This window comes from Lampetra planeri, unplaced genomic scaffold (genome assembly GCF_965212315.1).
Source record: "Lampetra planeri unplaced genomic scaffold, kcLamPlan1.2.h2 scaffold_103, whole genome shotgun sequence".
NCBI classification, from domain to species: Eukaryota; Metazoa; Chordata; class Hyperoartia; order Petromyzontiformes; family Petromyzontidae; genus Lampetra; species Lampetra planeri.
The window spans coordinates 150,023-222,111 of record NW_027613739.1 but is presented as its reverse complement, the minus strand read 5'-3'; the positions used below and the strand labels follow the sequence as shown (position 1 = coordinate 222,111).

General features: G+C 45.0%; 2 protein-coding genes, 1 long non-coding RNA gene and 1 pseudogene across 3 annotated transcripts; 3 read left to right on the top strand and 1 right to left on the bottom strand.

The window, feature by feature from the left end:
- The first annotated feature begins 31,414 nt into the window (after positions 1–31,414).
- LOC144738511 (uncharacterized) lies at positions 31,415–38,876 on the top strand. The gene is made up of 3 exons (XM_078621524.1): positions 31,415–31,791; positions 34,219–34,336; positions 37,797–38,876. The coding sequence occupies exons 2-3, from the start codon at positions 34,226–34,228 to the stop codon at positions 38,874–38,876; spliced, it is 1,191 nt and encodes a 396-aa protein (XP_078477650.1). The 5' UTR covers positions 31,415–31,791; positions 34,219–34,225.
- A 142-nt stretch (positions 38,877–39,018) lies between these two features.
- LOC144738506 (uncharacterized) lies at positions 39,019–44,760 on the top strand. Its single transcript, XR_013589276.1, has 3 exons — positions 39,019–39,177; positions 43,714–43,809; positions 43,942–44,760. It is a non-coding gene; the product is annotated as an uncharacterized LOC144738506 (long non-coding RNA).
- A 7,043-nt stretch (positions 44,761–51,803) lies between these two features.
- On the bottom strand, positions 51,804–55,680 carry LOC144738510 (sterile alpha motif domain-containing protein 9-like; annotated as a pseudogene).
- An 8,370-nt stretch (positions 55,681–64,050) lies between these two features.
- On the top strand, positions 64,051–67,154 carry LOC144738509 (sterile alpha motif domain-containing protein 9-like). The gene is made up of 4 exons (XM_078621522.1): positions 64,051–64,254; positions 64,911–65,324; positions 65,377–65,655; positions 66,662–67,154. The coding sequence occupies exons 1-4, from the start codon at positions 64,051–64,053 to the stop codon at positions 66,917–66,919; spliced, it is 1,155 nt and encodes a 384-aa protein (XP_078477648.1). The 3' UTR covers positions 66,920–67,154.
- Positions 67,155–72,089: the final 4,935 nt, after the last annotated feature.

Genomic DNA, 72,089 nt, shown 5'->3' with positions numbered 1-72,089 from the left:
ATGATGAGTGAGTGTATGATGAGTGAATTAGTGTATGAGTGAATGGGTCAGTGGTTGTGTGAATCAGCGTATGATGAGTGAGTCAGTGTATGATGAGTGAATTGGTGTATGATGAGTGAATGGGTCAGTGGTTGTGTTAGTGAGTGTATGTATGTGTGAGTAAGTCAGCTTATGATGAGTGAGTCAGCGTATGATGAGTGAGTGTATGATGAGTGAATTGGTCGGTGGTTGTGTGAGAGTATGATGTGTGAGTGACTCGGCATATTATGAGTGAGTGTATGATGAGTGAATGGGTGAGTGGTTGTGTGAGTGTATGATGTGTGCGTGAGTCAGCGTATGATGAGTCAGCGTATGATGAGTTAATGGGTCATTGGTTGTTGTGAGTCAGTGTATGATTAGTTAGTGTATGATGAGTGAATTAGTGTATGATGAGTGAATGGGTCAGTGGTTGTGTGAGTGAGTGTATGATGTGTGAGTGAGTCAGCGTATGATGAGTGAGTCAGTGTATGATGAGTGAGTGTATGATGAGTGAATTGGTGTATGATAAGTGAATGGGTCAGTGGTTGTGTGAGTGAGTGCATGATGTGTGAGTGAGTCAGCGTATGATGAGTGGGTTAGCGTATGATGAGTGGGTGTATGATGATTGAGTGTAAGTGAATGGGTCAGTGGTTGTGTGAGTGAGTGTATGTGTGACTGAGTCAGCGTATGATGAGTGAGTCAGCGTATGATGAGTGAGTGTATGATGAGTGAATTAGTCGGTGGTTGTGTGAATGAGTGTGTGTATGATGAGTGAATTAGTGTATGATGAGTGAATGGGTCAGTGGTTGTGTGAGTGAGTGTATGATGTGTGAGTGAGTCAGCGTATGATGAGTGAGTGAGTGAGAGCATGATGTGTGAGTGAGTCAGCGTATGATGAGTGAGTCACCGTATGATGAGTGAGTGTATGATTAGTGAATTAGTGTATGATGAGAGAATGGGTCGGTGGTTGTGTGAGTGAGTGAGTGTATGATGAGTGAATTAGTGTATGATGAGTGAATGGGTCAGTGGTTGTGTGAGTGAGTGTATGATGAGTTACTGTATGATGAGTTAGTGTATGATGAATGAATTCGTGTATGATGAGTGAATGGGTCAGTGGTTGTGTGAGTAATTGTATGTATGATGTGTGAGTGAGTTGGCGTATGATGAGTGAGTCAGTGTATGATGTGTGAGTGAGTCAGTGTACGATGAGTGAGTCACCGTATGATGAGTGGGTCAGCATATGATGAGTGGGTGTATGATGATTGAGTGTAAGTGAATGGGTCAGTGGTTGTGTGAGTGAGTGTATGTGTGAGTGAGTCAGCGTATGATGAGTGAGTCAGCGTATGATGAGTGAGTGTATGATGAGTGAATTAGTCGGTGGTTGTGTGAATGAGTGTATGATGTGTGAGTGAGTCAGCGTATGATGAGTGAGTGAGTGTATGATGTGTGAGTGAGCCACCGTATGATGAGTGAGTCACCGTATGATGAGTGAGTGTATAATTAGTGAATTAGTGTATGATGAGTGAATGGGTCGGTGGTTGTGTGAGTGAGTGAGTGTATGATGAGTGAATTAGTGTATGATGAGTGAATGGGTCATTGGTTGTGTGAGTGAGTGTATGATGTGTGAGTGAGTTGGCGTATGATGAGTGAGTCAGTGTATGATGTGTGTGTGAGTCAGCGTATTATGAGTGAGTCAGCGTATGATGAGTGAGTGTATGATTAGTGAAATAGTGTATGATGAGTGAATGGGTCGGTGGTTGTGTGAGTGTATGATGAGTTAGTGTATGATGAGTGAATGGGTCAGTGGTTGCGTGAGTGAGTGTATGATGTGTGAGTGAGTCAGTGTATGATGTGTGAGAGAGCGTATGATGAGTGAGTCAGCATATGATGAGTGAGTGTATGATTAGTAAATTAGTGTATGATGAGTGAATTGGTCAGTGGTTGTGTGAGTGAGTGTATGATGAGTTAGTGTATGATGAGTTAGTGTATGATGAATGAATTAGTGTATGATGAGTGAATGGGTCGGTGGTTGTGAGTGAGTGTATGATGAGTTAGTGTATGATGAGTGAATTAGTGTATGATGAGTGAATGGGTCAGTTGCGTGAGTCAGCGTATGATGAGTGAGTCAGTGTATGATGAGTGAGTGTATGATGAGTGAATTGGTGTATGATGAGTGAATGGGTCAGTGGTTGTGTGAGTGAGTGCATGATGTGTGAGTGAGTCAGCGTATGAGTGGGTCAGCGTATGATGAGTGGGTGTATGATGATTGAGTGTATAAGTGAATGGGTCAGTGGTTGTGTGAGTGAGTGTATGTGTGAGTGAGTCAGCGTATGATGAGTGAGTCAGCGTATGATGAGTGAGTGTATGATGAGTGAATTAGTCGGTGGTTGTGTGAATGAGTGTTTGATGAGTTAGTGTATGATGAGTGAATTAGTGTATGAGTGAATGGGTCGGTGGTTGTGTAAGTGTATGATGTGTGAGTGAGTCAGCCTATGATGGTTGAGTTAGCGTATGATGAGTGAGTCAGCATATGATGAGTGAAATAATGTATGATGAGTGAATGGTTCAGTGGGTGTGTGAGTGAGTGTATGATGTGTGAGTGAGTCAGCGTATGATGAGTGAGTGTATGATGTGTGAGTGAGTCCGCGTATGATGAGTGAGTCAGCGTATGATGAGTGAGTCAGCGTATGATGAGTGAGTGTATGATTAGTGAATTAGTGTATGATGAGTGAATGGGTCGGTGGTTGTGTGAGTGAGTGTATGATGAGTGAATGGGTCAGTGGTTGTGTGAGTGAGTGTATGATGTGTGAGTGAGTTGGCGTATGATGAGTGAGTCAGTGTATGATGTGTGAGTGAGTGAGTGAGTGTATGATGTGTGAGTGAGTCAGCCTATGATGAGTGAGTCAGCATATGATGAGTGAGTCAGCATATGATGAGTGAATTAGTGTATGATGATTGAATGGTTCAGTGGGTGTGTGAGTGAGTGTATGATGTGTGAGTGAGTTGGCGTATGATGAGTGAGTCAGTGTATGATGTGTGAGTGAGTGTATGATGTGTGTGTGAGTCAGCGTATGATGAGTGAGTCAGCGTATGATGAGTAAGTGTATTATTAGTGAAATAGTGTATGATGAGTGAATGGGTCGGTGGTTGTGTGAGTGTATGATGAGTTAGTGTATGATGAGTGAATGGGTCAGTGGTTGCGTGAGAGAGCGTATGATGAGTGAGTCAGCGTATGATGAGTGAGTGTATGATTAGAAAATTAGTGTATGATGAGTGAATGGGTCAGTGGTTGTGTGAGTGAGTGTATGATGTGTGAGTGAGTTGGCGTATGATGAGTGAGTCAGTGTATAATGTGTGAGTGAGTCAGTGTATGCTGTGTGAGTGAGTCAGCGTATGATGATTGAGTCAGCGTATGATGAGTGAGTGTATGATTAGTGAAATATTGTATGATGAGTGAATGGGTAGGTGGTTGTGTGAGTGTATGATGAGTTAGTGTATGATGAGTGAATGGGTCAGTGGTTGCGTGAGTGAGTGTATGATGTGTGAGTGAGTCAGTGTATGATGTGTGAGAGAGTGTATGATGAGTGAGTCAGCGTATGATGAGTGAGTGTATGATTAGTAAATTAGTGTATGATGAGTGAATGGGTCAGTGGTTGTGTGAGTGAGTGTATGATGAGTTAGTGTATGATGAGTTAGTGTATGATGAGTGAATTAGTGTATGATGAGTGAATGGGTCAGTGGTTGTGTGAGTAAGTGTATGATGTGTGAGTGAGTCAGTGTATGATGTGTGAGTGAGTCAGCGTATGATGAGTGAGTCACCGTATGATGAGTGAGTGTATGATGAGTGAATTAGTGTATGGATGAATGGGTCAGTGGTTGTGTGAATCAGCGTATGATGAGTGAGTCAGTGTATGATGAGTGAATTGGTGTATGATGAGTGAATGGGTCAGTGGTTGTGTGAGTGAGTGTATGTATGTGTGAGTGAGTCAGCTTATGATGAGTGAGTCAGCGTATGATGAGTGAGTGTATGATGAGTGAATTGGTCGGTGGTTGTGTGAGAGTATGATGTGTGAGTGACTCGGCATATTATGAGTGAGTGTATGATGAGTGAATGGGTGAGTGGTTGTGTGTGTGTATGATGTGTGCGTGAGTCAGCGTATGATGAGTCAGCGTATGATGAGTTAATGGGTCATTGGTTGTTGTGAGTCAGTGTATGATTAGTTAGTGTATGATGAGTGAATTAGTGTATGATGAGTGAATGGGTCAGTGGTTGTGTGAGTGAGTGAATGATGTGTGAGTGAGTCAGCGTATGATGAGTGAGTCGGCGTATGATTAGTGAATGTATGATGAGTGAATGATTCAGTGGTTGTGTGAGTGAGTGGATGATGTGTAAGTGAGTCTGCGTACGATGAGTGAGTCAGTGTATGATGTGTGAGTTAGTCAGTGTATGATGTGTGTGTGTATGATGAGTGAATTAGTGTATGATGAGTGAATGGCTTAGTGGTTGTGTGAATGCGTGTATGATGTGTGAGTGAGTCAGTGTATGATGTGTGAGAGAGCGAATGATGAGTGAGTCAGCGTATGATGAGTGAGTGTATGATTAGTAAATTAGTGTATGATGAGTGAATGGGTGAGTGGTTGTGTGAGTGAGTGTATGATGTGTGCGTGAGTCAGCGTATGATGAGTGAGTCAACGTATGATGAGTGAGTCAGCATATGATGAGTGAATTAGTGTATGATGAGTGAATGGTTCAGTGGGTGTGTGAGTGAGTGTATGATGTGTGAGTGAGTCAGCGTATGATGAGTGAGTCAGCGTATGACGATTGAGTGAGCGTATGATGATTGAGTCAGCGTATGATGATTGAGTCAGCATATGATGAGTGAGTGTATGATGAGTGAATTGGTGCATGATGAGTGAATGGGTCAGTGGTTGTGTGAGTGAGTGCATGATTTGTGAGTGAGTCAGCGTATGATGAGTGGGTCAGCGTATGATGAGTGGGTGTATGATGATTGAGTGTATAAGTGAATGGGTCAGTGGTTGTGTGAGTGAGTGTATGTGTGAGTGAGTCAGCGTATGATGAGTGAGTCAGCGTATGATGAGTGAGTGTATGATGAGTGAATTAGTCGGTGGTTGTGTGAATGAGTGTATGATGAGTTAGTGTATGATGAGTGAATTAGTGTATGATGAGTGAATGGGTCGTTGGTTGTGTAAGTGTATGATGTGTGAGTGTATGATGAGTGAATTGGTGCATGATGAGTGAATGGGTCAGTGGTTGTGTGAGTGAGTGCATGATTTGTGAGTGAGTCAGCGTATGATGAGTGGGTCAGCGTATGATGAGTGGGGGTATGATGATTGAGTGTATAAGTGAATGGGTCAGTGGTTGTGTGAGTGAGTGTATGTGTGAGTGAGTCAGCGTATGATGAGTGAGTCAGCGTATGATGAGTGAGTGTATGATGAGTGAATTAGTCGGTGGTTGTGTGAATGAGTGTATGATGAGTTAGTGTATGATGAGTGAATTAGTGTATGAGTGAATGGGTCAGTGGTTGTGTGAGTGAGTGATGTGTGAGTGAGTCAGCATATGATGAGTGAGTCAGTGTATGATGTGTGAGTGAGTAAGTGTATGATGTTTGAGTCAGCGTATGATGATTGAGTCAGCGTATGATGATTGAGTCAGCGTATGATGATTGAGTCAGCATATGATGAGTGAGTGTATGATGAGTGAATTAGTGTATGATGAGTGAATGGGTCGGTGGTTGTGTAAGTGTATGATGTGTGAGTGAGTCAGCCTATGATGAGTGAGTCAGCGTATGATGAGTGAATGGTTCAGTGGTGTGTGAGTGTATGATGTGTGAGTGAGTCAGCGTATGATGAGTGAGTGAGTGTATGATGTGTGAGTGAGTCAGCGTATGATGAGTGAGTCAGCGAATGATGAGTGAGTCAGCGTATGATGAGTGAGTGTATGATGAGTGAATTAGTGTATGATGAGTGAATGGGTCAGTGGTTGTGTGAGTGAGTGTATGATGTGTGAGTGAGTTGGCGTATGATGAGTGAGTCAGTGTATGATGTGTGAGTGAGTGAGTGTATGATGTGTGAGTGAGTCAGCCTGTGATGAGTGAGTCAGCATATGATGACTGAGTCAGCGTATGATGAGTGAGTCAGCATATGATGAGTGAATTCGTGTATGATGAGTGAATGGTTCAGTGGGTGTGTGAGTGAGTGTATGATGTGTGAGTGAGTCAGCGTATGATGAGTGAGTGAGTGTATGATGTGTGAGTGAGTCAGTGTATGATGAGTGAGTCAGCGTATGATGAGTGAGTGTATGATGAGTGAATTAGTGTATGATGAGTGAATGGGTCAGTGGTTGTGTGAGTGAGTGTATGATGTGTGAGTGAGTTGGCGTATGATGAGTGAGTCAGTGTATGATGTGTGAGTGAGTGAGTGTATGATGTGTGAGTGAGTCAGCCTATGATGAGTGAGTCAGCATATGATGAGTGAGTCAGCGTATGATGAGTGAGTCAGCATATGATGAGTGAATTAGTGTATGATGAGTGAATGGTTCAGTGGGTGTGTGAGTGAGTGTATGATGTGTGAGTGAGTCAGCGTATGATGAGTGAGTGAGTGTATGATGTGTGAGTGAGTCAGTGTATGATGAGTGAGTCAGCGTATGATGTGTGAGTGTATGATAAGTGAATTAGTGTATGATGAGTGAATGGGTCAGTGGTTGTGTGAGTGAGTGTATGATGTGTGAGTGAGTTGGCGTATGATGAGTGAGACAGCGTATGATGTGTGAGTGAGTGTATGATTTGTGTGTGAGTCAGCGTATGATGAGTGAGTCAGCGTATGATGAGTGAGTCAGCGTATGATGAGTTAGTGTATGATGAGTGAATTAGTGTATGATGAGTGAATGGGTCAGTGGTTGTGTGAGTAAGTGTATGATGTGTGAGTGATTTGACGTATGATGAGTGAGTCAGTGTATGATGTGTGAGTGAGTCAGTGTATGATGTGTGAGTGAGTCAGCGTATGATGAGTGAGTCAGCGTATGATGAGTGAGTCAGCGTATGATGAGTGAGTGTATGATGAGTGAATTAGTGTATGATGAGTGAATGGGTCAGTGGTTGTGTGAGTGAGTATATGATGTGTAAGTGAGTTGGCGTATGATGAGTGAGTCAGTGTATGATGTGTGAGTGAGTGAGTGAGTGTATGATGTGTGAGTGAGTCAGCCTATGATGAGTGAGTCAGCATATGATGAGTGAGTCAGCGTATGATGAGTGAGTCAGCGTATGATGAGTGAATTAGTGTATGATGAGTGAATGGTTCAGTGGGTGTGTGAGTGAGTGTATGATGTGTGAGTGAGTCAGCGTATGATGAGTGAGTGAGTGTATGATGTGTGAGTGAGTCAGCGTATGATGAGTGAGTCAGCGTATGATGAGTGAGTGTATGATTAGTGAATTAGTGTATGATGAGTGAATGGGTCAGTGGTTGTGTGAGTGAGTGTATGATGTGTGAGTGAGTTGGCGTATGATGAGTGAGTCAGCGTATGATGTGTGAGTGAGTGTATGATGTGTGTGTTAGTCAGCGTATGATGAGTGAGTCAGCGTATGATGAGTGAGTGTATGATCAGTAAATTAGTGTATGATGAGTGAATGGGTCAGTGGTCGTGTGAGTGAGTGTATGATGAGTTAGTGTATGATGAGTTAGTGTATGATGAGTGAATTAGTGTATGATGAGTGAATGGGTCAGTGGTTGTGTGAGTAAGTGTATGATGTGTGAGTGAGTCAGTGTATGATGTGTGAGTGAGTCAGCGTATGATGAGTGAGTCACCTTATGATGAGTGAGTGTATGATGAGTGAATTAGTGTATGAGTGAATGGGTCAGTGGTTGTGTGAATCAGCGTATGATGAGTGAGTCAGTGTATGATGAGTGAATTGGTGTATGATGAGTGAATGGGTCAGTGGTTGTGTGAGTGAGTGTATGTATGTGTGAGAAAGTCAGCTTAGGATGAGTGAGTCAGCGTATGATGAGTGAGTGTATGATGAGTGAATTGGTCGGTGGTTGTGTGAGAGTATGATGTGTGAGTGACTCGGCATATTATGAGTGAGTGTATGATGAGTGAATGGGTGAGTGGTTGTGTGAGTGTATGATGTGTGAGTGAGTCAGTGTATGATGTGTGAGAGAGCGTATGATGAGTGAGTCAGCGTATGATGAGTGAGTGAATGATTAGTAAATTAGTGTATGATGAGTGAATTGGTCAGTGGTTGTGTGAGTGAGTGTATGATGAGTTAGTGTATGATGAATGAATTAGTGTATGATGAGTGAATGGGTCGGTGGTTGTGAGTGAGTGTATGATGAGTGAATTAGTGTATGATGAGTGAATGGGTCAGTTGCGTGAGTCAGCGTATGATGAGTGAGTCAGTGTATGATGAGTGAGTGTATGATGAGTGAATTGGTGTATGATGAGTGAATGGGTCAGTGGTTGTGTGAGTGAGTGCATGATGTGTGAGTGAGTCAGCGTATGAGTGGGTCAGCGTATGATGAGTGGGTGTATGGTGATTGAGTGTATAAGTGAAAGGGTCAGTGGTTGTGTGAGTGAGTGTATGTGTGAGTGAGTCAGCGTATGATGAGTGAGTCAGCGTATGATGAGTGAGTGTATGATGAGTGAATTAGTCGGTGGTTGTGTGAATGAGTGTTTGATGAGTTAGTGTATGATGAGTGAATTAGTGTATGAGTGAATGGGTCGGTGGTTGTGTAAGTGTATGATGTGTGAGTGAGTCAGCCTATGATGGTTGAGTTAGCGTATGATGAGTGAGTCAGCATATGATGAGTGATATAGTGTATGATGAGTGAATGGTTCAGTGGGTGTGTGAGTGAGTGTATGATGTGTGAGTGAGTCAGCGTATGATGAGTGAGTGTATGATGTGTGAGTGAGTCCGCGTATGATGAGTGAGTCAGCGTATGATGAGTGAGTCAGCGTATGATGAGTGAGTGTATGATTAGTGAATTAGTGTATGATGAGTGAATGGGTCGGTGGTTGTGTGAGTGAGTGTATGATGAGTGAATGGGTCAGTGGTTGTGTGAGTGTATGATGTGTGAGTGAGTTGGCGTATGATGAGTGAGTCAGTGTATGATGTGTGAGTGAGTGAGTGTATGATGTGTGAGTGAGTCAGCCTATGATGAGTGAGTCAGCATATGATGAGTGAGTCAGCGTATGATGAGTGAGTCAGCATATGATGAGTGAATTAGTGTATGATGATTGAATGGTTCAGTGGGTGTGTGAGTGAGTGTATGATGTGTGAGTGAGTTGGCGTATGATGAGTGAGTCAGTGTATGATGTGTGAGTGAGTGTATGATGTGTGTGTGAGTCAGCGTATGATGAGTGAGTCAGCGTATGATGAGTAAGTGTATGATGAGTGAATTGGTCGGTGGTTGTGTGAGAGTATGATGTTTGAGTGACTCGGGATATTATGAGTGAGTGTATGATGAGTGAATGGGTGAGTGGTTGTGTGAGTGTATGATGTGTGCGTGAGTCAGCGTATGATGAGTCAGCGAATGATGAGTTAATGGGTCATTGGTTGTTGTGAGTCAGTGTATGATTAGTTAGTGTATGATGAGTGAATTAGTGTATGATGAGTGAATGGGTCAGTGGTTGTGTGAGTGAGTGTATGATGTGTGAGTGAGTCAGCGTATGATGAGTGAGTCGGCGTATGATTAGTGAATGTATGATGAGTGAATGATTCAGTGGTTGTGTGAGTGAGTGGATGATGTGTAAGTGAGTCTGCGTACGATGAGTGAGTCAGTGTATGATGTGTGAGTTAGTCAGTGTATGATGTGTGAGTGTATGATGAGTGAATTAGTGTATGATGAGTGAATGGCTTAGTGGTTGTGTGAATGCGTGTATGATGTGTGAGTGAGTCAGTGTATGATGTGTGAGAGAGCGAATGATAAGTGAGTCAGCGTATGATGAGTGAGTGTATGATTAGTAAATTAGTGTATGATGAGTGAATGGGCGAGTGGTTGTGTGAGTGAGTGTATGATGTGTGCGTGAGTCAGCGTATGATGAGTCAGCGTATGATGAGTTAATGGGTCAGTGGTTGTTGTGAGTCAGTGTATGATGAGTTAGTGTATGATGAGTGAATTAGTGTATGATGAGTGAATGGGTCGGTGGTTGTGTAAGTGTATGATGTGTGAGTGAGTCAGCCTATGATGAGTGAGTCAACGTATGATGAGTGAGTCAGCATATGATGAGTGAATTAGTGTATGATGAGTGAATGGTTCAGTGGGTGTGTGAGTAAGTGTATGATGTTTGAGTGAGTCAGCGTATGATGAGTGAGTCAGCGTATGACGATTGAGTGAGCGTATGATGATTGAGTCAGCGTATGATGATTGAGTCAGCATATGATGAGTGAGTGTATGATGAGTGAATTAGTGTATGATGAGTGAATGGGTCGTTGGTTGTGTAAGTGTATGATGTGTGAGTGAGTCAGCCTATGATGAGTGAGTCAGCATATGATGAGCGAATTAGTGTATGATGAGTGAATGGTTCAGTGGGTGTGTGAGTGAATGTATGATGTGTGAGTGAGTCAGCGTATGATGAGTGAGTGAGTGTATGATGTGTGAGTGAGTCAGCGTATGATGAGTGAGTCAGCGTATGATGAGTGAGTCAGCGTATGATGAGTGAGTGTATGATTAGTGAATTAGTGTATGATGAGTGAATGGGTCAGTGGTTGTGTGAGTGAGTGTATGATGTGTGAGTGAGTTGGCGTATGATGAGTGAGTCAGTGTATGATGTGTGAGTGAGTGAGTGAGTGTATGATGTGTGAGTGAGTCAGCCTATGATGAGTGAGTCACCATATGATGAGTGAATTAGTGTCTGATGAGTGAATGGTTCAGTGGGTTTGTGAGTGAGTGTATGATGTGTGAGTGAGTCAGTGTATGATGTGTGAGTGAGTGTATGATGTGTGTGTGAGTCAGCGTATGATGATTGAGTCAGCGTATGATGAGTGAGTGTATGATTAGTGAAATATTGTATGATGAGTGAATGGGTAGGTGGTTGTGTGAGTGTATGATGAGTTAGTGTATGATGAGTGAATGGGTCAGTGGTTGCGTGAGTGAGTGTATGATGTGTGAGTGAGTCAGTGTATGATGTGTGAGAGAGCGTATGATGAGTGAGTCAGCGTATGATGAGTGAGTGTATGATTAGTAAATTAGTGTATGATGAGTGAATGGGTCAGTGGTTGTGTGAGTGAGTGTATGATGAGTTAGTGTATGATGAGTTAGTGTATGATGAGTGAATTAGTGTATGATGAGTGAATGGGTCAGTGGTTGTGTGAGTAAGTGTATGATGTTCGAGTGAGTTGGCGTATGATGAGTGAGTCAGTGTATGATGTGTGAGTGAGTCAGTGTATGATGTGTGAGTGAGTCAGCGTATGATGAGTGAGTCACCGTATGATGAGTGAGTGTATGATGAGTGAATTAGTGTACGAGTGAATGGGTCAGTGGTTGTGTGAATCAGCGTATGATGAGTGAGTCAGTGTATGATGAGTGAGTGTATGATGAGTGAATTGGTGTATGATGAGTGAATGGGTCAGTGGTTGTGTGAGTGAGTGGATGTATGTGTGAGTGAGTCAGCGTATGATGAGTGAGTCAGCGTATGATGAGTGAGTGTATGATGAGTGAATTGGTCGGTGGTTGTGTGAGTGTATGATGTGTGAGTGACTCGGCATATTATGAGTGAGTGTATGATGAGTGAATGGGTGAGTGGTTGTGTGAGTGAGTGAATGATGTGTGCTTGAGTCAGCGTATGATTAGTCAGCATATGATGAGTTAATGGGTCAGTGGTTGTTGTGAGTCAGTGTATGATTAGTTAGTGTATGATGAGTGAATGAGTGTATGATGAGTGAATGGGTCAGTGGTTGTGTGAGTGTAAGATGTGTGAGTGAGTCAGCGTATGATGAGTGAGTCGGCGTATGATTAGTGAATGTATGATGAGTGAATGATTCAGTGGTTGTGTGAGTGAGTGGATGATGTGTAAGTGAGTCTGCGTACGATGAGTGATTCAGTATATGATGTGTGAGTGAGTCAGTGTATGATGTGTGAGTGTATGATGAGTGAATTAGTGTATGATGAGTGAATGGCTTAGTGGTTGTGTGAGTGCGTGTATGATGTGTGAGTGAGTCAGTGTATGATGTGTGAGAGAGCGAATGATGAGTGAGTCAGCGTATGATGAGTGAGTGTATGATTAGTAAATTAGTGTATGATGAGTGAATGGGTGAGTGGTTGTGTGAGTGAGTGTATGATGTGTGCGTGAGTCAGCGTATGATGAGTCAGCGTATGATGAGTTAATGGGTCAGTGGTTGTTGTGAGTCAGTGTATGATGAGTTAGTGTATGATGAGTGAATTAGTGTATGATGAGTGAATGGGTCGGTGGTTGTGTAAGTGTATGATGTGTGAGTCAGTCAGCCTATGATGAGTGAGTCAGCGTATGATGAGTGAGTCAGCATATGATGAGTGAATTAGTGTATGATGAGTGAATGGTTCAGTGGGTGTGAGTGAGTGTATGATGTATGAGTGAGTCAGCGTATGATGAGTGAGTGAGTGTATGATGTGTGAGTGAGTCAGCGTATGGTGAGTGAGTCAGCGTATGATGAGTGAGTCAGCGTATGATGAGTGAGTCAGCGTATGATGAGTGAGTGTATAATTAGTGAATTAGTGTATGATGAGTGAATGGGTCGGTGGTTGTGTGAGTGAGTGAGTGTATGATGAGTGAATTAGTGTATGATGAGTGAATGTGTCAGTGGTTGTGTGAGTGAGTGTATGATGTGTGAGTGAGTTGGCGTATGATGAGTGAGTCAGTGTATGATGAGTGAGTCAGCGTATGATGAGTGAGTCAGCATATGATGAGTGAATTAGTGTATGATGAGTGAATGGTCCAGTGGGTGTGTGAGTGAGTGTATGATGTGTGAGTGAGTCAGCGTATGATGAGTGAGTGTATGATGTGTGAGTGAGTCAGCGTATGATGAGTGAGTCAGCGTATAATGAGTGAGTGTATGATTAGTGAATTAGTGTATGATGAGTGAATGGGTCGGTGGTTGTGTGAGTGAGTGAGTGTATGATGAGTGAATTAGTGTATGATGAGTGAATGGGTCAGTGGTTGTGTGAGTGAGTGTATGATGTGTGAGTGAGTTGGCGTATGATGAGTGAGTCAGTGTATGATGTGTGAGTGAGTGTATTATGTGTGTGTGAGTCAGCGTATGATGAGTGAGTCAGCGTATGATGAGTGAGTGTATGATTAGTGAAATAGTGTATGATGAGTGAATGGGTCGGTGGTTGTGTGAGTGTATGATGAGTTAGTGTATGATGAGGGAATGGGTCAGTGGTTGCGTGAGTGAGTGTATGATGAGTTAGTGTATGATGAGTTAGTGTATCATGAATGAATTAGTGTATGATGAGTGAATGGGTCAGTGGTTGTGTGAGTAAGTGTATGATGTGTGAGTGAGTTGGCGTATGATGAGTGAGTCAGTGTATGATGTGTGAGTGAGTCAGTGTATGATGTGTGAGTGAGTCAGCGTATGATGCGTGAGTCACCGTATGATGAGTGAGTGTATGATTAGTGAATAAGTGTATGATGAGTGAATGGGTCGGTGGTTGTGAGTGAGTGTATGATGAGTTAGTGTATGATGAGTGAATTAGTGTATGATGAATGAATGGGTCAGTAGTTGTGTGAGTGAGTGATGTGTGAATGAGTCAGCGTATGATGAGCGAGTCCTCGTATGATGAGTGAGTGTATGATGAGTGAGTGTATGATGAGTGAATTGGTGTATGATGAGTGAATGGGTCAGTGGTTGTGTGAGTGAGTGTATGTATGTGTGAGTGAGTCAGCGTATGATGAGTGAGTGTATGATGAGTGAATTGGTCGGTGGTTGTGTGAGTGTATGATGTGTGAGTGACTCGGCATATTATGAGTGAGTGTATGATGAGTGAATGGGTGAGTGGTTGTGTGAGTGAGTGTATGATGTGTGCTTGAGTCAGCGTATGATGAGTCAGCATATGATGAGTTAATGGGTCAGTGGTTGTTGTGAGTCAGTGTATGATGAGTTAGTGTATGATGAGTGAATTAGTGTATGATGAGTGAATGGGTCAGTGGTTGTGTGAGTGTAAGATGTGTGAGTGAGTCAGCGTATGATGAGTGAGTCGGCGTATGATTAGTGAATGTATGATGAGTGAATGATTCAGTGGTTGTGTGAGTGAGTGTATGATGTGTAAGTGAGTCTGCGTACGATGAGTGATTCAGTATATGATGTGTGAGTGAGTCAGTGTATGATGTGTGAGTGTATGATGAGTGAATTGTTGTATGATGAGTGAATGGCTTAGTGGTTGTGTGAGTGAGTGTATGATGTGTGAGTGAGTCAGTGTATGATGTGTGAGAGAGCGAATGATGAGTGAGTCAGCGTATGATGAGTGAGTATATGATTAGTAAATTAGTGTATGATGAGTGAATGGGTCAGTGGTCGTGTGAGTGAGTGTATGATGAGTTAGTGTATGATGAGTGAATTAGTTTATGATGAGTGAATTAGTTTATGATGAGTGAATGGGTCAGTAGTTGTGTGAGTGAGTGATGTGTGAATGAGTCAGCGTATGATGAGCGAGTCATCGCATGATGAGTGAGTGTATGATGAGTGAGTGTATGATGAGTGAATTGGTGTATGATGATTGAATGGGTCAGTGGTTGTGTGAGTGAGTGTATGTATGTGTGAGTGAGTCAGCGTATGATGAGTGAGTGTATGATGAGTGAATTGGTCGGTGGTTGTGTGAGTGTATGATGTGTGAGTGACTCGGCATATTATGAGTGAGTGTATGATGAGTGAATGGGTGAGTGGTTGTGTGAGTGAGCGTATGATGTGTGCGTGAGTCAGCGTATGATGAGTCAGCGTATGATGAGTTAATGGGTCAGTGGTTGTTGTGAGTCAGTGTATGATGAGTTAGTGTATGATGAGTGAATTAGTGTATGATGAGTGAATGGGTCAGTGGTTGTGTGAGTGTAAGATGTGTGAGTGAGTCAGCGTATGATGAGTGAGTCGGCGTATGATTAGTGAATGTATGATGAGTGAATGATTCAGTGGTTGTGTGAGTGAGTGTATGATGTGTAAGTGAGTCTGCGTACGATGAGTGATTCAGTGTATGATGTGTGAGTACGTCAGTGTATGATGTGTGAGAGAGCGAATGATGAGTGAGTCAGCGTATGATGAGTGAGTAAATAAATTAGTGTATGATGAGTGAATGGGTCAGTGGTCGTGTGAGTGAGTGTATGATGAGTTAGTGTATGATGAGTGAATTAGTTTATGATGAGTGAATGGGTCAGTGGTTGTGTGAGTAAGTGTATGATGTGTGAGTGAGTTGGCGTATGATGAGTGAGTCAGTGTGTGATGTGTGAGTGAGTCAGTGTATGATGTGTGAGTGAGTCAGCGTATGATGAGTGAGTCACCGTATGATGAGTGAGTGTATGATTAGTGAATTAGTGTATGATGAGTGAATGGGTCGGTGGTTGTGAGTGAGTGTTTGATGAGTTAGTGTATGATGAGTGAATTAGTGTATGATGAGTGAATGGGTCAGTAGTTGTGTGAGTGAGTGATGTGTGAGTGAGTCAGCGTATGATGAGTGAGTCAGCGTATGATGAGCGAGTCATCGTATGATGAGTGAGTGTATGATGAGTGAGTGTATGATGAATGAATTAGTGTATGAGTGAATGGGTGAGTGGTTGTGTGAATAGGCGTATGATGAGTGAGTCAGTGTATGATGGGTGAGTGTATGATGAGTGAATTGGTGTATGATGAGTGAATGGGTCAGTGGTTGTGTGAGTGATTGTATATATGTGTGAGTGAGTCAGCGTATGATGAGTGAGTCAGCGTATGATGAGTGAGTGTATGATGAGTGAATTGGTCGGTGGTTGTGTGAGTGTATGATGTGTAAGTGACTCGGCATATGATGAGTGAGTCAGCGTATGATGAGTGAGTGTATGATGAGTGAATGGGTGAGTGGTTGTGTGAGTGAGTGTATGATGTGTGCGTGAGTCAGCGTATGATGAGTGAATGGGTCAGTGGCTGTTGTGAGTCAGTGTATGATGAGTTAGTGTATGATGCGTGAATTAGTGTATGATGAGTGAATGTGTCAGTGGTTGTGTGAGTGAGTGTATGATGTGTGAGTGAGTCAGCGTATGATGAGCGAGTCAGTGTATGATGTGTGAATGAGTCAGTGTATGATGTGTGAGTGAGTCAGTGTATAATGTGTGAGTGAGTGTAAGATGAGTGAGTGTATCACGGCATCCTCCACGCCATCACGGTATGCTAAACATTTCGAACAGACACACATATTCACAAATTTGCATTTTATATATAAGATAGATAGAGTCAGCATGTACTACTGTAGTGTAAGCAGGTACCACCACAGTCGGTATCCACTGCTGTAATCATAGCAGGTACCACCACAATATGCACTGCTGTAATCGTAGCAGATACCACAACAGCAGTATGCACTGCTGTAATCATAGCAGGTACCACTACAATATGCACTGCTGTAATCATAGCAGGTGCCACCACAGTCAATATGCACTCCTGTAATCATAGCAGGTACGACCACAATATGCACTGCTGTAATCATAGCAGGTACCACCACAGTCAGTATGCACTGCTGTAATCATAGGTACCACCACAGTCAGTATGCACTGCTGTAATCAGCAAGTACCACCACAGTCACTATACACTGCTGTTATCATGGCAGGTACCACCATAGTCAGTATCCACTGCTGTAATCATAGCAGGTACCATCACAATATGCACTGCTGTAATCATAGCAGGTACCACCACGGTATGCACTGCTGTAGTCATAGCAGCTACCACCACAGTCAGTATGCACTGCTGTAATCATAGCAGCTACCACCACAATATGCACTGCTGTAATCATAGGTGCCACCACAGTCAGTATGCACTGCTGTAATCAGCAGGTACCACCACAGTCACTATGCACTGCTGTTATCATAGCAGGTACGACCACAGTCGGTATCCACTGCTGTAATCATAGGTACCACCACAATATGCACTGCTGTAATCATAGCAGGTACCACCACAGTCAGTATGCACTGCTGTAATCATAGCAGCTACCACCACAGTCAGTATGCACTGCTGTAATCATAGCAGCTACCACCACAATATGCACTGCTGTAATCATAGGTGCCACCACTGTCAGTATGCACTGCTGTAATCATAGCAGGTGCCACCACAGTCCGTATGCACAGCTGTAATCAGCAGGTATCCCTACAGTCACTATGCACTGCTGTTATCATTGCAGGTACCACCACAGTCGGTATCCACTGTTGTAATCATAGCAGGTACCACCACAATATGCACTGCTGTAATCATAGCAGGTACCACCACAGTCAGTATGCACTGCTGTAATCATAGCAGGTTCCACAACAGCAGTATGCACTGCTGTAATCATAGCAGGTACCACCAAAGCAGTATGCACTGCTGTAATCATAGCAGGTACCACCACAATATGCACTGATGTAATCATAGCAGGTACCACCACAGTCAGTATGCACTGCTGTTATCATAGCAGGTACCACCACAGTCAGTATGCACTGCCGTAATCATAGCAGCTACCACCACAGTCAGTATGAACTGCTGTGATCATAGCAGGTACCACCACAATATGCACTGCTGTAATCATAGCAGGTATGACCACCATATGCACTGCTGTAATCATAGCAGCTACCACCACAGTCAGTATGAACTGCTGTAATCAATGCAGGTACCACCACAGTCAGTATGCACTGCTGTGATCATAGCAAGTACCACCACAATATGCACTGCTGCAATCATAGCAGGTACGACCACAATATGCACTGCTGCAATCATAGCAGGTACGACCACAATATGCACTGCTGTAATCATAGCAGGTACCACCAGTCAGTATGCACTACTGTAGTGAAAGCAGGTACCACCAAAGTCAGTATGCACTGCTGTAGTCAAAGCAAGTGCCACCACTGTCAGTATGCACTGCTGCAGTGATAGCAGGTACCACCTCAGTCGGTATGCACTGCTGTAGTGGTAGTAGATACTGCTATCGAGTTGGTAGATACTGCTATATAGAGTTAGTAGATACTAAAAAAGTCAGTATATACCACTACAGTCAGTCAATACTACTATAGTCAGAATATACTACTATACAGTCAGTACATACTAATACGGTGAGTAGCTACTAGAGTCAGTAGATACTACTATTGAGTAGATACTGCTATAGAGTTACGAGTTACTATAGTCAGTGGATACTACTATAGAGTCAGCAGATACTACTATACAGTTAGTCGTTGCTACTATAGAGTCGGTAGATACTACTGTAGGCCCAGTAAATACTACTACGGTCAGTAGTTACTATTACAGTCAGTAGATACTACTATAGAGTTAGTAGTTACTACTATAGAGTCGGTAGATACTATTATAGGCCCAGTAAATACTACCTCGGTCAGTAGTTACTACTACAGTTAGTAGATACAACTACAGAGTCAATAGATACTACTTCCTCTGTTGCATGTAGGGTGTGTAGATATATATTCCTACGTGGGGGTAAAGATATTTTTGGAGAGGGGAGGGGTCCACAATTTTCGGAAACCTTTTACATCAACTATTTACCCTACACTTTCTATAATTTCTTGGACTTTTGCAAGCTTCTTATACGTTTGTTGGTGGAGAAATTGACAAACGGCCCACCGGGCTCTCACAATACCTTAGTATCTGTGTCTGTATATGTAAGGTTTTTAAGAGAAGTTTTGAAATATATTTTTCGCCCGGGCAATGCCGGGTGCTTCCCGCTAGTATGTTATAAATACATTGGAGTGAATTTAATGCATTGCATGTTACAAACATTTTCCATGTCACAACACTGTCATCAGTAGTTTTTTTGTTCTTTAGAGTTTTAAGAATCACGTTTGAAGTTGTGTCAATGTAAACAAAAACACAGCAAACGTGTGGTGTAATATTGACGTATGTGCTATGAAGAAGGGCCATTGCCCAACATTTTGCTATTGATATGTTTTCCTTGAAAGGGACGAATGTGTATGTTTTGTCACTAGTGCTTGTGCATCGCTGCTAACACAGCGTCACCAACTGATCTGTTTAACATAGTAATTAATGGTGGGTCTCTTTCTTCCAGTGATCTTGATGCGGTGACCAACGTGAGCAGTGAACCCATCCCAAGAGCAGATGGGAGTCATGGTCTCTTGGTGCATCCACTGCCCCAGCCCTCTCCATCAGCAGACACTGATCTACAGGCACAGCCCTCTCCATCAGCAGACACTGACCTACAGGCACAGCCCTCTCCATCAGCAGACACTGACCTACAGGCACAGCCCTCTCCATCAGCAGACACTGACCTAGACGCACAGCCCTCTCCATCAGCAGACACTGACCTAGACGCACAGCCCTCTCCATCAGCAGACACTGACCTAGGCACACAGCTCTCCCCATCAGCAGACACTGATCTACAGGCACAGCCCTCTCCATCAGCAGACACTGACCTATAGGCACAGCCCTCTCCATCAGCAGACACTGACCTAGACGCACAGCCATCTCCATCAGCAGACACTGACCTAGACGCACAGCCCTCTCCACCAGCAGACACTGACCTAGGCACACAGCTCTCCCCATCAGCAGACACTGATCTACAGGCACAGCCCTCTCCATCAGCAGACACTGATCTACAGGCACAGCCCTCTCCATCAGCAGACACTGACCTACAGGCACAGCCCTCTCCATCAGCAGACACTGACCTAGACGCACAGCCCTCTCCATCAGCAGACACTGACCTAGACGCACAGCCCTCTCCATCAGCAGACACTGATCTACAGGCACAGCCCTCTCCATCAGCAGACACTGATCTACAGGCACAGCCCTCTCCATCAGCAGACACTGACCTACAGGCACAGCCCTCTCCATCAGCAGACACTGACCTACAGGCACAGCCCTCTCCATCAGCAGACACTGACCTACAGGCACAGCCCTCTCCATCAGCAGACACTGACCTATAGGCACAGCCCTCTCCATCAGCACACTGACCTAGACGCACAGCCATCTCCATCAGCAGACACTGACCTAGACGCACAGCCCTCTCCACCAGCAGACACTGACCTAGGCACACAGCTCTCCCCATCAGCAGACACTGATCTACAGGCACAGCCATCTCCATCAGCAGACACTGACCTAGACGCACAGCCCTCTCCACCAGCAGACACTGACCTAGGCACACAGCTCTCCCCATCAGCAGACACTGATCTACAGGCACAGCCCTCTCCATCAGCAGACACTGACCTACAGGCACAGCCCTCTCCATCAGCAGACACTGACCTAGACGCACAGCCCTCTCCATCAGCAGACACTGACCTAGACGCACAGCCCTCTCCATCAGCAGACACTGACCTAGGCACACAGCTCTCCCCATCAGCATACCCTTAGCTACAGGCACAGCCCACCCCATTACCAGACTTGTTTTGGAGATTGTGCCTTTTCTAGAAACATACCTGGACCTTGATGAACAGCTTACTCCATCAGTACACTTGGAGATGCAGTCTTCCTAGACGCATTCCCACATTTATAGTGACAGCCCTCTCCAGCAGCATTTCCATACCTACAGGCGCAGCCTTCTCCCAGAGCACACTCTGACCTGGAGATGTAATATTTTCTAGAAAACGTTTGGGGACCTCAAGGAACAATATAAACCAGGAGCTCACCTTAGTTTATAGATATCGCCTACTTTAACAACATCTTCATAGTTCATGGGACGTTTTAAGATCATTAACATTGCACTAGTGTCAGCTAATTGTCAGTACAGTGTTGTATATGTCGGATTATGAAATTTTGAGAAAAATAATACAAATTAATAAAATTTGGAGAAATGCGTAATTCGCGGAAATTATGCTAATGTATGTAATTATATGCATAAATTATTATAATCACGGAGATAATCGTATTAATTTATGCGAATGCTTGCAATTATGTTAATGTGTGCAGTTATGATAATTAGGCTTAGCTTCGTTATCCAGAGTTGTATCAATCAGGATAAAACGATTATCTTTGATTAAACATTTATTGATTATCTTAGTGTGTTTTATGTTATGTTAGGTCTCCAAAATCATATCTCAACGCAGGATACTGTTTTTATAAATAAGACAGTTTTGCATGGACTTGGAAAGAAACATTAGAAATACTTCTGTGTTAAACAATTTTAATTCTAAACAAAATATGACACGCTAAAATGCGACTCTCATGTTCGGAATTATCCACGGTACCATCAGGAAGATTTCTCTCAGTGAGCAACACTCTTAACCATCAAGGCTTGCGTTGTTTCTCTTTGGCAACCGCACATCTCATTAATTCCACCGCGTACCAAGCACATCCGGCGATAGGCAGAGTTTTAAAACAGGCATGTAACGATATTCATATGAAGGGCAATAAAATCACTTATTATACCCCAAAGGCGAAGCATTCGTCAATAGATTCGTCGGCAATATTAAATTCGTTAATGAACTGTTTGAGACAATGGTGGGTGAGTGCTTGTGTTTGTGGGAGAGCGTATTCTGGCTCTGCTTTAATTAATTCTTAAGCGAGACTCTATGACAAAGGAACAGGTTTGACACGATATTCTCTCTCTGTAAACGTGTAGATTCATAATGAGGATTTCAAGAGTTTTAGTTTGCATCGACGAATCTATTGGTCGTTTATGCAATAAGAGAAAACGAAAAGAAAACTAAACAAAAACGCCTAATACTCCTATAACTGACGGATTCTTAATCACTGGATGGCCATGATTCCTCATGGCCAGCTAGTGTTCAAACTTTATAATTAGTCTTCTGATGATTGTCTAGGGTCGGTCCCATTGTGTGGTAGAGGTGGATTGTCTAGATTTGAAGCTTTCGTGACTGCAAGGATTCATATTCTTAGGTTTTGTCGGTAAAGTCACGTAGGTAAAGGTTTGTACACGAAGCCATACAAATATACAAACACAGACATAATTTCAACCGTGATGATGGTTACAAACTGAGTAATCATTGGAAAGATGTGAGTAACCATGCAAAAAAGATTTAACTACACTTATTTGGACCATCTTATTTGACAGACAACTATTACAGGTTACTGATAGACAGCCAGTTTTGTTTTACCAGGTTTAGCTTCTTTTTTCACACTTTTGTTATGTAGGCTAGGCGTAGTCACAAACCGCACCTTTCCATAATAAAGGCTCAGTTATTTTCTTGGTTCTTTCGGTAAAGTCACGTAGAAGGGAAGTAATAAAATAATAAAAATAAAACATAATACAATAATTCTCACGACGTTTCGGCCACAACGCAAGCAGCCGTCCTCAGGTGAAAACCAGGTCTGTCGAGGCGACAGCGTCTGAATGAAACAGCACACGAGCTTGGAGCATATATATAAGCTGGGCTGGAAGGGGGGAGAAGGGGCGCCTTGACAAAAGAATTTGCATATCAAGAGGAATTTAGCATATTTATGGGAAATGCAGGAATGTGATTAGTACTACATATGCCCGTGCATTATGCAGGACTAGCAGCATCAAAGGGAGGGGATATGGGAAATGCAGGAATGTGAATAGTACTAATTATGCCCGTGCATTATGCAGGATTAGCAGCATCAAAGGGAGGGATAGCATTAATAAAGGGAAGGAGTGTTAATAGTATGTAGCTGCAGTAACTAAAACCAACACGTAAACAACTAAAGTATAAACTACATAGTATCATCAGTATACTAACTATACTCTACAATAAGCTGAGTTACAACAGTAAGTCATACATTACAATTCTACGTCGTAAAAATTATATAATATGCTTCCATCTAAACTTTATTCTCTTACATCACACGAGTCTACACCGTACTATATACTGACATAGACAAACCCAACATTAAATTATATACTGTATTGCTATAAACCTTATACATTGTAATATAACACGTATTGTTCTACCCACCCTAATGTATATCACACTGCTATATATTCACTATACATTTACGATACTATATATTACTTTGTACATTGTATTAAGTATATAAATGTTATACTATTTGTTATTATACACTGTACCATTGACCGTCGTGTGAAAGATACTAAGAGGAAGCAACGAAATATGTCAATGGGAGAGTATCTATACAAAGAATACAAAGAATCCATTCCCTGCGGAGAATACAATGCCAGTGAGTGGAACGCGGTCTGAAAGTCACCGTTAACGTGAACACAATCAGTTAACATCCGAAATGGTTTATTACGTCCTTCCAATGATTGCTAAGCCAGAATCCATCTTCTCGGTTGAAATTGTCTCTGTGTTTGTATATGTGGATCGCCTCATGAACGAATCTCTCATGGTAGCCAGATGGCTTGCAGAGAACCTCTGTCTTGGAGAAGTCAATATCATGTGAGCCCACTGAATTGTAACAGTGATCTGCCACGGCTGAGGTGTTTGTCCTACCGTGTTTCAAGTCTGCTTTATGTTCACGGATGCGGTCCGAGAAATGTCGTTTGGTTTCTCCAATGTAACTGCTACCACAGAGGCAACTTAGTTTGTAGACGCCAGGGTACTGTATGTCTGGAACCACATCTTTTACAGACGGGACCAGATCATATTGATATTGACTTCTCCAAGACAGAGGTTCTCTGCAAGCCATCTGGCTACCATGAGAGATTCGTTCATGAGGCAATCCACATATACAAACACAGAGACAATTTCAACCGAGAAGATGGATTCTGGCTTAGCAATCATTGGAAGGACATAATAAACCATTTCGGATCTTAACTGATTGTGTTCACGTTTACGGTGACTTTCAGACTGCGTTCCACTCACTGGCATTGTATTCTCCGCAGGGAATGAATTCTTTGTTTCACTACTCTCCCATTGACATATTTCGTTGCTTCATCTTAGTATCTTTCACACGACGGTCAATGGTACAGTGTATAATAACAAATAGTATAACATTTATATACTTAATACAATGTACAAAGTAATATATAGTATCGTAATTGTATAGTGAATATATAGCAGTGTGATATACATTAGGGTGGGTAGAACAATACGTGTTATATTACAATGTATAAGGTATAGGGTGGTTTATAGCAATACAGTATATAATTTAATGTTGGGTTTGTCTATGTCAGTATATAGTACGGTGTAGACTCGTGTGATGTAAGAGAATAAAGTTTAGATGGAAGCATATTATATAATTTTTACGACGTAGAATTGTAATGTATGACTTACTGTTAGTAACTCAGCTTATTGTAGAGTATAGTTAGTATACTGATGATACTATGTAGTTTATACTTTAGTTGTTTACGTGTTGGTTTTAGTTACTGCAGCTACATGCTATTAACACTCCTTCCCTTTATTAATGCTACCCCTCCCTTTGATGCTGCTAATCCTGCATAATGGACGGGCATAATTAGTACTATTCACATTCCTGCATTTCCCATATCCCCTCCCTTTGATGCTGCTAGTCCTGCATAATGCACGGGCATATGTAGTACTAATCACATTCCTGCATTTCCCATAAAAATGCTAAATTCCTCTTGATATGTAAATTATTTTGTCAAGGCACCCCTTCCCCCCCCCCTTCCAGCCCAGCTTATATATATGCTCCAAGCTCGTGTGCTGTTTCATTCAGACGCTGTCGCCTCGACAGACCTGGTTTTCACCTGAGGACGGCTGCTTGTGTTGTGGCCGAAACGTCGTGAGAATTATTGTATTATGTTTTATTTTTATTATTTTATTACTTCCCTTCTACGTGACTTTACCGAAAGAACCAAGAAAATGAATCCTTGCAGTCACAAAAGCTTTAAATCGAAATTTAGCTCAGTCATTTGTTATGTAGTCTATTCGTAGTCTCAAGCCGCACCTTACCATAATAATAAAAAGTGGGCCGTTCCTGGCCCTTCCCCCCCTCAACCATTATATATACGGAGTGGTATCTCTTGTAATCTCTCATTTACTTGATAAAGCTGTCGTGGCTGTGACGGTTCCACCTGAAGACGGAAGCTTGTGTTGCCTCCGAAACGTCGTGATTTTTTATTTTGATTTTACTTTTATTAATTTTATTTTTTTACCTACGTGAGAATGTGGATTCTCTCTTAGATAAATTCTTGCATGCCCTGGGAATGTTGATGTGTGCGTGGGTATGCTTCCTTGGGTTTGTGAGTAGGAGAGGTGATACGAACGGCTCGGAGTTTTCCTCTCGCCCGCGTGGGGTTGCAGCCGCGACTTTCTCGGCTGGGAGATGAGCGGCATCGGCACGACGCTCGCCGTCGTGGTGCGCGATGATTCCGTTGTTGGATAGCGCGCAGCTCCTCCACTGCGATTTCCGCCCTTTTCTCCAAGTTGATTGCTTGTTGTCGCTCTGACGATAAACGACGCTCTCGTTCGTTGCTGGGTTGTCGTTGGGTGTCTTCGTTGGCTCGAGAATGATAACTGGAAGCTCCGTCAGTTTCACTCGCATCTCGGCAGCTCGGTGTAGCGATTCTTCTTAGGTGGTGCAGACCTCGGCTTGTCAATGCACGTCGCTACTCAGCGAGCATCGACATTCTGGGTGATGAGAGAGCTCCTCCGTTGGAGGTGATGAGCTGAGCTCCGATGAGCTGACGATCTTCGATGATCTTCGATGGTCTTCGATGGTGTCCGATGATGTGATGAGCTGAGATGATCGTGTCTGATATATATCTGGAAAAACCACTCAGCTTCTGCGATGTCTTCAAAAAACCGGACATCCTTTGTGGACACAGCTGCGTCCATGTGTGTCCGTGTGTGTGCGATTTATTTGAGGAATAAAGTTATTCAAGCGATGCAGCTGTCCGTAATAATTAACCTGGAAAGAGGGGGGGGGGTTTCCTCGCGAAACGGCGTCACAGATGAGTCATCAGACTAAAACCAGACTGACGATTCGCGTTCGCACCGAGAATTACATAATCATAATCAACGTTTTTGGGTTTAGATTATGAATAATATTGGTCGCGAAAGCCTACGCGTTAAACAAATTATATAATCCCTTCCCTCCCTCTGGGCGTTATCCTTTGTCTCACACAGCTTTAAGTTGTTCGTTTTCGGTTTGGAAGTTAAAATGAGACTCACTTTTACTGCTTATAGTATTATTGTGATTTGATTGTGATTCAAGGTATGTTGTAGCCGTGTTCACGGTATTTCCATCGTGGTTTGATTTGTTTATGGGGAGATGTTATTTGCTCGTGTGTGCAAATCTTGCTATCCGTGCTGCGGGAAGACAAAGGCGGTCGGGCTCCCTCTCTACAGAGCACACTGTAGTCCTGCACCCCGGCTTGTGCGTGTGTCTTTAATCAGAGTGAGGATCAATAATGTTCCCCCATTTTGTCGCTAAGTTTCGGATTTTCGTTATTAGGGGGAACATGAAAGGTTCATCAAAGCGAGGCCTTTGTCCTCTTTTATCGGGGGGGGGGGGGGTATACGTGTGTGTTCTTTATTCTTATTGAGACATCTGTTCAATTTCCTTTCTCAAGCCGTTCCTTGTCCGTGGACACCGATTCCCAACTTGCAATAAAACCTTTTATGAGGGCCATTTCCCTGCTTTGGTGTGCTCGCTGCACCGTCCCTCTCGGGAAGACAAAGACGGCTGTGAGGCCACCTTCCTATGGAGTATGTTACATATTGGTTAGGTATGACAGACTCATTTCGCCCTTAACTCTTCTAGGAGATCCTTGGTCTAATTTCATACTTATTATTTGGTTTGTGTTTATTCAAGGTTTGTGACTTAGCCTGTTATTACCACGTATTTCATTGGGTTTCACTAATCTTCGTTCCACTGCATGTATTGTGGGTTCTCTGGCTATTTGTTCTTGAGTTATTATTGTTATCTGATATCCCGGGCTAGGGAATTTGTTTTGGCTTAGGAGCGACCCTGACTGCCATAATTATTCTTTGATGCTTCGGTCAGGTCGCGTAGAAGATTATTAAAGGTAAATAATATCAGTATTGAATTAACAAATGAGGACTCACGACCCCCTGGTGCAGACTGTAGTCTGGTTTTCAATTGGAGTGAGGATGAGGATAGATAATGTTTGCTTAATCTTTATGGCTAAGTTGGTAACTTTGTTGAACTAATATGGCTCAAAACCTGTCTGTTTCCTTTCCCTGTTGCCAATTTTTGAACTTTTAACCGTTACAAAAAATATAATTATATATGTCTCGTGGCGCTTACTGCTTGTATTGTGAGGGGGCCTTTTGAAGTGTGGGTATTGTTTTAACACCATTTGCGATTTCCCCCCCCCCCCTCTTGCTCTGTGTGTATAGGGTAGGGGTTTATGACCATTTATGGTTCATCTCCTACTCTCTGGCCTTTTGAGGCGAGGCGTGTGACCAGATGCTCGTGGAAGTGGGGAAATTGGTGTTTTGCACTTCCTTTGTTTGCTACCAAGTTTCCCCCGGTATCTAAAAATATATATATATTATTGGCAGAATTATTCTTAATATACATTTTTCGAAAAAGGGGCATATGCACAGCAGTCCGCCCTTTTAAAAATGGTCAGTGATCAATTGTCCACTTGCTATTTTTAAACAAAATAAATGCCCCTTTTTTTTGTTATGAACCCATCAGCCGCCCTCGTGTTTCGGCTGTTATTCTTTACAACGCGTGCGTCGTATCACAAACTTAGCATGGTTACATTTGAAATGAGCAAAGAAAAGAAAGACAAAATGTTAAACATCGAGGCAACAAGTTACCTCGGTTCCTATCCATCATAACTACTGTGATTTTTTTCCTGGGAAATGCTAGGTAGCGGTTTCGAACGCATTTATGCGTTATTTTCCTCATGTTACCTCCTTGCCATATTTTTACCAAGTTATTACCGTCTAGTTTTCCACTTTTGGTTTTATTTTGACATGCTGCTTTCCACGCAAAGTCCTTCAGACTTGGTTCGTCTATGGCCTTTTCATGACCATTAACAATATTCTCAGGGCCGGATATTTTAGAGTAACCCTTTACTCTTTCATGCAACCTCTCAACATCATTAACCTGGTTCGTAGTGCTTATCGCTTTGATTATTCGTTCACGGTTTGCTGGTTCGTTTTTGTAATTTCTCATGTCACTCTCTCGCGTCGTGGGAGTGTGTGGTGTAAAATTGTGCTGCACATAACCAGAATTCGTGCACACAACCAACGTTTGCACTCCGTTGTCAGTTGCAATTGCACTCTCTATGATTATAGGCACGTTCGCAGAGCCAGTGTGTCGATTAAATTCCGTGCCTCGTGGTGTTGCCCTTTTTGTGTTTACGAGTGTGTTGGATTTCAACACAATTCCCGATACGTCATGGACATTCGTATATCTTTCATTCAAAGGCTCACGCCTGCATTCCTCAGGGCGTGTCTCTGTGTTCCATTCTCCTGCATCCTTATCGCGCGATCTTGCGACATGCTGGGCAGCTTTTCCTTTTACCGGGCGATCCGGTTTTTCTCTTTGTCTGTTATCTACTGGTCGATCACACTTCAATGCAGTCCTGTTTTTGCGTTCGATCAGCGCGTCATTTACGGGAGCAATGCTTGCGTTTTCTACCGCATCGTCCGCATTTAATGTTTCTGATCGTGGCGGTATTTGCTCGCCCTGTCACTCGCAGCCTGCTTGCTTTCTCCAATGGGGCCGTGATTTGGCTTCAACTCAGCTGGTGGGGCGCTCATGGGCAGCTCGTTCTCAATTAATGTGGGTGGTTCATCACGTGTTTGTGCCGCATTTTGTGTCTCATTTAAGCCAATTTGTTTTTCTTTATTATCTGTTTCTTTATTCCCTCCTGGTATAGCCAGTGGGGGAATCGGTCGGAAGGGGACCGTTTGTGTTTGATCTCCCATCCTGCGATTCTCATGAATGGTTGGCTTTGTGCCTCTACAATATGTGTGCCACCCTCCCGCTAGATGGTTATCTCGCCATCTGTGTGTGTACTTTTGACCTTGCGTGTGTCGTGGCATGGGGTGCTGATATGGTTCTGCTCTTGACCTCCACATCCTGCGATTCTCGTATATATTAATATTGAGTGAATATAAAATGTACATAAAAAATAAGAAAACGCTGACCGAGTACGTGGATGACCAAGGCAACGGGTTCACTACTTGCATCAGTCTGCCAAATTATTTGAGAAATCAAATGTGTTATGTAAACAAATGTGTGTTCCAATAGGAGGTTGTAATCCACAGACACGGTCGTGTGCGTAAAGACTGCCAGTAAACTAAAATTAGCGGGTTAAATGTAACCCTTGAACTAATTTGTGTTGTGTTTGGTTTGAAAAGAAGTGGTGGTTGTGTAATAATCATTGTGATTGATGTGGTACGCTAAATCTCATGGTGAAACGCGTTCATGTCCTTTTGAAAGTTTCTTCACAGCAATAAGATGAACAAATTGACCCATTTATGGATCGTTATTTGCAGTTATTGCTTCAATAATGGATGTCTACAATGAGCAGCTTGTAATGAGCGTCGGGAAAAAACGGATGACTTCTGGACACACATGGAATGGGATTTTTTTAACACTTTAGCAGATGGGACATTCCTCTGATGATACTGTCCCAAACTGGCAGGGTGACTGGGCCGTCTAGACACAAGACGGCCCAGTCACCCCCCATAATGGTGTGCGATGTAAATGTACGTGAGTTTTTAAAACCATAATTACAGAAGGTATTGTACAACAGCACTTGCCATAAACCATTTTATCTCATTGCAGTCTATTGGTCGAATGGAAATGTAAGCTGCGTGGGTGAATTACGTCGCAAGCACTAAGTCTTGGGTTGTTTGGGCTCTGTTCCAGCAGAAGGCGCTCGACCATTCACACGCGGCTGGATTTGCTATGATAATAGATGTCGGAGTTTACAGGATTATTATGATTAGAGGGAAACCTGGCCAACATTGTATTCTACTGGGAAGTTCTCGTGACCAGCGACTGTAGACCAGACAAGGTGCTCGGCCAACATGCCACAATAACCCAGCAGCCAGTCAACCAAAACTAAATTTGTGCAAAGCTCACCTCTCAAAACAAGTACATTATTGGTACCAGCGTTACCCTCTACACTGCAGAGCACACTCGTGAGACTTTACCTCACTGCGCCAAGCCAGTGCCAGCGGATGTACGAGTGGTGCAGAACAGGAGCTCATGGCTCTGGCCATGGTTGTAGCAGCACCACCAATCGTCACCTCGGACCGCAGGCGCCCTCTGAGGGCTCGTCCCTCATGCCACAGCTGCAGCACCGTGCGGGCCACGTCTGTCTGTGTGCATGGGGCCGTCGGGGCGATGCGGAATCGTGCTGAGTGTAAGAGCGTGCCTGCTGCCCGTGTCATTGGCCGTCATTGTCAGCCGACATGACGAGTGGCCCATGATGGGTTTTGTATTTTTTTTATTTTACTGCTAATTTAGGGATATACACGGATACGTTTAACATATGTACGGGAATATGAATATATTAGTGCTTACCTCCAATGGGCGTGTGACAATTGCAGAGGTCCCAGTAAACCTTACAGTAAACCTTACTGGGACCTCTGCAAGCCGTCCGATTAAGCTGCGCCCTTGTATAGGTGTGTGCCTTGCTCTTTATCACTCTGTGCTTGGTGCCCTTGAACTGATCGGAGCCGTATGAGTGAGGGACTCACCTGCAGGTGGTGTACTCGCTTGTGGCGCAATCTGGGTAAAGGAGGAACTTGCCTACAGGTGGTGTACTCAGGGCGCTCACCTGCAGGTGTACTCGGGGCTCTGGGTAAAGGAGGGACTCACCTGCAGGTGTAGTCAAAACTCTGGGTAAAGTACTCACCTGGCATGTGTTGTGATTTAAGGATTTTAACATATTGCATGTTTTATAATTTGTGCACAGGCAACTTTAGCTAATTATGTTTATTTTCTGGATTGTAATTCTTCACGTGAATTTCAAGTGTGTGTTTTGGCCGAATCACTTCTAGAGGTTATGCAGGTTAACATAGTTATGGTAGATCAAGTTAACATCGCTGGAATGTCTCTTTTCTAACTCGCTACGAATTACTTTGCAGCGACAACTTTTGCAGTGGGTTAGATTCCTTACAACCAAAATAAACAACTACATTTGAAATATATTTATAACGGCTACACGTAAGAATGTAGAGTAACACAAGATAATATCAATGCTTCATTGATCAGATGTGAGCTCATTGAGATAACGAATGTCTCGTGAGCCTGGAAGAAAGTCGCTCCATCACAAGGAGTAGGACAAAGGGACAAACACGCGAGACAAAGGAGGTCAATGTCTGCAGATCCTCTACGATGTATAACTCGCACCACCACCACCACTGTGTTACTACTCAGGGATTGTAATGGGGGATATCTGCACTGTAAAAATGACAACTCAAAATTGTTCACCTTACTAAGATTTTTGCATTCACTGACAATAAAATTGCTAGTTGGAACTTGAACTATCTGTTGTAAGCCACTTGAACTCACTTTCAGACGTTTCTGAGTAAAAGTTCATCTTACTTTATAAATTGAGTTGATTTTATTTTTAAGTTGTAGTTGACACCCAGTTAAAGTGAGGTCAACTTATCTGCGCATGCTCATTTGAAATTTGTCATGGCAACCGGCTGCCACGGGGTTTCCAAGGATTTTGCCAGGAGCTCTCTTCGACAGTTTGAAAGTTTGCGTCCGCCATTTTGTCACGATGCCAGCGGTAAATTTCTCTGACTTCTTGGCCGAAGATAAACAACATTCATTCTAACAGGTAAGCTAATCATATGAATATGTATATGCATTTGGTATTTGTATTACATTTCATTGCGCGAAACAAAATCGATAAATCATAACCAGGCGAGGCGTTAATGGCAATACAAAATCCCACACTTGCTAACGTTAATTGGTTAGAAGCTAACGTAGCTTATTTTGAACAGCTAAGCTCAATATAATTCTTGTCCACATATTAATTGAAAGATTTGTGTTGCCGTTATGTTTGTTATTCTCGATGAATGATATGGCATTGTTTTATGCACGTCTGCTTTGCTCATTGACCTGAAACCGAAGCACCGGCGGTAACAGTTCACATTGCTGCTCGTGATCAAGGTAGAACTAACGTGCTAAAACTTTGATACAAAACTTCGGTTTGATACGGTTAACTAGATTTATATAGCTTCTAGCATGCGACCTTTGTGTAGGGCTGGGTAAGTTGCCGAGTTCGATACTTTTTAGGTAACGTTACCGACCGAATTGCCTCGATACTATCGAGTAACTTTATCTAAAAATGACATGTGGTTCGGTTCCAGTTCCAGAATTCGATAACGTTACCTAAGGAGTTAACTCGTCAACGTCAGTGCTCAAACAAATACATATGAAATGCACAACGACACACATAAAGTCGCTCACGCACACTCATATTATGAGACGCGCGCGCGCACCCACAACTTTTCACACGCATACTTATATGAGACGACGCAAGCACACACACACAAACTCTCCGCGCACATATTCATATGAGACGCGAGCACACACACATAATACCTTAAAGATGTGGAAAAGTCGATCAAAAGTGTGGGTACATTTCTCCAGGCTCGATGCCAACAGCGCGCGATTCAGTATTCGCATTAAAATAATTGCTGCAAAGACCGGTACCACGACAAATATGATGAAGACCTTGACAGTGCACGGAGTAAACATAAGAGCAGAAAGTTGCTCCGTCTTCGACTGGTAAATGAAGAGATACCTTGTTGATCACTCCAGTGTTTATATTTCAATAAATAACCTACTGAATGTAACGTTACACACTGTCGTTCAAAAATGTGTTGGTTTGTCAGAATTTGTTTTCTGTAAGGATGCATTAAAGTTATCAAAGGGTGACATTACAACGTGTAATGTTACAAAATATTTCGTTTTTAAATAAATCTTTTTTGAATTTTTTATTCATCAAATAATCATGAAAAAAATTATCATAGTTTCCAAAATATTAAGCAGCAAACTGTTGTCATATTTCTGAAGGGTCATTTGACACTGAAGTAATGATTTTGAAAATTCAGCTTTGATATCACAGGAGTAAATTACATTTTGAAATATATTAAAATAATATTTTAAATTGTAATACTATTTCACAATATTAAGTTTTACTGTATTTTTTTATTTTTTAAAAATCAGTTTTGGTGAGCATGAGCTCTTTATAAAAAAAATGTGTTCCTTTGTGCACTGGCTAAGGAGCATGAGTCAAACTAAAAAAATAAAACCAAAGTTTTTCTGAGGTAATGTGTTATGTATAGGGATGGGAATTGATAAGGATTTAACGATTGCTTATCGATCCGATTCCTTATCGATTCTCATTGGGTGAGGGAATAAGTACAAATGTGTTTGTTTGTATTAACTCGCTTTAATATCTGATCAGAAGACAGAGCACATACTGTATACACAAATTATGTGTAGCAACCTCAGAACAAATCTAAAAGTATAGGTGAGCTACTTCTCAAAGTGAGTGTGTGTGTGAGTGAGCATGTGTGCGTTTGTGTGTGAGTGAGTGAGCGCGAGAGAGTGTGTGTGCGCTAGTGAGTGAGCGAGAGTGTGTGCGTGAGCACTAGTGAGTGAGTGTGTATGTGTGCGCGTGTGTGAGTGAGTGAGCGCGAGAGAGTGTGTGTGCGCGCGCAAGTGTGTGTGTGTGCGCATGAGAGTGAGTGAGTGTATGAATGTGTGTGAGATAGCACGCGATGGCTTGTCGGAAAGCAACATGGCGTCCCGTTAAAGGCCTCATTATACTTCTGCGTCGAACTTCTGCCTCTGCCATGTTTGCCACGTTCTTAATCAAAACAATGCAGCGCGTGTGTGACATCATGACACATTTGCAACGAGCGGAACCGATACGCGGAATTGTTAAGCAGGCATGCTAACGGTTCCAAGGAATTGATTCACTGGGCACCGGTTCTGAAGAAGAATTGGTTCTCGGTTCCCATCCCTAGTTATGTAATCTTTTTAAAATGGATTTCATAAAATTGGTATCGAAAAAAGTATCGCTAGGAACCGGTATCGAAACTGAGGTATCGAAATTGGCACCGGATCGAATAATTTTGAACAATACCCAGCCCTACCTTTGTGTGTTTTAGCCCTGAAGCTCAACAGCATTAATGTGAACGGTTGCGAAGTATGTCACTGTGTTAATTTTCTCCTCTTATTTTTGTGCTAGGTTTTCTATGAAGTGTCGCTTCTGCAGCTTTGCCAGTGCCAGTCAAGAACGTCTGCTTAGGCACCATCGGCTCAGGCACGGTAGAGGAGCTTACTGGCCGTGTGTTTACGGTGACTGTGTATGTACTTTTAAAACACCTGGCGCCTTAAAGTCACATTTGACCAGATCACATTTTAGGACAGCCAAAATACATGATAAATTCACCTTTTTTTGTAATCTATGTGAATTCCGGGAAATCTGCACGCAACAGTCTTTCTTCAAACACCTTGGACGCCATTTAAAAAAACATGAGACTGTGTGTTGCCCCTTCTTGAGATGTAGTTTTAAAACAAACAATCTAAAGACTTTTAGTTCACACAAAAGTAGGAAACACAAGCATGGTGATATCAGAACCTGTTTAAGAGCAGACTTAGAAAATGAACCTGTGTCCATTGAGACAGATTCCTCTGACCAACCATTAGGTATCTGTAGTGAGGAAGATACACTTCCAGGTAGTTCTGGAAATTCAGATGTCCAAGAAAAGGAGGAGTATGTAGATGCTGAGACTCTTGAACACAGGGCTGCTGGATTTTTTCTACGTATGCAAACTGAATTACATGTTAGTAGACACGCTGTACAGAAAATAGTTGAGGGGTTTAATGATATTTTACATCTTTCAAAATCCCACTCGCAACCAGGTATCAAAGCAGTGCTTGCAGAACACGGCATTGAATTAGATGATAGCGTTCTCCATAAGATTAATGATGCTGTCTTGGAAACAAATCCATTAATTGTAAGCACTCAAGGAAAGGGTGCATTGGCCACTGATCACAGGAGAAATCTTTTTTTTAAAGATAAGTTCCCTGTAATTCAGCCTACTGAGTATACATATAAAATAACCCATAAACAAACATTTGTTTATGTTTCAATCCTCCAGGTTCTTGGGACTTTGTTGAGACAGCCAGATTTTGTGGAGAAGTTGGTGTTTAGTCAAGGGGACAACCCAGGTAAATTTTGCTCTTTTCGAGACGGACAGTACTACAAAGACAATGGTCTTCTGGGTGTGCAAGATGCAAGTATCTCTATAGGACTTTACATAGATGACCTGGAACTATGTAATCCTTTGGGGTCCTCAAAAAAAATCCATAAAATTACTGCTGTCTATTGGATTTTGTTGAATTTACCAAGCAAGTTTCGCTCTACTCTCCCCCTAATTCAACTGGCTTGTCTTGGAAAAACTGTCGATGTCAGACAATTTGGGTATGATGCCTTTCTTTATCCTTTGATTAAGGATCTTGGATATCTTGAAAAGATAGGAGTGTATATTGAGACTCTAGATACATTTGTAAAGGGAACAGTGTTCTGTGTCTGTGCTGATAACCTTGGTGCACATAGCTTAGCAGGTTTTCAGGAAGCTTTAAATGTCGAAAAATTCTGCAGATTTTGTTGCATCAGTCGAGACCAAATTGGAAATTGTGAGCCAAGGAACTTTCCACTGAGAACTGCTACGCAACACGATTCTTTTGTGGAACAACTCAAGTTGAGTGATAAGCCTAAGCCATGTGTGAATGGTGTTAAATCATCCTGTGCTTTAAGTAAGTTGTCTTTCTTCCACCCAGTTACTGGATTTCCCCCTGATCTTTTGCATGATCTATTTGAAGGTGTTGTCGCAGCGGAATTAAGTTTGTGTTTAAAAGAATTGATTAGAAAAGGTTTCATTACATTCGATGGACTGAATAACCGCATAAAACAGTTTCCATACAAATTCTCTGATTTGGTCAACAAGCCACATGCAATTACAAAGACAAGCCTTGTATCTGGAAAGGTAAACGGTAACGGACATGAAAACTGGGCACTTTTACGTTTGCTACCTCTCTTGATCGGGAACTATATACCTGAACAAGAGCAGTCATGGGAAATTTTAATGGACCTTAAAGAGATTGTGGAGATTACGGTGTCTACTACGTTATCAGAGGGAACATTATGTTACTTGGGGAATAAATTGTCTGACCATCGCCAGTTACTCACTGACACCTTTCCTGAATTTAAGTTGAAACCAAAGCATCACTTCATTGATCACTATGTGCATCTCACACGGTGCTTTGGGCCATTAGTGGATCTGTGGACGTTTAGATTTGAGTCTAAGCATAGTTTTTTCAAACAGGCAATCAATGATGCTCACTGTTTTAAGAATGTACTACTCACCCTTTCCACTAAGCATCAACACCTCATGGCATATCTTCTTTACACACAGCAATTGTTCAAGCCAAAATTGCATGTTGGTAGTGTAGATAGAGTGAAAATATTATCTTTAGATGAAAAGCTCAGGACAGGACTAGAAAAGAAGTACCCAAATGAAGATGATGTGTCTCTTGCTAAAGAAGTACATTTGTATGGGACCCAGTATGTGAGGGACATGATAGTGTCTGCGGGTGAATGCAGTGGACTGCCAGAATTCTTTAGAATACTACACATATTGGTGGACAAGTGGTGTAAAGTGTATTTTGTCACCGCAAGATTATCATCTTGGTACATGGAACATTATCGGTCTTACCAACTTATTGATAACTGTCACTCAGATGTAGAGATCCTGGATCCAGAGACTTTGAACGATTACCACCCATTGGCTGCATACCAAGTTGGTAGAACTTTGATGGTGACCCCAAGGGCTTGGCTACTGCAGTAAATTGAAATGGTAAGCACCTTTCTGTTTGTATGTTTTCATAATTTTGTCATGTGTTAATGACTTGATTTTAAGTCTTCAAGGTACAGTCATGGCCAAAAGTATTGGTACCCCTCCGGATGTGTTGGTTTTCGAGCAAAACTCACAAACTTTTGAAGGTGTTTTTAATGTAATAACCAAACCAGGATATTTTCAATAGCTCAACAGAACTGAAACAACAAAAATTGGTTTCCTCAAATTCAACACAAAATATCACCAAAATACTGCGGGAAGTGAATACTGCATGGTCAAAAGTATTGGCACTCAAAATAACCGTCTTTTGCTGTGATACAAGCACACTTTTCATTGTTAAAATCCACAGCTAAGGTTATGGATAGTCAGACATCAGCTGTGGTAGCATTCCTGAGAAGTATAAGCCCATTTCTAAAGGATAATAAAGTCGATTCTACTTGAAGAAAACCTTATACTGTCCATATAAACCAACAGATGTATAGTAAGTAAACTGGAGATTTTTGTCCGTTAGAAATGGGCTGATATTTCTCAGGAGTGCTACCACAGCTGACGTCTGACTACCCATAACCTTAGCACTGGATTTTAACACTGAAAAGTGTGCTTTTATCACGGCAAAAGACACTTGTTGTGAAGGGTGCCAATACTTTCGACCATGCAGTATTCACTTTCCACAGTATTTTGGTGATATATTCTGTTACATTTGGGGAAACCAATTGTTGTTTCAGTTGTGTTGAGCTATTGAAAATATCCTGGTTTGGTTATTTTATCAAAAAACCTTCAAAAGTTTGCGAATTTTGCTTAAAAACCAACAATTCTTGAGGTGTGCCAATACTTTTGGCCATGACTGTATATGGCTTCAGTTTAAAGTGTCATGCAAATATCTGTTCTTCTTTTGTCCTCACAGGCTTTGTTGCTTCTGGTCCACATAAATCCCAAACTCGTCCGTAAGATTCGGCTGACCAAAGCTCCTGAAACTTTAGAGGAACTGTACAATGAACTGCGTCAAAAACTTGAACTTGTGGGTGAATTCTGTATACAGTATGAAGACTCAGACTTTGGCCAGGCAGTTTGCAACCTGATTGACATAGCAGAGTTACCTTCAGAAAAGGCTGTCTTGCATATTCTGTGGAGCAATGAGGACATGCCATCACCACCACCTCCAACACCAACTCGGTCATCCTCCATCTCTTCCCTTGACACAGCCATCATTGGATCTCCAGGCTCAATCCACAGCTTATCTTCAGTTGTGCGGACATATAGGAGGAATGTTTCACAGTGGCCCACTCCGTTCCCAGTACCAGAATTCTCATATGATGTGGAACTGATACTCCGCAAGGGGAATGACACGTTTGAATTATTAGGGAAGGGTTTACATGTAACCAGAGATGTGAAAAAAGAGATTCTGGACAAGTTGGCACAAGAAATATTTTCTGTGAAAGCCTACCCTGAAAAACATGAGTTTGATTCTGTTGCTGCTGAACTTGTCAACAAACATCCCTGCCTCAAAGAGCCTGGTGGTGGTACTGGATATGCGGGATGGACAACCAGCATAAAGTACAAGATGGGGAACTACAGATCAAAACTACGTCAAGCTGGATGTAATGAGGTTGGTGTCAACAGGAGATCAAGAAGGGAGGAGGCGGATGATCATGGTGTCAACAGGCAAAGAAGAGATGATGATGATGGGGATGGTGGTCCGGAGGGAAGGTTTTCCTTGAAAAAACCAAAACGAGGTGAGGTCAACCATGTACCAGATCATCCTGAAAGCTACACCCAGGATGACTTGGAAGACCTGAGGTCTTCCCTGGTTGAAGCCATGAAGAAGAAAAACAAGGACATGGAGTTCATCAAACAGAAGATGGACATCACATTCTCCCTTAGGAGAATGGAGATTGTAGAGATGGAGCCCATGGTCTCAGAGGTTCTGGAGAGGTGGCCCGGTCTATTTCTAGAAGAACTGGTAAGGAATCTTTTTTTTTCTTGAACTTGGTGCATTTGTGTTATGTTTTTTCCATGATAGTGTATGTAGGTTAATTTGTATTATGGCTTTGAGTTTGCAGTCTTAATTATAACAATGAAATCACACTATCAGCTTGTTGTATTTGTATTGCATTTGTTTAATTCAGATTTGTCAAGAGTTCACTCGTGTGACCACCAAGGACCTGATGGGAACATTTAAAGCTGCCCTTGAGATGTTGACCCCTCGTCTGCTGAAATTGTATCGTGCCAGGAAGTGCGCCTTTAGTCGAGAGATGGAAACCCTTTTGGAAATGCTTGACAAACAGGTTGTTATATTTACTACAAGGCCCTTTCTTGGTAACACTTTACAATTTGGTTCGTTAGTTAACATTAGTTAACTACATTAGTTAACATTAACTAATAATGAACTGCACTTATACAGCATTTATTCATCTTTGTTAATGTTAATTTCGACATTTACTAATACTTTATTAAAATCTTATTAACATGAGTTAATGCACTGTGAACTAACATGAACAAACAATGAACAGCTTTATTCATTCTAGATTTGAAGCTTTCGTGACTGCAATGATTCATATTCTCAGGTTTTTTCGGTAAAGTCACGTAGGTAAAAACATTAAAATTAATGAAAGTAAAATAAAACAAAACAAAATAAAATTCACGACGTTTCGGAGGCAACACAAGTCTCCGTCATCAGGTGGGACCGTCACAGCCGAATTAGCTGCATCAAGTGAAGCAATGATTCAAGATGTAATCCCTTATAAGCAAGTTGAAGGGAGGTGGAGAGGGGGGGGGAGAGCTTATCAGGCTGTGGTAGCCAATGAATGGAAACGTATCGGGAGGGAGGAGGAGCGGTGATCAAAGACTGCACGCAGTGCTCAACACAATGAATGGAGACGTGTCGGGACGGAGGGCGAGCGGCGATCAAAGACTGCACGCAGTGCTCAACACAATAAATGGAGACGCGCCGGGACGGAGGGCGAGCGGTGATCAAAGACATCACGTAGTGCTCAACACAATGAATGGAAACGTGGCGAGCGGTGATCAAAGAACAATGAAGAGATTACTGTTAAACACTGTGGATGTTAACACTCGGTGAAGTAAATTAAAATAGTGCCTGTCAGATAAGATGGTCCAAAAAGTGTAATTAAGTCTTTTTTGCGTGGTTAATAACATCTTTCCAGTGATTACTGAGTTTGTACCCATCATCACGGTTGAAATTATGTCTGTGTTTGTATATTTGTATGGCTTCGTGTACAAACCTTTGATGGTAGCCCGGAGGTTTGCAGAGAACCTTGGTCTCGGAAAAGACAATTTCATGAGAGCCCGCCGAGTTGTAGCAATGATCGGCAACGGCCGAAGAATCAGTTCTGCCGTGTTTCAGATCTGACTTGTGCTCGCGGACACGATCAGCAACATGACGTTTTGTTTCTCCAATGTAGCAATCACCACAAATGCAACTCAATTTGTAGACTCCAGGATACTGTAAGTCAGGAACGACATCCTTCACAGATGGAATCAGATCACGGATTTTATGCACTGTACTGAATCGGACTTGGATCTTATGTTTGTTTAGAATTTTGGAGATCTTTTTGGTCACGCCTGCTATGTATGGTAACGTGATAGTTTTGGTCAGAGTTTCATGTGGTTGTTTCTGTGTGGTGGGAGAGACAGCTTGGCGGATAGTGCGGTCAGAGTATCCGTTCATCCTGAGGGCCCGATGTACATGTCTTAATTCATCAGTCAGGTGGTGTTGGTCAGAAATGCCATGGGCTCTGTGGTATAGCGTTTTGATGAGAGAATTCTTTTGAGATGGGTGGTGGTGGGAATCCGGTTTCAAGTAGGAATTTGTGTGGGTGGCTTTCCTGTAGACAGAATGTCCCAAGGATCCGTCAAGCCTCCTCTTAAACAGAATATCCAAGAATGGTAGTTTACCGTCTTTCTCCACTTCCATGGTGAATCTGATAGATGGGTGTCTAGAATTGATGTGGTCCAAGAAGTGGTTCAATGCTGGGAGGCCATGTGGCCAGATGACAAAAGTGTCATCCACATATCTCTTCCACAGGGAAGGACGCAGGGTGGATGTCTGGATGGCGTCTGATTCAAACTTTTCCATGAACATGTTGGCTATAACTGGTGACAAGGGGGAGCCCATAGGGGTACCCTCATTCTGTTTGTAGAAGGTGCCATTCCAGGTAAAATAGGTGTTGGTGAGGCAATGCCTAACCAGCGCAGGTACATCAGAATTCAATCCATGTTGGACTAAGTCCTCAATTATTGTTAGGGTGTCCGGTACTGGGACTTTGGTAAACAAAGATACTACATCAAAGCTGACGAGGATGTCATCAGGAGATAGTACCATGTCCTTAACCATAGAGACTAATTGGGTTGAGTTGAGTACTGCCGAAGAGGTCTTGCCTGTGAAGGGGAGCAGAGTATCTGATAGAAAACGGGCTAGTTTGTACGTCGGAGAGTTTATCGTCGACACGATGGGTCGTAGCGGGGTGCCTTCTTTATGGATTTTGGGAAGACCATAGAGTCTGGGAGGTCTTGCCGCCGATGGTTTTAGAGAGGGACGTTTGCTTGGTTCGATTAGGGAAGTCGAACTCGTGATGATACTGTTGGTTTTTGTCGTTAGGCTTTTAGTGGGATCGTTTTTAATTTTGGAGTAACTCCCATCATTAAGCAGGTCCAGGATTTGTTGTTGTATGAATCTTTATCCATGATGACCGTGGCATTGCCCTTGTCTGCCGAGAGGATGACTATATCATCTCTCTTTTTTAAATTCGCGAGTTCAGAGCGTTCGTTTTTGCTGATGTTACTAGTGGGTTTCTTAGCATTCTTAAGAATAGTAGCTATTTCAGCTCTTGCTACATCCGCATGGATGTGTCCTATGCCTCTGAGGGCTACATCAATCTGAGAAATCATATCCTCTACTGGTATATATTTAGGGGTGACGGCGAAATTTAGTCCTTTGGCCAGTACCGTTTTTAGATTGTCAGAAATTGGAATGTTACTCTGATTAATCACGGTCTTGTTAACATCCAGCTTTGCGATGTGTGGCTCTGGTTTCTTTTTAGATAGGAGGTTGAATTTAGAAATCAGGTTAGCTTTGCATTTGGCTGACATTGAGTCAGCAGAAGCAGAAGTCATGTTATCAACGTGGTTCCAATCAGAAGGTGACATTTTTTGTGTTAACATTAGATGTGTTTGTAAGAGAGTCTTGTCTAAATTATCGAGTTCAGATCGGAGTAACCTTATTCTCTCCGAGATTAGTGATAGGCTAGCTTTAAATAAGATCTGTTTGGAGTTCGGTGAGGACACAGCAGCGGATGTGAGTGTGAAAGCGATGGGTATTACCTTGTTATCGCGGCATCTCTTGAGGAAGGCCAGCGTCTCGAGAAGCTGTGACTTCTTGTCTCGTTGTCTGTTAAAAACTCTAACAGATAGGTGGAATTCCTCCCCGTAGAGGGCATTAATTCTAGATTTGAAGCTTTCGTGACTGCAATGATTCATATTCTCAGGTTTTTTCGGTAAAGTCACGTAGGTAAAAACATTAAAATTAATGAAAGTAAAATAAAACAAAACAAAATAAAATTCACGACGTTTCGGAGGCAACACAAGTCTCCGTCATCAGGTGGGACCGTCACAGCCGAATTAGCTGCATCAAGTGAAGCAATGATTCAAGATGTAATCCCTTATAAGCAAGTTGAAGGGAGGTGGAGAGGGGGGGGAGAGCTTATCAGGCTGTGGTAGCCAATGAATGGAAACGTATCGGGAGGGAGGAGGAGCGGTGATCAAAGACTGCACGCAGTGCTCAACACAATGAATGGAGACGTGTCGGGACGGAGGGCGAGCGGCGATCAAAGACTGCACGCAGTGCTCAACACAATAAATGGAGACGCGCCGGGACGGAGGGCGAGCGGTGATCAAAGACATCACGTAGTGCTCAACACAATGAATGGAAACGTGGCGAGCGGTGATCAAAGAACAATGAAGAGATTACTGTTAAACACTGTGGATGTTAACACTCGGTGAAGTAAATTAAAATAGTGCCTGTCAGATAACTAACATTAACAAAGATTATTCATATTAACTAACATTAACAAAGATTATTAAATACTATAACAAATGTATAGTTCATGTTAGTTAATACATTAAATAATGTTTAATAAATGAACCTTATTGTAAAGTGTTACCCTTTTCTTCAGTTTGTCCACTAATATTTAAACCATTAATCAAGAAGGAACTACCAAGCTAGCACTCTGCACTTTTGATGGAATATAACTTAATAATTTTTTTGCATCAGCTACATTGGTGAGCGAGTTCCATCTTGATTGTCTATTTAATACAGTAATATTTAAAGGATACGTTCACGGTTTTGCACTTTGAGCCTCCTCTGTGGGTTGATGAAATAGTGTTTGACACCCGAATTTTGACTATTGGTCCAGTCTTGAGCTTTTGGCTGATTTAGAATCGGCCCTGCCATGCTTCAGAATGGCTAGCTACATGCATTCACAAACCTGTCTTTAAATCAACCCTAAACGTTCGTTTTCAAAGATGTGCAACTCACCGATTGGTTAGTGGTGTTCGTTGAGTGTTCGTCAAACACTCTATTTCAGCCAAGATAAAAGTGCAAGGGCTCAAAGTGCAAAATAGTGAACTTATCCTTAAAAGACAAAAATAAACACTAACAAACTAACAGAGCCTGCAATTATTTTATCTGCCTACATGCACAATTGTAGAGATGGGAATACAAATGGAACCAAGTGCACATACAGGAGTACATTTCACAGAGCTAAACAAAAGTATTTGTTTGTTTTTATATTCTTCCAAAACAGACATCTGACATCACAAGTCATCGCAGACAGGCAGCTGTGGAAGGTCTTCCCATATTTCTGCGGGAGAATACTGAGAAGCTTTTCTCTAGATGCCTGGTGAGTGCAGCTTGGAAGACCTTCAGCTTTTAGTAGTGTTGTATAGCAAAGAGGCCATACACAAATAGACATCACTCTTTATTGACTAGTTTTCTACAGGACATTATTTCAGTGGTGTTTTTGTTTTGTCAGGCAACTGATGCAGATGACAAACAGGTGAAAGGCATCAAGATGGGGGTCCTCACAGTGCTTGATGATGATGACGACACAGTCATTAATATTGCCCTTGTGTTGGAGGAAACCATTGTCCTGAAAGACATCCCAGACACCCCGACTGCGCTTGCGTATCTTTTTGGCTTGCTTTATGCCCTTAACATGGAGTTCCCAAAAGACATCAAGTATACCTGTGAAACTATCCAGCACATTTTCATGGAAATGTCCACCAATTGCTCACAGCGTGTCCGGAGCTTCAAGACCAAGCTGTTAAACCAGTGATTCATTTTCCATGGGGAAGATTTATTTTATCATGTTTGTTCATTTATGTTTGGATATTTTGTAAGTCTTCACATGGACCACCTTATAGTTTTTATGTTGTTCTTTTATTTTGACTAAAAAAAAATCTGTTATTTGTAGCTGTCATATAACTGTCACGAGAATATTGATTGTTTCTCAGTAGAAGCAAGCTGTGTTTCACAATTACTGTTATAGCCTGCGTGTTTGCATTTTTGGCTAATTTCAAAGTTCAGATAATTCAGAACGTTTAGACAATTTGGCTTTTTCAGCTGGGGATTTACACATTTCTGAATTAATACTTAGGCACTATACAACTGTTTATCGGTCATCTTTGACAATATTGCATTATTTGTAAGGTCTCAACAAGAGTCGGAAAGTAAAAAAAAAGATGTATTTGCTTTGGGTATAACTCGTTTACATTGCCCAATGCCCATACTGATGTCATTATGGAATTGTAAAGCTGTGCCAAAGTCGTTCAAATAAACATGCATAAATTAACAGTTTTACTGTCAGTGGATGATTTAGTGTGTGTGTGTGTGTGGGGGGGGGGGGTAATTTAAACTCAAAATAGTAAGCTTTTACAGACTTAAAAGTTCCAGTAACTTGAACTAAAAAAACTTAGTTGTACGAACTTGAAAAACTTAGCTGACGCAACTTAATAATTGTTGTTCTTCAAAACTTAAAAAATTAAGTTGATATCTTCAACTCAAAAATTCTGTGCAGTCGGTTACCTTGAAAATTTGAGTTGAACTAACTTAGCTGACGCAACTTAATAATTGTTGTTCTTCAAAACTTAAAAAATTAAGTTGATATCTTCAACTCAAAAATTCTGTGCAGTCGGTTGCCTTGAAAATTTGAGTTGAACTAACTTTTTCTTTTTTACAGTGTGTATGCTGGCATTGTATATTTGTTATCAAAGTATTAATAAACTGCTGAAAGTGGGGGCGGCAGCATTGTGATGTGTTGGGTTCCAGTGTTCAAGGGCTGGCTGCATGCACGGGCGTGTTTTAGTTTGTCACTTTCGCCGACACCAGTTCCTTAGGTCGTCAACCATTTACCATCCTTCAGTTCCTGTGAAGGCAATCACAAGCACCACTGCAATCCGTTGCTTATGAGCAGCGACCATGCACCCCGACTCCCGACCTCCATCCCTGGATTCCCCGACCCTGCACCCCATAAAGCCACCACTCTTGTCGGCAGGGCGACCACTGCGAGAGGCACTCGCCCAGAGGCTACACAGGCGCATCCCTCTGTTGTGGTGGGGTTTGTCATCATTGATAGAACATGTTGCATTTGAATGACTGTTCCCTTTAAGAGAGTGCTCGCAGGATCCCAATATTGTAGCATGTGTAGTGGGTTCTCAGTGAGTCAGACGACGTAGTTGAGGCACACTCTTTTATTTAACCAAAAGCCGTAACAATACTTGAAGGGGTAACGGCCCCTTCACCCGTACTCAATGGGAAACTCCCCTAGCACTATTCCCTGACTGTCCTATTCCCAGTCCTCCGCTATGAGTGCTAGGGGAGGCTATCTGATCCGGCCCTGGTCAAGCACGGATCCCGGCACCCAGCTAACCAGACCGTGCTCTTACAAGAGCAGCGGCCCTGGAGCTCTTGGGGCCGCGCCACTGGCTTGCCCTGCTCAGCCCTGACAAGGACAGCGAGCCAGGGGAGTCCCAGGGCCTATTCTGCCGGTCTTCAGTCTTCTCTGGTAAGCTTCTAACACTGGCCCCGAGCCCTCTGGCTCCCCGCCTTTTATAGGAATCCTCTCCGAGGGGTGGGGCTATGGGGGATCACAGCGCCACCCATGGCCCCCCAGGGTTAACCGATGCGAACGTGGATGTAGACACCCGTGTGTGGGTGCAGACACCCTTGTGTTTCTGTCCGCCTTTCTCCCCGTAACAACCCCTACACATGTATGGACTCCCAGAGGCATAGAACAGCAGCGGATATTAATGACTGTAATATACTGATGAGTCCTAGTGAGGACGAAACTATTCTACAGCTCGCAGTTGCGATGGGCGCATTTGTATCTCTTAGTTGGAGGCCTAAACATGAATACGGCCACGCATCGATCTCTTGAGCTGGTGGTCTGGACAAGGCTGAGAGCATTGTGCGTGCACTGCGGTGGTCACCTGACCCGCGTGCAAGGCACCATGGGAGTCGTGCCCTGGTGCTGTTGCTCCGCGTGTCGCTGTCGCGCTGTTTACACACGAGGGGGGCTCGTGCGCCTGGCTTCATCCTCGCTATTCGCGTCTCCGCGTGGCCTCAAAGTGCACCGAACCTGGCACAGGCTCCGTAGTGACGTCACTCCTTAATGGGACATCGCAAACTTTTCCGTGGACCAAGCAGCCCCCCACCCTGGTGACAAAACCCATTCACTGCTCTCTCAACACCAGTAGTGCAACATTATTAATATTTCCGGTATATAAAAACAAGTTTTTTTAAACGCAGCTGTGTACTTTTTGGCATTTAGATCTTAGGGTTAGAGGGTAGTTTAATGAGGGTAGTTTACGTAACTTAAGATTTGTTTTTAAATATCACGAGTACAATAGAGGGTACTTCATAGAAATGTAAACACTTCTGCGAATTTGCAACAATACCACAATAAACGTGCATCTCTGGAGACCACCTGGAGAAGATTCCAGGCACGTGTTGACAATGATGGCGAACAAGTGGAGACTCTTTGACTTTGTGAAGCGATTAACATTACATTTGTTATCATGTTACAGGGTATTATTATTATCCGTTCTTTTCCAATTAAAAACGATAGTCCCATACAAGTGTTACCATTTTGTTTGAAGCACCCTGTATATTAATCGATGTACGAAACAAGGCGCGTATCGTCTACGTTGCCACGAACCCGCATTGGCATCGCAGCCCGTGGAGCAGCTGGAGGGGCGCGGCTGAGGCGGAGTTGTGGGCGTCACCGCGCGCCGCGTCACTGCCTCGCAGCCAACGAGTGACGGAGCGCAGCCCACAGGAGGCGGGGCTGTAACACAGGCCCCGCCCCTACTTATATCGGCAGAAAGTAGGCGTGGCGTTAACTGAGGGGGCGTGTTTTGCCATATATGGTCGTGACTCGCGGCTCATTGTATCGATTCCGCTCGGTCGATCCGGCACCCAGCTCAAAGTCGATCTGGCGGCCATCTGGGGAATGTCTCCGATTTGTGTCTGCAGTGAAACTCCACGCGGTTCACGGAGCAAATAAAACGACACCCGTCGAGTGGGCACCGCGAATCCGCGACGCCGATCGTCTTCCCGCGGATAATTGAGAGTTGATTTGTACGTTTCTCTGTACAGCAACGTGCCGCTGTGGTGTTTTTAGATCTGGTGGGGGGGGGGGGGCATGTGGTGCACGTGGAAAACCAATTTGCATGCGCCTCGTGATGTAGTGACGTCCCGGGTGCGACATAATGACCACGGTGGGGTGGCGATGACGGGGAGCGGTGGTGCAGTGGCTCGCTCACTGTAGGCTTTGAACCTGGCACCCCACCATTGATTTCGGGCCACGGTAAATACCACTCGAGCCTGTGTCGAACCACTCTCATGGTCACTCAGCCTTCTACAAGTCCCTCATGCAGTGTGCACTTTGGAGGTGAGCAATGGTGGATTTACACGTGATGGGGAGTGTGGTGATTGTGGATTGGGGTTGGTGGATGATCAGCAGTTGTAGCTGCAGGTTCATTGTCATTTTTAATCTTTCTACAATCATTTTCATCCATCTACCACAAACACCGTCAATATGATCATTTATCATCACAATTACTATCTTTCTCATACATTATTTTGAAACACTATAATTGTCATATCGCGATCATATTTAACCTCGTCTTCATCATCCCATCATTGGTATCATTCTGCACTTGCTGTTGAATTACAGCGATCCGACCCAATGGACGTGAAAAGCTCATTGAAGCAGTTTAACTCACAAGACATTATTCTTTGGTTCTTTCGGTAAAGTCACGTATAAAGATAAAATAATAAATTAAATAATAGAATACTACGACGTTTCGATTGCAACACAAGCAATCATCATCAGATATAAAAGAAATAGCAACAAAAATCTAACCAGAAAACTATATACAAACATATAAGCAGACAGACATCATAAAGATACACACAGAGAGAACACGTATCGGCACAAAGAGAGAGGTCGTCTCTGTGACGGGGCCTTAAATATAGAGAGGGGGCGGGGGCGGAGAGAGGGAGGGAGCAGAGAAAAAATTAGCATGTCAATGAGTGGACAACGACGTGGTACAGTACGCAAGCTTGAAATTTAGGAGAAAGACACACTAAAATTAAATAACTTAGTAAAATATCGAAATGTAATGTAATGCAACACAGAGTCGGTCAACACACAATTAACGCATAGCCCGGTTGATTACGTATTTTAAAGATTGCTAAGTTAGAATTTTAAGTGTGAAAATTCCAAAGAGAGGACACAGGCAGAGAGAGAAAACAAAAAACCAGAGAGAGAGAAAAAAGATAAGCTTAAAACTTCCCCGTAATTTATTATTTTATCTTTATACGTGACTTTACCGAAAGAACCAAAGAATAATTCCTGCAGTCACGAAAGCTCCAAAATTAAGATTGAACCACTTCTACGGGGAAGTTTTAAGCTTATCTTTTTTCTCTCTCTCTGGTTTTTTGTTTTCTCTCTCTGCCTGTGTCCTCTCTTTGGAATTTTCACACTTAAAATTCTAACTTAGCAATCTTTGAAATACGTAATCAACCGGGCTATGCGTTAATTGTGTGTTGACCGACTCTGTGTTGCATTACATTACATTTTGATATTTTACTAGGTTATTTAATTTTAGTGTCTTCTAAATTTCAAGCTTGCGTACCCTACCACGTCGTTGTCCACTCATTGACATGCTAATTTTTTCTCTGCCCCCTCCCTCTCTCCGCCCCCGCCCCCTCTATATTTAAGGCCCCGTCACAGAGACGACCTCTCTCTTTGTGCCGATACGTGTTCTCTCTCTGTGTATCTTTATGATGTCTGTCTGCTTATATGTTTGTCTATAGTTTTCTGGTTAGATTTTTGTTGCTATTTCTTTTATAACTGATGATTGCTTGTGTTGCAATCGAAACGTCGTAGTATGCTATTATTTAATTTATTATTTTATCTTTATACGTGACTTTACCGAAAGAACCAAAGAATAATTCCTGCAGTCACGAAAGCTCCACAATTAAGATTGAATCACAAGACATTAGTCACGCATTTTCCATGCAACATTTTATTTTAGCGTATAAACCTGTGCCATGCAGATAACGCATCGAGACGCATGTACACTCGTCAGTGAATGTTGTGACGTGGAAGAGCTGCAACATGCTGCTGCACAGCATCTTGATGGCACTCGGGGTAAGGCGCCATCCCCGTGCCCGTCGCCCGTACAGCCTGCGGCTCGCCCCGCCTTCGCTACAGCGCTGCACATCTCTCACGGAGATCCACGTCTCGTACGAGAATAGAAACAAAGTTTGTCTGGCTGGATTCATGTCTGGCTGGCGCGCGACCGGCACGTGGCCAAGTGGTGACATCACCGCGCACATCTGCGCGATGACGTCAGTGGCATCGAACATCGTTGAGCCGGGTTCATGCATGCTGACATCATGTCCCCCCCCAACCACCCACCAGCCTGCTACCATAGTATCATTGTACTGCATCAGACACAAGTTTTGCTTGCTGGCTGGCTGACTGAAGGGAGGGGTGGACGGATGGGCACCTCCAACTGACATGCGGGTTGATACTTATGCAAAAACGAAACGTGTGTAGCCTATGGAATGTTTCAGACATGAATATACTATAGGATATCCACAAAAGTAACTCGTATGACTCGTTTCAATAGTCAGTATGAGCTTTCTGTGTGTGTGTATATATACTGTTAATCAAATCAAAAAGGTTATTTAGACAGCTACAATATATCAATATCAGTAGATCAAACTATCAAATGTGCAAAGTAAAAACACATTTTCCTTTTAAATATTTGATTAGTACGTGGTTAGTCAGCAAAATGCAATTCAGTTAGGAAATAGATAATAGATATTTGGTAAAAAATCGCATATGGTAGTTATGGTATATATATTATAAGGCATCGCATTCAATAACGACAGGGAGAGAAAGGAGAGCAGTAACTAGTGGGACAAGCCTACTGAGCACTCTACGTGAGGCATTCACTAGAAACTTTGTAAATGGGGTTCATAATAATAGAGTAAAGAACTCAAAGGAAAATAATTATGGATTTAGATCAAGGAGAGACTGCAGTTACCTGATCTTTATACAAAGTAGAGTTGGGGGTATGGGGAGGACCCCAGCATTTGCTTCGTAGACGTTAAGCAAGTGAATGACTGGCGAGGTCGCAGGTAAGATAGTTAAGTTGGCTGATTAAGCACCTGTATTGTAGTATATAGGCCTGTGTATGAATAGAAGGCGAGTCATCAGAATGGTTTGATGTTTGGACAAGCATTCATCAAAGTTTTATTTTGGTCTCCCACTTTGTTTAACGTTGTGCTGGACTACGTGTTCAATGACAATATGAATGGAGTTAGCACAATAAAACACCCATGGATCAATGCAGCTGAGATGAATGTGTGGGACTTGGTGCAGACAGAAGCGAATTTGTTGGCTAGTACCGTGGCTGGAGCTGTCCAGCTGCATGTTGGCAGTCGTGATTAACTGCAGCTGGGCATTAGGATCTTAAGGTGTAAACAGTCACGAGACAAAGTTAATGGCTATAGTTAGACATTGGGCTTCTACAATAGGGTCGCAGGAGGAAATAAGGTTAAGGTGGTAGAGGACTTTGTGTACTTGGGCAATAACGTCCACAATGCATGGGGGTTGTGAGAATGAGGTTAGGAGGCATATTGCTTCAGCAGGCCAGGTGTTTGAAGAGCTGTGGATATCACTTTGGTAAATAAAGTAAACAAATCTGGCCATAAACGAGATATAATGGTTATTTATGTAGAAGTGGTGTCTAAATTATTGCATAAGTCAAATAGATGGATTATATGCAGTTTAAAAATAAATTGTTGGCATTTGAGTACAGATATCCGAGACCAGCACGATGAAATGTATGAGCAATGCAGCATTCCAGAAGAGAACATGCCAGGTCTATGTTGTAGATATAATCAGGCAAAAGCTATTGTGCTAGATATGGCACGTGTACAGGAAGGAGGAGTCCTGGTTTCTGAGGCAGAGCACTGGAGTGGTCTCCATACATCTGGCGACCAAGGGGAAGACCGAAGGCCAGGTGGTGCGATCCTGTTAAGGTAGATGTTGGAGGTATCGTGTCTACTTTACAGCGCCTTCAGGATCTGGCAGAAGGTATATAGGATTGGCAAAGTGCTGTGGCATCACTTGCTGTGCCCGTGATAGCATCTTGATCTGGAGACAAAGTTATATTGACAAAAGTGCCTCTGAATTAAATAGTTGATTGTAAGATGGTTCATTGATGTCCTCTGTGAAGATACCTTTTTAATGCAGTAAACTAAATTTTACTTCTTCACTTAAGTTTGTATACTAGAGAACGTAGAACATGGCCTTATCTTCTCAAAGTTTTCCAGACATTGATTGCTTATGTAGATATATTTGTAATAATGTTAAAATTAACTGAAAACTTTCTGTGCATTCAAGAATGTAGTTTTGAATATTCAGAGTGCTGTATAACACAATCTATCTCAGAAGTCCTGTACAGGCTGTACATCATAGGCAATGGGACCATCCATAGAAAATCCCACAAAGAATTTAACACGCTCAATGCTCTTGCTCTTTCGCAGCTGTCCAAGGTTTACTGGGCGCACAGGGATCTTGATCGCCTCATTGTTATCGTCTCCAATATTGGATTTGTGATCCAGAAATATATTTCCTTCATCGTTGGTTGATCCGTGCACTCTGACTCATGAAATGGAACATCTGACAGCTCGGATATTATGCTGTGATGCAGGTTTCTGTGGCTTTCTGCATCATCAGCATCATCAGCGAGAAGAAGTATCGGGGTGTAGATATTAGGGTCAGCCTCTGCATACTTTAGCAGTGTTTTGACTTGAATGGCAATTTCTCTGTGATCATCATAGTTGTTTTTAATCACAGCACACCTAAACCTTTTCCTGAGCTCCCACAGGACATGCCATGCAAGTGTTGTTCCTCCACAGCCAGGATGGTGAAACAAATTCACCATTTGAAGGCATCGCTTTGACCTAAGTGCATCTTCAACGTTCTGCTTTAAAGCACGAAACGGCTCACGTTTGATGAAAGGCTTTCTTCGCTTTTGAGAGAAATAGAAGTTCCACGGACAGACTTTTCCTCCCTTGTAGTAGTTTTCCTCAATACTTCTTCGAAAGTCGTCAAAACCTTTCTCATCTCCTGCACTTTGGTCAAACAGCAGGAGTCCCCCGTGGACGTACGCAGAAAGCGCTGTCTGCTTTTTTACGCAGCTTTGATCTTGAAAATAGTTGAGTTTACGTACTCTAAACTCATAACACGAATCGATTTATGTCCCAAGTCAGTTTCGTCAACTTTTGTCTGTGCAAGGTTGGCCCAGCTCTCGTACGTTGCCACGTTTTCTGTTATCAACATAATATCAGCAAGGCCCTGCATTTCCTGATGAAAGTAGAATTTTTTTTCCATCATTGGGTCATGAGGGACAGAAAGACAACAAGAAATCTCCCACTTGGCAAAAGGTCCTTGTGGCACAACAAGCTAACCAACCTGCTGTGGTTTCCACTACGCTTTCTCTGAAACTCTTTTGCATCCATGGCTTTGTTATTGCCTATGTCTGCCCTTCCATTGCAGAATATCCAGCTGGTTTGCTTGTGAAGGTTACGCTCCTTGGCTAATGTTTCAATGTCAGAATGTTCACGTTCTACAAACTGCCAAGGAAAATGCAAATTAAGTGATCTATCAGGACGGACACGGCTGTACAGTTCAGAGACGTTAGATTCAGGGTCAAAATCAAGGACAACCAATTGATTTCTTTCACAAATTCAAGATGTTGAAGTTGGCTTTTGTCTGCTTTGTTAACCACCAAAATGTAGGAACTAAAGTAGAAATTATCGAGTGTCCCTTTCCCCCCTGTTATCAGATGAGTTCGTTTTTTGCCTTCATCATCTGGCTTACGAACAATCTTTTGGTTGGTTTCGGCCAGTTTTCTCTGCTCATTCTACTTTTTCACATCTTCACAATGCGTCTCTACTCTTCTTTCCACTGTTCCAAATTCTGTGTTGCCAGAATATCCTTAGAAGTTGCACCGTCTCGTTTATACACGTGGTTCTCTTTATCTGCTTGCCATTTTCCATTAACGTGCTTCATTTGCTTTATTTAATAAACATTGTCTTTGCATATTGTGCTCTTAGAGATAACATCGACTTCAATCACATATGCACCAAGACTTGTATGTTCAGGCAAAATGACCTCCACAAATCTTGGAGGTCGTATGCATTCTTTAGCATCTTTGATCCTGTCTTTCTGGAAGTACTTTGATATGTCGTTGTCGATCGTATCAACAAACTTGCTCTGGTCTTCTACGTGGACACCGGTAACTTCACCGTACCCGTACCCGCTCTTCGTGTCTCCCACACCAAAGTGTATGGTGCCGTTTGTCCTCCTGTTCATGCAGCCAGCAGAGAACCTGAACACGTCATTACAGTATTTCTTCATCTTGGATTCTTCATCAACGTTGCCCTCACAGGCAAAAAGCTTAAACTCGTGAACCGGATCTATATAGTTTGTGATTCCCGTTTCACTAGGCAGCACACTTCCTCTGATATATCTGTGTGAAGTGTAATGGTGATCAAATGGGCATGGTGAGCAAATATTCACCTGACTTTTGCTGGTGTTTTGTTGGCTTGAATCATCAACAGCGGAATGCTCCTGTGTCCCCACCTCTGCAGGTGGTCTTCTTCATGTACGTGCTGTGCTATGTTCGTGTCATCACCATCAACCACATCACCCGGCTCTGCCTGCTTCTGATCCGCACACTTCTCTAGCTGTTGCTCTGTGCCTTTTTATTTATTTTCTTGTTTTCTTCGGAGGATTTTCTTCAGAGTTTGAGGACTCGGCTTGTGTGCAGCTAGGAGAGAGTTGTGCCCCCTTTGTTTCATGGTGGCTCTGAGTTTTCTCCGAGGCTTCATCATCGCGTGCAGGTGTTGTCGCTACGTGGTTATGGGTGCTGGACGACTTGGGCTGGGACTTCTTCAGGTATTCGTCACGCGAGTCTACGAGTAAGGATATTTGTAGCGACTTGAGACCAAACTCCTTGAGTTGTTCACGCTGTAGCTTTACTAAAGAAGGCGCTGTTAACTCTTCCTCGTGTAATTTGTTGGCATGTTGCTCTTTCAACTTAACTTCGTGAACCAACCAGTGGCGAACGTGGTCTTCATTCCAGTCTTGCATACTGGAAGGCAGCTTCACATTCTTGTCATCACCCTTTCGTCCTAAATGTGAAATTGAAAAAAAACGTTGAAGATTAAAAAAATAAAACCTTTACATAAAATATAAATCTGGTACATTCAGGGTGTGAAGTAAAATTGCATCTGGCGATGGTGTCACCGAATTCAAGAGAGTTGAGGAAGGCCACAGGAAGCCACCTGAACCTTCTCTCGGTATGGCTCAAGAAGCCGAGTGGTGCTGCTGTCAGGTGACCAGGGGCAGTGGCATCTGAAAGAGGCAACTCGAGCCATGGACCTGCCCTGGGCCACAAACGTTGAGGTGGGCATTTCGTTATTTTATTTCACTCAGTACTCGGTTTTATAAACTACTGTGAGCTAAATACTAGATTTGTGTGTTTTGCAATTTGTCTTTGATTAAATTATCACAAGAGAAATGTAGTGCAGGCCGGACAACCGTAAATTTCACAAACCACAGTAACATGCATCATGCAAAAACATCACATACTGATGATTCCTAAAAAGAACGAAACTGAGCCTGGGCCGCGCAACTCACGTGCTGTAGTGGGTTAGTGGGTGATGGAGCTGTCGTCGTAGGGGGTCATGTGAAATTGTGACGTCTTCTTCTCAATCGCGTCCTTCCACTCTGAAACCCAACACACCACGTGTACAGACTCACTTCACAGTGGTAGCGATGCCTCCACAGTGCCTGTGCCAGGCATGGTGCACTCTGATGAGTAACAGGGCAGACTCCGGTGATATGGGTTTGCAGCCTGCAGGAATTCTAATGAGCCCCCACCACAAAGCAAATGCATCCCAAACAATCTACATGCCTACAACTCGTGCCATCCACACGAGGACCAGTCCCACAGCTTGCTGGAGCACGGCGCTCACTGAGGCCAGTGAGAGCCTCATACGGCACCAGCGGCAGCTTCTCAGCATCAGAAACAAAGAGGCCGCCCCTTACACCATTGGGAGCGACAACGCACAGCTGGCTCTGAGCACACAGCGCAGATACAAGTGTAATAACAGCCATAGAGGGTTCACTTGCGGATTGGCTTGCCGGTCCCGTTTTGTAGCCAATAAGAGATGAGCCAGGGAGCATGGCCTCGGCGTGATCACGGCATGTTAGCAGGGGTGATTGGCCTGGCCAATCGGGGCCTCAGCTAATGGGAAGCCGGATCAGAGGCGTGGTCCCGGGATTGACGGAACCATCGGGAACGGTGAACGCTGTCTACGGAGGATTGGCTGGGGGGTACCACGTGACGAAGGGATTAAGAGGGAGAGAGCAGTCGGAAGCAGACTTGGGAACGGGAAGAGCAGGAGTCACGCGCGTACGGGGGCTCTGGGTGCCACGTGCGCGGTGGGGACTTGGCAGGAAGTCTGCCCTCTTTCCGTTGTCTGTCAGCAACGGGGAGTGTGTGAAGTGTAACTGTGGAAGTTGAAAATAAAAAGGACTGATTCCGGAAGCCGTCTCAAGAAGGTTTATTACATTGGTGTCAGAAGTTCTTCTGCGACCGTTTGGACGATCGTCAAGATGTCCAAGCACCTCTGAAAAAAGAACCTGCCCGAGCCTCCATCGGAGGAAGAGGCCGAGACGGACGAAGATGAGCTGTTGGGGGCTACAGCCCCTATGCCGCCTGCTGATACTGCTCTCCTCGACGCCTCTCAGCGTCGACTGGGAGAAGATGCGACCACCGCAGGAACGAAAGACGGATGGCGGCTGATGGCGGAGCAGATCGAGTCGTTACGCGCCATTCTGCTGAGTCTGGTGACCGCGGTAGCGTCCTCACCAGCCGTGGGTCGCCAGATTGCGGATCAGCTGGACGCCGCGGGACATCGCCTTCCACAGATTAAAGAATTTCTCGCCGGGGGTGATTGGAGTGCTTTTACGTGGCGCTTCGAGTCAGCCTTTAGATCCGTGCATTGGACGGAGGAGGAGGCGCTGGGAGCGCTACCTACACTGCTTGATGATGTTTCTCTGGGGGTCTTCCGCTCCATCCCGGCGTCCAAGAAGAAGACACTGCGAGATGCGTTCGCAGAGATGGCGGAATTTTACGACCCACCGACGTCAGCCACAAGAAAATTTATGTCGCGTCGCCGAGGATCGGAGGAGTTGCCTTTGGCTTATCGGGGGGCGTTGATGGCGCTGGCCATGGCTGCCTATCCCGACGCGACGGCCGATCATTTGGATCCTCTCATCCTTTCCCGTATGCTGGAGTTGTCTCAGGAGCTCAACATTTCTCTACCAGTGTGCGGCCACAAACCGCTTACATCGCGATGGGTGGCGCGCTGCCTGGACGCTAAGTTTAATATCAAGCGCTGGGACCAGATGGCGGCGTGGACGGGGAAACCCGAAATCGACGGGCCGCCCTTGGGGTGGTCTCCACGACGGGTTGTCCACTGCTCCGACGACTCTGGCGACGACGACATGCTGGCTGCTGCTGTTCCGCACGGGATTCCGGGACGGCGGCTGCGCGACCAGCGTGGTGACTACGCAGGCCGTCCACGTGCGGGGGCCGGGTCATCCGACCGCCGGCCGACGACGGCCGCGTGTTTCAAGTGCGGCAGACGAGGCCATTTCGCCCGTGACTGCCGCTGCCGACCTCTGCTGTCGCCTCTTCCGCCAAGGGGACCTCCATCTCCTCCACCTGCTGCGGAACTGCAACAACCTCGGGCGAGTCGGCACAAATCGGACACCCGGCAGGTCGTGTCACATCATTCATCCACTCGCACTCATTCTTACACTCCTAAGGATAATTTTACTTCTCCTGCACCATTTACACGCTCTGCTACACAGTGGAAGAAATTGGCTCGCAGGGTTGTGGCTGCGGCGTCGGGCTCGTCGACGGTACGGGGTACCATCGACGGTGTTGACGTCCGTATTTTGGTGGACACTGGCGCATCTGCCACCATCATTTCAGATGTTATTTTTCATTTGTTGTCCATTCCTACGTCGCGGATACGCAGGGTTAATGATGCATGTGTAGCCGCAAATGGGGGTAGCATGGGTATCTGTGGTCAGGTAGATGTGAGCATCGCTATCGGAAATATTACCGCCGCAGGACCTGTGTTGATCTGTCGCTCGCTAGCTGTCCCATGCTTGCTTGGTACTGATTTCCTGCGCCGGATGCCGCTGAAAATACGGGTCGACCAGGATTGTTTGGAAATGCTGGGGGGTCGTAGGATGTCGTTCCTGCCTTCCCTGCTGGCCAGTGCGCCTACAGGTAACGCAGTTACTGCCGTAGTCGCTGCTACGGTGGAGGTTCCGTCGGGAGCGCAAATGCTCATTCCGCTGCGTTTCCGAAAACCCCTTCAAATTTAAAGGGATGCGAAGGGCGTGCTATTATCCCCATCAAATTCGGTAGCTAAATCTTTTTCCTTGGCGGCGGCACAAACGATCGTGCGACCAGGTCAGGCACCTTTCAAACAGGTGTTGAATGGGGGACCTGACCGCGTTGTTGTTCCGGAGGGATCGGTGCTGGCTCACGCCACTACCGATTTCGCCTCTTGTGACGAAACGCCGCGTGCCCGGATGCCCGCTGGTGGGCCTCCACACGATTGTTCGCAAGAACGCTGGATCGCAGATTTATGCGGGGAAAATTCTTCTTTGTCGAATGAGCAAAGGAATGATCTGCGTTCATTATTGCTTCGGTACGCGGATGTTTTCAGCATCTCGATTGTGAAGGGAGTACTCTGTGACCTGAAATTCTTCATCGGAGATGACCAAATCCCAACAGTGTCTGAGCAGCCGGTAAAAAGCCTTGGAAGGTGGTATGATGCAAGCCTGAAGGACAAAGACCAGGTGCAACAGCTGCGCAAAGACATCAGTAGTAGCCTACAGTCCATCGACAACACCCAGCTACCTGGAAAGTTAAAGGCCTGGTGTCTGCAGTTTGGTCTCCTACCCCGGGTGTTGTGGCCCCTAGCAGTGTATGAGGTTCCAATCTCAACAGTGGAGAAGATGGAAAGAGGAGCCACGAGCTACTTAAAGAAGTTGCTCGGAGTTCCACGATGCCTTACCACCATAGGCCTCTATGGAGATGGTGTCCTCAAGCTGCCCCTCACCAGTCTAACCGAGGAATTCAAGTGTGCAAAAACCAGGCTCCAGATGACACTGAATGAATCTCGAGACCCAGTGGTGAGCAACAACGCGCCGACCTTGGCAACTGGGCGCAAATGGAGGCCAGGAAAAGCAGTCCAGGAGGCAACAGCAGCCCTCAGACATGCTGACATTGTGGGTCATGTTCAGCAAGGGAGAGGAGGCCTTGGGCTAACTAGCCGTGCTGCTTGGAGTAAGGCCACTGCACCAGAGCGGCGGAAGATGGTAGTGCAGGAAGTACGCCATCAGGAGGAGGCTGCAAGGTGGGCCAAGGCAGTCTCTCTTGCCAAACAAGGACAGTGGACTCGATGGGACAGTGTGGAGAAGAGGAAGATCAGTTGGAAGGATCTGTGGGCCATGGAAGCGAGGAGGTTGAGCTTTTCCATCAGAGCAACATATGACATCCTTCCAACACCAGTTAATCTTCACCAATGGTATGGTGAAGATCCGGACTGTGCCCTCTGTTCCATGCCAGCCAACCTCAGGCACATTCTCACAGGGTGTAAAACAAGCATCACCCAAGGACGCTACACTTGGCGTCACAACCAAGTCCTTAAAAACCTTGCGTCCGCCCTGGGGGACAAGCGAGCTGCCACCAACTCCCTACCACCCCCAGCAGCATCACACCCCTTACGGACGACCTTTGTCCGCGAAGGGGCTAAACCACCGAAGAGCGGCTCTACACCAATAGAGCGAGACCAGCTGCGCTTGGCCCGCGACTGGAAAATGCTAGCTGACATTGGCCGGCAACTTGTGTTTCCTCTGGAGATCGCAACCACCACCCTAAGACCTGACATGGTGCTCTGGTCCCGTTCGCTCAAGAAGGTCTTCATCATTGAGCTCACAGTACCCTGGGAGGACTCAGTAGATGAGGCTTATGAGCGAAAACATCTGCGCTATGCCGATCTAGCTGCCGAAGCACGGCATCATGGCTGGAACACAGAAGTCCGACCAGTGGAGGTGGGCTGCAGAGGTTTTGTGGCAACATCTACAACCAGACTGCTTAGAGACCTGGGAATTAAGGGCCAGAGCCAGCGTTCGGCAATCAAAGCTGTATCGGAGGCGGCAGAAGGCAGCAGTCAGTGGCTCTGGATGAAGAGGAAAGACCCCAGCTGGCCCCCAAAGTGAGAGGGCCAGGAGGTATGCAGTCAACAATGCTTGACTCAGGGAGGAGGACGCCCCTGCCATGCATAGTCCCATGGGATGTTGGCTACCAACAACAAGGCAACTCCTATGACTAATTGGGAATGGGACGCAAGCGTAGGATTGATCACCCTGTCGCTGGCCGCCTTTGGGGAGGGTGTATAGTATGAAAGGCCGAAACACCCTAGGAACCAAAGGGTCACTACTGACGATGCGCTCCCCAAATTTCACCAGGCTCACTGTTCATGAACTCTTGGAAGTGCTTGCACAAAGGATAGTAACATCTCATCCTGTGTTCTTTGGAATCGGCCGCACGTCGCTTTTGTCGCACCATATTGACACTGGTGCGACACCTCCCATCTGTATGCACCCTCATCGCATGAGCCCAGCGGAAAGGGAACACGTGCGCGGAGCAGTAGATGAATTTCTGGCGGCGGATATTATTTCGCCGTCCAACAGCCCTTGGGGCGCACCCGTCGTTCTGGTTAAGAAAAAAGGTGGTACAAGATTTTGCGTTGATTTCCGCCGGTTGAACAAAATTTCGGTGGCGGACGCGTACCCTTTACCGAGGATGGATGACTCATTGGATGCTTCATCGGGTGCTAAATTATTTTACACCCTTGATCTGTCCTCGGGCTTTTGGCAGCTTCCCCTCGATGACGAGTCAAAAGCCAAAACGGCATTCCGCACGCCGCAAGGTCTCTTTGAATTCAATCGGTTGCCTATGGGCTTGAATGCGGCTCCGGCGACGTTTCAACGGCTCATGGAATTGGTGTTGGCTGGACTGCAGTGGGAAACGTGCCTCATATATTTAGACGGTATCATTGTTTTCAGCCGCACGTTCGAGGAACACCTCCAACGCCTAGAGACGGTTTTCCAAAGAATGCGGGCGGCTGACCTCAAGTTTAAGCCTAGAAAATGTCACCTTTTGCAACACTCCGTCCGTTACTTGGGTCATATTGTCAGCTCGGACGGCGTGTCCACTGACCCTCTGAAACCAAATGTGTTCGAGAGTGGCCCACACCCACTTCGGTGGGTGATGTTCGGCGGTTTATTGGATTCGCTTCCTATTATCGCCGCTTCGTTAAGAACTTTGCGACGTTGGCGAAACCATTACACGTTCTAACGGGCAAAAATCAAAGGTTTAATTGGGGAGCGGAGGAAGAAAGTTCTTTTAGATCACTTCGGGATCACCTCGCCACGGCGCCTACGCTAGATTACCCAGAATTCTCACAGCCGTTCATCCTTGATACGAATGCTAGTGATATTGGCATTGGGGCCGTTTTGTCGCAACGTAAGGACGGGGTTGAGCGAGTGGTGGCGTACGGCAGCAGGGTTCTGCCTCCAGCGGAAACGCGATATTGCGTGACAAGGCAAGAACTTTTGGCAATTGTGCATTTTGTTCGATTGTACCGGCCGTACCTGTATGGAAGGAAATTCCTCGTTCGCACTGATTATGCGGCTTTGCAATACTCCTTGAAATTGGACCAGCCGTCAGGCCAATTGGCTCGGTGGTTGGAATCGTTACAGGAATTTTCCTTCCATATTACATATCGTAAGGGGGCCCGTCACGCGAACGCTGACGCGCTCTCAAGGCTGCCACCCGTTCCTCCATGCACTTGCCTGACGGGCACGCACCGCTGCAGGCACCGCCCACCTCGCCCTGCCCGGTTATGGGGGCGATAGCGAATGAGGACGACGTGGGGGCGATAGTGAATGAGGACGACCAGAAGGTGTCGGTGGACACCGATGATACCTTACGGCTGCCGCACGCGGTCTGGTTACGTGAGCAGGAGGCTGATGCCTCGCTGTCTCCGCTACGGAAATTGATAGGGAAACAAAAAGCTCAATTGGCGGGATGGAAGTGGCAGATGTTCCGAGGCAAGTCGGGACTGTTAATGTGCACCGACGGGTTGTTTGACCGACCACGCTTGGTCGTGCCTACTTCGCTTCGCTACGACCTTCTTCGCGCTCTGCACGCTGATAAGTTGATGCACCTCGGCGTCTAAAAGACTTTGGCCGCGATGCAAAAGGATTTTTTCTGGGCCGGCATGACGGCAGACGTCAATGACTTTGTCCGCTCATGCCATGATTGTGCGAAAAGGAAACCGCCTCGGAACCACTATGTACCACCGTTACGTTCCATTGAGGTGTCCCGCATCAACGAATTAGTTGCTCTGGACATTCTGGGCCCGTTTCCCCCGTCGGCTAGGGGCAATAAATACCTTCTGGTCGGGGTGGAATATTTTTCTCGATGGCCGATGGCCTGGCCTCTACCCGACCAAACGGCTGCGTCCATCACCGACGCTTTCTTGAACGGGTATGTCATGGATAAGGGGGCGCCTGAGAGGCTGCTCACAGATCAAGGGCGGAACTTCTCCTCTAAATTGCTTAAGGAGGTTTGTGACGCGCTGGGCACAAAGAAAATTCGCACTTCCCCATACCATCCGCAAACGGATGGTATGGTGGAATGATTCAACCGTACCCTCTCGGCTATGCTTTGTCACGCGGTCAGTGAAAAGCAAACCGATTGGGACTTGCACATACCAGGCGTCTTAGCGGCATACCGCATGGTTTCACACACGTCCACGGGATACTCACCATTTTTTTTTGATGTATGGCCGTGAGAATGTTCCACCCATCGATGTGCAACTGGGTAAGCCGAGTAAACAACCGTCCCGCTCCTTGCCTGATCACGTGCGGGACTCGCTTGAACGAGTTACGGAGGCGCGAGAGGCTGCCAGGTGTGCGACGGCCCGTGCCCAGGCAAGGAACGAACGGTATGCGCGTCGATCGCGTACTCGCATGCCTTGGTCAGTGGGAGACCTGGTATGGCCCCAGGTGCCGGTGGGCACATCCCCTAAACTGCGCAGGCCGTGGCGGGGGCCGTAACGCTGGTGGATGTTCGGAACTCGCAGAGTATCCGCGTTCAGTACGGAAAACGTCGGTGGTATGTTCATTCCTCGCGACTTAAACCATATGTTGATACGCGTGTCGGTCCCTCATCCCCACTAGCTGACCTGCCGGGTTCTGCCGGGCCGATTACGCCGATTGCCACGCCCGTTGATCCCAAGGGGGACTGTGTTGTGCCTCCTACAGATGAACAGGTTCTGAGGGCTGAGGAAGCCCCCGCTGCCCCCCCTCCAACGGGGCCTGCCCTGGACATGACCGAGAACCAACAACCTTCTTCTTCAAGCCTACCACCTCCTGTCGATCTGAAGGCAAAGCGACCATGCGCTGGAAGCGGAGAGGGTCCCGCGTCGCGTACGCGATTGAAATCTCTCCCGTTTCGTTAACGTTTGATCGTCTAGCTGTTTCTTCCCTGTCGTTACCGCGCTGCAGGGGCGCCCTAATGTATGTCGGATTTTTTCATGGGTGACTCTGTTTTTAAGTATTGTTCGGCGCGGGGACGTCGTTTCACCCTTTATTGTTAAATGCACCTTGGTGCCCTAATAAGATGTTTTACGGAATTGGTTGATCACCCTTTTCCCAGCCGAGACGGCTGATTTTTTTCACTGGGGGGGGGGGGGGGGTGATGTAATAACAGCCATAGAGGGTTCACGTGGGGATTGGCTTGCCGGTCCCGCTTTGTAGCCAATAAGGGATGAGCCAGGGAGCATGGCCTCAGCGTGATCACGGCATGTTAGCAGGGGTGATTGGCCTGGCCAATCGGGGCCTCAGCTAATGGGAAGCCGGATCAGAGGCGTGGTCCCGGGACTGACAGGGAACCATCGGGAACGGTCAACGCTGTCTACGGAGGATTGGCTGGGGGGTACCACGTGACGAAGGGATTAAGAGAGAGAGGGAGAGAGCAGTTGGGAGCAGACTTGGGAACGAGAAGAACAGGAGTCACGCGCGTACGGGGGCTCTGGGTGCCACGTGCGCGGTGGGGACTTCGCGGGAAGTCTGCCCTCTTTCCGTTGTCTGTCAGCAACGGGGAGTGTGTGAAGTGTAACTGTGGAAGTTGAAAATAAAAAGGACTGATTCCGGAAGCCGTCTCAAGAAGGTTTATTACACAAGTGTAGGACTCGAACTGACGCAACAGCTTCTTTGTCTTTCCTTGGTTCTTTATTAACTTATATAGTTCCACATCTCTTCCGTCGACATCACTCAACGTTCCTCCGTACACTCCAACTCACAACTCCCTGTCAACATCACTCAATGTCGCTCGGCTGGCTCGGCTGGCTCGGCTGGCTCGGCTGGCTCGGCTGGCTCGGCTGGCTCGGCTGGCTCGGCTGGCTCGGCTGGCTCCGCTGGCTCGGCTGGCTCGGCTGGCTCGGCTGGCTCCGCTGGCTCGGCTGGCTCGGCTGGCTCCGCTGGCTCCGCTGGCTCCGCTGGCTCCGCTGGCTCTCCTTTCCTCCTCCAGCGATTCTCCTCTCCGCTCTTTCTCTCTCTCCAGCTCGGCTGCTCTTTGTTAACTTTTTCGTCCCACTCCGTCGTAACTCTCTGTCGTCTCTCTCTCCACTAAGGTCCGTTACTCCGCTGCTACCCTACGCTGTACTCGCTCCATCCACTGCTACTCTATACTGTATTCTCTCTATCCCCTGCTACCTTATACCGTACTCTCTCTATCCACTGCTACCTTATACTGTACTCTCTCTATCCACTGCTACCCTATACTATACTCACTCTATCTGGTGCTCCGTCTCTCCATCCGTTCGTCTCTTGTCCCAGGCACCAATAACTCCCATTTCACTCCACGCTCTCCACCTTTATCCCTGAACCAATTACCCTTAATTAATTGGATCATCCCCTGCGACACCACTTGCACCCAGCCCCCGTGCCACGTGGCGTTGTTGTTGCAGACACGCCGGCGCCAATTCCAGACACCAATACCTCTCGTCCAATCACCGGCCTGCGTCCTCGATTACCCCCGGCCACCTAGAGCCCCCTTAACTATCACACCACCTTAAAATGTACAATAACAACAGTTAGTCGATCAGCGCCCTGTGTCCTCGTTTGCCCTCACTGTCCGCCACGTGCACGCATACCGACCCAGCACGTGACGCGTGTTTCTCAAGCCCTACAGTAGCAATAGGCCCAATGCTAAATTGATCAGTTATGTTGCATTGTTGAACAACTATGTAAAAAACACATCTATTCCAGTGTCTAGATGTGAAGCAATCCTCGGAATTTCACAAGCAAAATCCACCTTTTGGAGGAAAGAAACTCTTGAAGATGGCTTGAGTCAGCACGCCAAATTACTGCTCATTAAATGCCCCATGGACGAAGTGAATGGCACTTATGAATCAGTACGAATGATACATCCACTCGTGGCGAAACAAGTGCTGGAAGAATTTGAATCGACGAATCGCTCTTCAAGATTTAGCATTGCTAAAGAACTGCTTGCTGAAGATATCCTTTTTAATAATGGCATGGGAAGAGAGCACTTGGTTAAAAATGTCAGGAATATGTTTGTCATCCGCCATCGCAAATAGCGTGGCGATGAAACAGACAGTCACTTTGCAAAATGCTAAAGAATGAATGCTTTGTGCTACAGATAGATTTTCAAAAGATGCGATATTGGCCGAGGCTCTTGCAAGGTTTTGCTACCTTAAAGACAACAACTTTGATGAAGCCAAAAAATGGGCAGGGCATGCAAAGATATTGGTCAAAAATAGTTCTTACATTACAGACACAATTGGTCAGATTTATAAGCCTGAACTGAAGCAGAAATTTGATGTTAGTGCCATCGAGAAAAAAGGGTTCCTTTCTCCATCAGATCTTAATAAACCACTGCAGCTTGCAAAAAGTGCTTCTGACTTTTTTTTATAGACGCACAGGAGTTGGTTAAAACAGAAGATGGTGCCTTTAACACAGCTGGATTCTTTGGCGATATTGAGGTTGCCACACATATGTTGCAACTGTTTGAGCTGACCAAAGTATTTCACAAAACTGGTGAAATCCACAAGAGAACCCTGGTGGCCTATTTACGTGGAAGGATTGACTTGTCACGGATACCTACAGATGACGAAGAAGAAAAAGCAACAGTGGAGGTTTTACAAAACAATGAGTTATATCTTAGACAATTAAAAAACAGAATGAAGTATTCCTTAGAAGTTTTGGAAGCCTATTTTTGGCTTTTTAAGCCAAGGTATGCTGAATCACAAATACAAGACAAGCATCGTTATACCGTGGAAATTTTTTACAACCAATATACAACGATATTTTGTTCAGAGAAGTCAGAAAAACTGAATGTGAAACAATTCCCAAAATTAAGTGCTACGAATGAAATTGAGTCAAAAAACGGTGATAGATTTCCAGGACTTATACGCTATCTTGCTGAACAAAATGCTGAAAAATATCTGGAGGTTATTATCAGCAGCTATAAAAGTCTACTTCGTAATTCAAAAAATATCAACAACATTAAGGAAAAGCTAAATTTTATTTTTGCTAACTTTATCCTAAATTGTGTAAATAACAAATCCAAAGCGGTGTCCCCCAACAATGAACTGCTGACGAAGCTCAACAATTTCCTCCGTGAAATAGGAACACAAAACAGATTTCCAGAACCATACTTTCTGGCTTTACTTTTACTGTGGCTCAATGAAGAAAGCAAAAGAAGTGACGTGAATCAGCTGGCAGAATACATTGAGACAATGAAACGATCCTTCCGAGCAAAATATGAATATATGAGCCGCAGACAAAAGTTAACAACCAATTTCTTTTTGGGGAAGGGAAAAGGATTGGACAGAATAGTGTCTCAAACAAAAATTTACAGGACTGCAGACATGCAGAGAACTGGGAAATCCTTGCGTCTATTATGGCTCAGTGGAGAGATTTGCAAGGAAAAAAAGTTCAACAAATCCACCTTAGACTCCGGGGATCAACCACTGATGAAGGAGACATTTACCTTGACCATAGGTTCAGTGCTGGTGATGGTAAAAATAAGGCCATCAAGATTCCTGTGCACCCAGTAAACCTGGGACCACTGAGGACAGGCAAGAGCATCGAGTCTGTCACCTTTTTTGTAGGGTTCACTATGGAAGGCCCGATTGCCTATGACATTCAGCCTGTGGAGGATATATAAAAATAAGGCGTGGGTCATAAGGTGCTGTAGCCATGTAAATAAAACGTAAGGGACTGCATTGGCAGCAATCTACTACACATATCAAAACAGTACCATCTGTTTTGTAACCACTCTTCTACCACCAATTCCACTCTTACACCACTAATTACTCAATAACTACTCCACCAATGTTGAGGGCTCAGTGTACCAGACTGTGTCATCTCTTCCAAGAGCTTTTCGACCATGATACTGCAGGTCCAAATGTTTCTCTGTCTGCAACTTCCCTTGCACCACTCGACTTTGGACTTCCCACCAATCGTCTCTTTACAACTCAGCTCGATTCAAGCAATGCGACAATTCTCGACAGTGCTGTTTGTTTTTGATCGCTTTGTTGTATATGTGCCTTTTGCAATATTTTTGTTAAACATGATGTCTATTTTTAATGTCATAGTTCTTTGTGCACATATAGGTGGGTTGATTGCATTCCGAGGGTTGAGGGTAACCATGGAGGAGTACAAATGTAATATCAGTATGACAAGTTGACGAGGAGGCTTTACTCAAAGGGGACCACAAAAGCCAATGCACAAAGAGGTGAGAAAGGCACCGTAGCAGGGTAAAAGAAGCACCCCTGCTGCGTGCCCCTGCCAAAAAGAACACTCAGCGTCCAAGCTGATAATTACGTACTAGCTTTGGCATTTTAAAGATTCGCAATGTTCAGAATGACAACCACCACATATTAATATTATTAATACATCAAGGTATGAAATGTTACTCTATGAAACGTTAACCTTGATGCTAGGATGTGCCGTTATATGATGATGCAGCTCAGGGGAAAAATGACTATTTTGCATATTCTTATTCACAATCACTGTTATCCGTACATAATTGCCATGAGGTCTGGATACGCATGTGAAACTTTATTATAATGGAATTATGGAAGTTCGTGTTGAAGTACTTACCCTAAAAGATAATTCAGGACAATAGATATATTTGTATATATTCTAATTGTCAATTATCGACGACCAAAATGCATATGTATTCAATGGTGTATAACCTGCACAACGCCCAACCACCTTTGTCTTCCCATTGGCGATCTTTACATGCCATACCAGTTATTCATATTAATGCTGTCCACGTAAGGGGGGAACCAGGACCAGTGCAGATAATCGCCACTGTATGGTTTGAGGGGGAATCGAACTCGGCGAAGCAGCCTCAGTAGGAGAGGGGACAAACAAAGATACCCAGAGAGATAGGAAGGAGGCCGTTTTTACCCTACAACATGGGTCACAGACACACACACGCACAACACGTCTGGGGGCCAGCTTTCACAAGTCAGTAGACACCACCAGGGCAGCTAAGTACATCAGAGATCACACAGTCTTGGGATGACCTCCAAAAGAGGTATGACCCCTGACGCCAGGGTATCCAGAAAGCCAGAACAAAGGTGGGAGGAGCTTTGGGCTTTTAAAAAATATAACTTAGGAAGTTATTCAAATCAATTATACATTCATAATCAAATGGCACACATCATCATACAAACCAGTCCTGCAGAGACAGCCTCTGGGATTTGCCCTCGTAACTGGCAGTAGAGTTGAGTTCTTGCTAAGGCAGACTCTAAGTATAGCTGAATATTTTCCGTTTTTCTTCATATTTTGAGTAACTTGTAGAGTTAAGGACTTCGATAAGTTGTACTGTACTGAGCTGAGCTAAGCTAAGAGGTGTGATAAGTTACATGGTTGAGGAAAATTCTTGATTGATAAGAGTTTCTGGTGGCAAGGGACCTTAAACTGCATTCTTCACGCGATTGTTATTGTATAGAAAAAATAATTTTCTAGATAATGTGTAATAAAAGACTTGACCACGATGTCTGGCTCAGTGTCCTTTATTTGGTTCGTACTGTACTTCCCACACGGCTGTCTCCTATTTGTTCAGTCCCCACAGTGCTGGCTCCGATGTCGCTCCAGTCACCATCAGCAGCCCCGCTGCTGTTCCTTGTTGCTCTCGTAGCACCACAGCAGCTCCGCTGCTGTTATTCTCACACAGCCCCCCTGGCTGTACTGGCTGCAGCTCTTCTCTCTCCCTCAGCCACTCCGCAGCTCTGACAGCCTCGTGCTGTCTCCCTCTTCGTTGCTCCTGCAACTCCTGGCAGCCACACCGCTGCCTCTAACACACAGCCTTCCTGGCTGTACCTCCCTGCAGCCTCACACCACCCAGTAGCTCCCTACTCTCCGGGGTTGGCTCCCGATGGCCGACGGCGCCCCCCTCCTCTCGTTCGCCCACGTGGCCTCACTCTTTTCCATTCACAACCCGACTGGCTTCTCCTTCCGGTTTACCCCCTTAAGGACCCGAACCTTCCTCCCACGTCACATGACTCCACCCCCCCGTGACGTCACATCCGGAAGGTCGCTTACGCCCGCATTACACCACCCTCCCCCGTAGAGAAAATCCTAGCCGACCTCGGCTGAACAATACCAAACCGTAATGCGGCGAACCGACCTTCCCCCCTAAAGGACACTAAGCATGCAACATAACAACAAGAACAACAACACAAATAACATCAACGAACGTACGAGAAGCATGCAATAAATACAGCGATAAGAACAAGAACAATAACACAACATACAATCAACGAAACGTAAGCGATTTAGAACGTGTGCGGGTCGCCGGCCCGTCCCGGACGGTCGGCGGCCCACTCGCAGAACGGGAACGCGATGGAACTCGAGGAATGACAGGGGTTAATTCTCCTGTTGCGGTTGGAAGTCCACCGACGTCCCGTGTCCCTGAAGAATTAGTCTTGGCCGTGTCCCGCGAATGTGCCTGCAGCGGGGTCGGAAGGGCTGCAGGGCTCGAAGGTCCCGCAGACCTGGCAGGCGCCCTCCGAGCAGGGCCCCTCGTCCCCCGCGGTGTCACGGCCGGCCTGTCTGGAACAGGTACGACAGGCGCTCTAGCAAGATCAATGGACGCAGGCAGGGGGGAGTCAGCAGCAACAGACCCCGGCAAGGCAACATTGGGAGATGACGCATCATGTAGGGAAGCAACATATGGTTTCAAACGCGACGTATGAACAAACCAGCGCCGAGATCCAATCTGAACGCGTGCCGACTGTGGGTTAGGAACCTCAATGAGGCGTACGGGACCATGCCAAGGTTTGTGCAATTTAGGAGAGGTTCCCGGCCGAACCTGCGGACAATGGAGCCAGGCCAGGTCCCCAACCTTCCAGGGGCACTCCCCCTCGGACCGTCGAGCATACCGCTCGTTCCGGGCCTGGGCTTTGGCCGTAGCCACGCGGGCATTCTCCCGCGCCTCCGTGACCCGTCGAACCGTGTCCTGAATGTATTCAGGGAGTGGTTTACGAGGTCCCTTCACACCAGTTCCCAATTGCACATCCACCGGTGGCACGTTTTCCCGACCATACATAAGGTAAAACGGCGAATACCCTGTAGCCGCATGAGGCGTCATCCTGTACGCCGAAAGCACTCCGGGGATGTGCAGATCCCAATCTGATTGTTGTTCACTCACAGTATGGCAAAGCATGGCAGACAATGTCCTGTTCAGCCGTTCAACCATACCATCCGTCTGCGGATGGTATGGGGATGTCCGTACTTTCTTAGTCCCAAGGCCCGCGCACACTTCCGCCAATAATTTAGAAGAGAAATTTCGGCCCTGGTCCGTGAGGAGTCTCTCAGGCGCCCCCTTGTCCATAATGTACCCAAACAAAAAGGCATCGGTAATGGCCGCGGCCGATTGATCGGGCAACGGCCAGGCCATCGGCCAACGGGAGAGGTATTCAAACCCTACCAGCAAATATTTATTACCCCTCGCCGATGGTGGAAAGGGTCCCAATATGTCCAGTGCCACCAATTCATTGACTCGAGACACCTGAATCGACTGGAGAGGCGGCACGTACGGATGTTTAGGCGGCTTACGTCGGGCGCACTCAGGGCACGCGCGCACGTGCCCTACGACATCTGTCGCCATGCCGTGCCAAAAATAATGACGTTGCAACGTCAACAAGGTCTTCTGCACCCCTAAATGTAAGAGTGTGTCACAATGGAGAGTTCTGATCAACTCGAATCGCAAGGACGTTGGTACCACCAGACGCCAGGGTTCCTGGAACCCCTCCCGCCACATAAGCAGACCATCTCGGAGAGCGGTTTGCGGCCCCACAGCCGTACTCGGACTCCCATTGTCCCTCGTAGACCGCTTCCGCAAGGACAACAACGACTCATCCATCATCTGTTCCCGAATCCAGACAGACCGCGGCAGATTCAAAACCCCGTCAGTCGGTCCCGGTTCCATCGGAGTATTCGACTTCTCGACGGCCAACGTAAGCGGCTGAGGGGGGTTTAGAATCGGCGAACACCTGTGCGTCCCCGACGCACATTTACAAGGGGCGCGCGGCGGTAATCTGGAAAGTGCGTCAGCGTTCGCATGGCGCACACCCTTCCGATGTTGAATTTGGAAGGAAAATTCCTGCAGCGTTTCCAACCAACGTGCCAACTGTCCGGATGGCTGGTCCATTTTAAGTGCATATTGCAAGGCCGCATGATCCGTACGCACAATAAAAGAACGACCGTAGAGATACGGTCGAAATTGCCGTAGGAAAAAAACAACCGCCAAAAGTTCTCTGCGAGTGACACAGTAGCGGGTTTCCGCAGGAGACAAGACTCGGCTACCATACGCCACGACGCGCTCTACACCCCCTTTAGACTGTGATAATACCGCCCCAATACCTGTGTCACTCGCGTCCGTATCAAGAATGAACGGGTGATCAAAATCGGGATAGTCCAATGTTGGGGCCGTAGCCAATAGATCACGCAGACTCCGAAAGGCCGCCTCTTCCGGCTGTCCCCAACCAAACTTCCGTCCTTTACCCGTAAGGAGATGCAAGGGCCTCGCAATTGTCGCAAAACCCGGCACAAATCTTCGGTAATACGAGGCAAATCCCAAAAACCGCCGAACATCCCCCACGATGGCCGGAGTCGGCCAATCCCGGACGCACGCCGTCTTTTCCGGATCCGTGGACACCCCCTCAGCACTCACGATGTGCCCCAAATAACGGACGGACCGTTGCCGTAGGTGGCATTTCTTTGGTTTGAATTTCAAATTCGCAGAGCGCATCCTCGTGAACACTGTCTCAAGCCGCGTTAAATGTTCCTCAAATGTGCGGCTGAAGACAATAATATCGTCC

What these genes read in the sequence shown, in the direction of transcription:
- LOC144738511 (XM_078621524.1), top strand. Translation starts at nt 34,226, where the DNA reads ATGAAGTGTCGCTTCTGCAGCTTTGCCAGTGCCAGTCAAGAACGTCTG. An exon ending in CGTGTGTTTACGGTGACTGT is followed by an intron (nt 34,337 to 37,796) that starts GTATGTACTTTT and finishes TTGTCCTCACAG; the next exon opens with GCTTTGTTGCTTCTGGTCCA.
- LOC144738509 (XM_078621522.1), top strand. Translation starts at nt 64,051, where the DNA reads ATGTCGCTCGGCTGGCTCGGCTGGCTCGGCTGGCTCGGCTGGCTCGGC. An exon ending in GGCTCTCCTTTCCTCCTCCA is followed by an intron (nt 64,255 to 64,910) that starts GCGATTCTCCTC and finishes GTGTTTCTCAAG; the next exon opens with CCCTACAGTAGCAATAGGCC. An exon ending in TTGTCATCCGCCATCGCAAA is followed by an intron (nt 65,325 to 65,376) that starts TAGCGTGGCGAT and finishes AAAGAATGAATG; the next exon opens with CTTTGTGCTACAGATAGATT.